Below are 72,089 nucleotides of genomic sequence, written 5' to 3'. Positions count from 1 at the left end.
CCCCCTGCAAAGACAGTAGGAAAGGAGGCAGTCGGAACCCTGCTTCTCCCCAACACAAACAAAGACGACAACAACAAAAAACAACCTAAAACTGAGCTTTTAGCGGGAACAAAATTGTCTAAATGAAATGATACATTTAATAAAAGCACTTTCTCCTTTTTACTTACCTACATCAGAATGTTCAGTGAATGGTTTGAGGCCGCACACCCTCTGTTCTAATGAAATGTTCGAAATGTTTTTCTATACATTTACACATCCAATTGAGGGACATTAGTTTGGCGATCTTGCAGATGTTCATGTCCATTGAATTTATGTGTCAGTTATTAATTTATTCGAGGGAAGGCTACATCTTTTTTTTTTACCTGTGTGTCAGGACAAAACAGCCAACGCCATTAGCTTATCTGAATGATGTCACGTTTCAGTCGAAAACAACTCCGCACTCGCCCCCGGCAAGCACGAACGCTGTTCTCTTCTGCCACCCAGTGTTGGCATGTGACACCTACAGCTCGGGGGAGAAGAATGGGGGAGATTATTGTGACCTGCTGTGATTGGCCAAAGACAAGAAACAAACAAAATCGGCTAAACCCAGAAAGAATGGAAAAAGGTGAAAAATCTGTTTAATCTTCTGCCCTGTGAGACTGCAAAAAATGCTGACGTCGTCTAAAATTAACTTACATGACCACACGGTGGTGCCACAAGCAGCAGGATTTCTCTTCCATTGCCTGTCTGGATATAATATTATATGACGGCAGCCGCAACAACGACAGTTGCGCAAACCTTTTTGTAATAAATATTTTTCCAGAGACATCAACGCAGCTGAACAGAGGGCCGACCGTACTTACAGTACTACCTGTCCGTGACATGCAGAGATGCAGAAAACTAATTCACTCTGGATAAGACTATGATACCAATTGAAACAAATGAAACGGATCAACCTCTATACTGCGACTGCAACTGTATTCATTTTTCCAAAGTTCGTTTTAAGTCTTCCAGGGCAGTTTGGTGTGTTTTTAGCATCTGGTGTGGCTCCAAGCTCTTTGATTCTGTTAAAATTAAACTTCAGGTTTTGTGTCTCCAGCCATGTGACCGTCGACCTCCTCTAGAATTCATCAATGCCAACTGAGATAAAAATTAATAAAACAAATACCTCCTGGCAAAGAAGAGCCACAGTATCCTGAGGGGGAAAAAAAACATACACCTGAAACAAGGTTTTCATATAAATCTGTAAAAATGAGAAGTTTAATGGCAAATATGACGTTGATAGAGTGACTGTATTGTTTTAGAAAACCAACAACACAAAAATACATGTATCTGTGTATGAAACAGAAAAAGAAAACTGCACCGTAGCTACCATGTACATGAAAACAGGCGTCCTTTGGATTTTGAGTTGTCAGTGCTCTCCAACCGCCTGAAACTTTTGTTTTTTGTTTTCCCTCCCCTGCAAAGACAGTAGAAAAGGAGGCAGTCGGAACCCTGCTTCTCCCTAACACAAACAAAGACGATGACAAAAAAAAACAAAAAAAAAAACTAAAACAAATAATAATTAAAAAAAACAACAGTACAAAATAATCACAGCCTTTGAGAAAAAAAAGACATTTCAAACCACAACCTCGACGTAAAATTGCACTTCAAAATACTGGTCGGAGTGAATAAATATTTGTAGTACCTTTCTATATCCATTGTGGCGATACAGTACATTAAACACAGCAATATTATATTAGAGCTGTCGAGTGGGGTAAGTGGGGAAGGGGGGGACTGATTAAAACTTTATTTCAATTCCAGCTGCTTTTGCATATAGTACAGAATTTGCATAATAGCACATAAATAAATTAACACCGATGACATCAAACCAGAGGGTAAAAAAAGATTTACAAAACATACTGCATATCTAACATTAGGTCTATATATATTATTTATGTAATTACATAACTGCGTCATTCAGAAGCGGTGCTCAAGTGCTTTTGTCTTCCATCTTCGGACTCCTTGCCAGCATTGTGTCTGTTTGTTAGGTTGTTTTTTTTTTTTTTTTTGTTTTTTAAACAAAAACCCACAATGGACATTAGACTTTCAAAAAAAAAAAAAAAAAAAAAAATTTGCACTGCCCCTTTAGACTCTTCCTCCTTTTGCGATTTGTGTCTGGGTGAAAGGAGCCTTTTTTTGGCCTTGGATTCTGTAGGCATCCTCAAAAAACAAAAAAGTAAAATCAATCAGTGTGTACTCTCCACTCTGGGGCTGGACGGCTGTTGGACACAGCAGCGTCCTTGGCTCTCCCCGTGCGGACCGTCCGATTGGCTGCTCCCGGACTTCGCCCTCGGCGCTCCGGGATCCGGCGTGCACGCCCCACCGCCGAGCGACGCCTCCTTGAGGGAGCTTTGACGCAGCAGAGAGGCCCGCCCCTTAGGGGCATCGCTCCGCCGCCAGGAAGTCTCAGCTGGGCTGCTGACCAGGCTGTACAAGGGGAGCAGAGACCTGGGCTGGATCATGTGAATCCCACCGATGGGAATCAGGAGGCTCGGCGCTCGGCCCTGCTGCTGGGAGTGCAGCGGGAGGTGACTGAGTAGGTTGTATTCTCCTCGGGGCCGCGCGGGATGTGGGCTGACGTGGGCGGGACCGACTCCGTCCACAGACTACAGGAAGGAAACAAAAGCTTCGATCAGTCTGCGAAGGGGAGTTGGGCCGCTACGCCAACAACACGGTGTGTGTTCAAGCTAGAGTGCTGATGAGTCAGGCTCAGTGGAGCGACGAGCAGGATGTTACAAAGTGGTTTGGCACTTGACAGGGACTAGGAGCATGTGGATCCCGTTTATTTACTGGGAGCATGGATGTATTATTAGAACTGGATACCGGATTGGCAATATGGCGGCGTGCCGATTTTCCCAGTGGCCACTCGAGGTACTGCATCAAAAAATCTCATGGGCCCAAAAAAGCATTTTCCCCACAGACTGCAATACAAAAATAAACGCCTTTAAAACGGCTGACTGGACGACTGTGACCTGAAACACGATTTATAGCAAATCTTTCTATTGTAGATTTTTCAGTTATGGTCTTTTAGTCGTTGATAAACGATAAAGGCCAGAAAATCACCAGCGTCCTGTGTCCGTAAGTGGCGTTATCCAGAATCGTTCTGATTGGACAAATAAATCATGTGAGTTTCAGAGACATGATGGGAAATGACACTGCTACGCATGCTCTATGGGCCCGTTAATGCGGAAGTCGAGCGTATTCACTGGGTGAGCAACTACATTGAAATGAATGAGCCGCCATCCTGGATCCTGGTGGCCTGGCTGGGAGGCTGTCTGGACACGGCATGTTGGGTTTTTTTGGGGGAGGGTATCGAGCAGCTTTTCTGATATCTGTTCAAACGCTGCAGGGTAACACAGGACCCTCATGGGACCCCCTGTGTGATCATCCTGTGTATTATTCTTCCACATCTTTGACACATTTGCAGCACTGACCAAAATGCTCCGATAGAAAAAAAAATGGAAAAATGAACCTTCTTTCTGTGCCAAATTCCAATATCCGAGAACGCAAATCTTATCATCAGTGAGCCAATAGTCAGATAGTCAATAGTTCTACAGTTCCTGGCGAGTGGCTTTCACATTATAGAGGCATGAACCAAAGACACTGGCAAACTTCTCTATGCGTTAGAGTGAAAAATAGCTTCATGCCAAAGAAGTCTCATGGTAAGTACTGGTAAGTAGACAATACTTGGCTACCAAACTGTAGCCACGGGCCACGGCCACAACTTTATGGCTATTTACAGTCAAAACCAAAATCTGACAAAATGGACATCAGAGCCTATTCACCTAATTTTCTTTGACTGGCTATTTAGACTGATATAAAATGGATTAACGACTTTGTAAAGGTATGAATTTAGTCTTCTTTAAAAATATTTTGTCAATTTTTGTCTTTCTGCAACCATTTTTGCCGGTTCCTGCTGGCCGAACGAAAGAATGCATGGCTTTGAAACCGGAACATTCGTCCATCTTTATCTACAGTCAGTGGGTGTGCCATGAAATTTTCTTGTTTCTGAAAAGCACTGCCGAAGTGAGTGGTGTGAAATAGTGAGGTGTAAATATGGGTGTGAACTAAACAACAGCAGACAAACAAAGCTAAAAGATGTCTAAAAACAAACAGGGATCGCGCAAAAGCCATGCATTCAGAGTCGACATATGCACACATTAAATATTTAGGCATGTAAAAATGGCTCCCCAAAACAAACACAGATGTTACTAATGTGAACAGAGATAAAAACAGATATGAAAACCTATGAAACCTAATTCAATGTTTGGGGGAAGTGGTGAGGTTGAGCCATACATGACCACAAGTTTGGGCGAGACATGTTTTTTGGGTTTTTATTTTTTTTTTTTGCTTTTATTTTCTCCAGCAGTAAACTGAGATAGTCACCCGTGGTGTTTACGTTGTTGACATGTGGTTCCGATCTCTGGTATTTAGCGATAATCTCGCTGTCTGTTTTATCAGCGGCTACCCAGGGAAAACACCCCGAGTCTACATGGCAGCCACGTTATTTTAGGGCTAGGATCGACAGACTCTGTCTAAGGCGGTACAACACAAGAGATTTGCCTTCCCTGTCCAACAAATGTGCGACTTCTAAAAATTACTTTGCGCAGGCCACTCCACCTAAATTTATCCCAGATGTTGACTCGCTGGGATTTAACCTCGCCGCACAAGATTAGGCACCGTGAGCTCAAAACAAGTTTATTTAAAACTGCGGACCGTGGCGAAGGTGAGTGAACAGGTTGAACGAAAAGCCGTGATTAGACCAACGGTGGGATGTAAAGACCAAAGATTCAGGGTAAAAGAAAAAAACAAAAACAATGGCAAGGTGGATGCGCTGAATATAAATCGTGATCATCAAAAATGAAAAAGACTTACCGGCCTTTCGGTCGACAGCGGGTCCCCTGGGTGAATCTCTGCTGGGGAAGGCTGAGGGCCCCTGGAGTGGACTCTCGTTGGGGAAAGAGAAGGTGTCAGGGCGGAGGTGGACGGAGAAGGCAAGGGGGAGGAGGCGGAGCGCTGGTGCGAGCAGGGTGATTGGCCGCGAGGCGGAGACGGGGGCTCCCCCTGTGGATTCAAAGGCGGCGTGCCCGGGGGAGAAGAGCAACCGGAGGGCGGCAACGTCGAGGCGTTGAGGCGCCTGCGGGCGAAGAGGGCCCTCCTGGCGCTGGCCGAGCCCCTCTGGGCAGAACACTTCGAGGTCTGCAGGGGCTCCGCCGACTGAGGTGCCTCGCTACCCGGCGAGGCAGCGCCGCCGCTTTCAGACGTCTGGGACTGGGCGTTTTCATCACGCCAACCATACTTGTCCATCACGTCTGGTCCGACCCCTCGATGCTCTTCTTTAGCTTTGAGCGAAGGCTCCTCAGAGGTTCCTAGGTAGAGGGTATTATTTCACATGTCAGAACAGCTGCTACAAATTATAGCTGTCATGCTGTCACTGGTTAAACATTTACTAATATATGAGACATTGCTTAAAGGTCCAGTGTGTAAAATTTGACCTGATTTTCATATTGGTAAAAAGTGTGTACTCGCAGTCCAATAAAAGTAATTTGTTTTTTTTACCCTTGGAATGGCTCTTTTATATGTATGAGAATATACATAGAGCAAGGGTCTTGCTTCTAGTTAGCTGCTGTCTCGCACCACAATATTTTCAACGCAGCTGGTGTTGACAATCCAGCCCGCCTGACACAGCGTTCTGTATTAAGAGTGAACGTTCGTGCCCTCAAATAAACCAACGAAGAAGAAGATGGACGAGGTATCCAGGTATGGGTGCAAAGGTGAGCGAAATAGTGCAGCAATCTATAAAACCACTTGATGTCGCTGTTTCTTCTCAAAATCTCCAAATATTACACACTTTACCTTCAATAACAGGAAGTGCTATTTCTTCTTCACCTTCGAACCTGCAGGTCACAGATATATATTCACGATCCGAGAACGAAAAGATTCTGTTAGTGCACAAGTTAATTTGAAATTGCCAAATGGATTTGAAAACATTTGGTGCGAACTACAACAAGGGGCACTGAGCCATAGCCCGGCTCTACGTGGTTATTGGAAGAAGTATAGATAGATAAAACCATCAGAAGAATGCACAGAGGATTTCAAGTGTAGCTGTCAAGAATGGTGTGACAAAGTATCACTTTGGTCTGCAAACTTAGTCCATCATATCGGATTTGAACAAGACTCAACTTCTGCTCTTGCCTGTGCGGTAAAAATACTCTTTACCGTGCACAATGAACGTGCACATGGGCTGTTCTGTATGTTTATATGCATTCTTATTCTATTTTCAATTTGTTCTTTTTTCGTGGCCTTAATGCTCAATGAACTCACAACCATAACGTCTGACGTCCTGTTTCATTCCTGTTTATCCTAATGTTTTCAATTTTCCAACCAGACAAACAACAAAAAAGCAAACTTGAAACAGGGTCAACTAAGTCGACTTTGCTGCGGATCGTCTTTCCAGCCAAGAACATTTTGTCCTTGGTGTTGCACATCTAATCCTTTTTCTTGCTACGAAACCTCCCTCCCCAGACCAATCTTACATCTTCCATACTGAAGACCCTTGACATTGCTTAGGCATGTTTAGATGCTCGGTAAACACATACATAAAGTTAAAGCTAATAAAATATAACAATGTACAAATGAGAACAAGTGTTTATTGCTGTGGATTGAGTTTTTAAGCAGTGGCTGTAATGTTTATGCAATGGCAAATTGAGAAAGGGTCGTTTATGATCTTTCACCAAGTAAATAAAATAGAAACTAACTGCAAAACCAGACAAGCTAAGTGCTTCTAGAGAATTACATGCATAACGCAATGCCCCCCACAGGTCGCATTCGCCATTCTGTAACCAAAATGGGCAGCTTGTCATGAATACATCACACAGCAAACAAGTGCAAAACGTCTGCACCTTTTACCCTCATGGGGTTGTTTATTTAAGCGCTTGCGATCAAGAAGTGGGTTACGGTTAAGTTTACACAGCTAACAGTTGGCCCAATTAACTGAGGCATACATTGCGGTTGCACAAGGAAAGTCCTGGAAATCCCCGTTGAGCTGAGCCAAGGCGGGCAGATGTTAATTTTCTAACTGAGCGTTACTGTAACTGAGGGAACGTGGAAATCGCTGGGTAATTTAGTAAAAATAAATGCAATCGTACATGTTCGAGAACGTATCCATAATCTTTGTAAAATGTGTACAGGAGTTGAACCAAATGTTTACCCTGGCGCAACTACATATATGTGATTTTTATGTTCATTTTTAAAAAGAAGGAAACAACAAAACTAGCAGGTGGGCTGTGGGTGACCGTACTAAGAGAAGTTACAGATGCAGGATTAAGAGTGAATCTTTAAGCAATATATCACAAATACATGAGGAGTCCAAATAATTTTGTCTCTTACTGTATTTTTGGACTATTAATGAGCAACATACAAAAAAGGAAAACATGGTGCTGACGGGTCACAATTAAAAATCCATCATTCAATCATTCAAAAATTGAAAACCTGTCAGTTTCCAATAAGAAGGACCGGCGGCACACCTTGATCTGTGACAACAGAGTAACTATGGGATTGTGCTTTAGGAAGTGCTTTAGGCTGAAGATGCTCAGCGGAGCTCCCTGCAAGACACAGGAGAGAGGGGGTCGAGTTCAGACCGGATGCACAGATTTGACAAAGTTTTCCAAAATCATGCTTCCCTAAAAACACTCTCCTTACCTCCACGGGAAACGTTGAGGTGCTTGCCATCACACGCCGGTGATTCCTTGACTCCATGAGCGCACTTCCGCTGCACGGCGGCGTCCGGAAGCTGCGGCCCACAGTCGCCGCACGTGACGGCGTGTTTCTCATTTGATCTGCAAGGTGTAAAGAAAGAGGACCTGAGCTCACTGCCGGGGGTCCAGGGGTACTATTGGGGCCGATCGCTGCTCACGGACATCAAACAGTCTCAGTTCCAACCCCATGCATCTGCAGCACCAATCAAAATGCTCCGATCCGATTGAATATCGAAAAATGAATCATCTTTTGGTGCCAAATTCTGATATACTCAAGAAAGTAAATATTACCATCTGCGAATCAATAACTAATTGGCATATGTGTCCAGATCTAAAGTCGCTGGCGATTGGCTTTCACACAAAGACGCTTGAATGCCAAAGAAGTCTACAGCGTGGCTCCACTTCATTAACGGTGGATCAAAATAAAGCAAAACGCAACATTTGTGATATGACGGTAAATGAATGAGAAGTGTGACGTGCAAAAGAGGCGTGTTGCAGTCACATCAAATTCTCTTCTAAAAGGCGGTTTCAATGAATGAAAAACGTGACTGAGCACTCCTTGACTGAGGTGTCCTTCAGACGCTCGAGAAGTGTTCCACGTGGCTCACGATCTGTGCGCTCACAGCAGGAGTGGAGCAGCATTTCCAATTGGTTACACCAACAAACACGCTGAAGTGCACAGCTGGACGTCAAGTGCCGTTTCATGACGTTGCTTTGACATTTTAGACAGCGCGCACGCCCATCTGCCTCCTTCTGATCTGGTACTTTTTTTGACGACGTCAGTCAAACGCCAAGGGTTGAATGGTGACAGGCAACGACTGGGAGCACAATTACTTTTGCATCTCGAGGTGGAATTAATGAAAGGAAACTGAAATGAACTGGTGGTGGGGCAGAGGAGGCTTGTTCAGTGGGAGGCTGCTCTCACTGAACTGCTCCACAGAGAGACTCAGGAGATCCTTTCTGCCTGGAGCCATCAGGCTCTTTAACACAACACTGGGGAGGGGCGAGTAGAGCGATGTCGAATTTTAATATTTCAATTATTCTTTTACGCTCTACGTACTTTTTTTATGAACGGATTTGCTGAAGACTGAGAAGTTGAATTCCCTTATAATTATCTATCTGTATGAACAGTGTACAGTAATTGCAAGGTAACTGGCAGGCCACAGGCCCTTTCGCATACGCAAGCGCTATTCAGCAGCTTGTCATGTCTAAGCGCGCCGTCTGTTTAGCCTCAGCGTGCAGTGAGCTCACAACCGTAGCGGCGGCCGCGTCCCGGGATCCAGCCCTCCGGGTGCACTGAGGGTCCCCCTCAGCCAGGGCGCTCACTCTCCGCTTTAACAGAGCAGCTTTCATGGGCCAAAAAAATCCAGACTCGCCTCTCCCTGCTGCTGCCCGACAACCCCCGTCGCAGCTCACACTAACCGAGCGCAAACAGCGCCAGGGGAGCACTGCAGCGTGGCCACATGTGAAAACACGACAGCAAAGGGAGGGAAACCCTGGGCCCGAACCAGCAGCTGCAAATAGATGCTGGCCAAGAGCAGAAGCTTTCAAGGTCCAGTGTGTAAAATGTTGCCTGATTTGTGATTTTTATATTGAGAAAAGCTGAATGTACTCCCCGTAAAAACATTAATGAAAGTGTCTACTTGCAGTACAAAGTCATTTGGTTTTCCTGCCCATTGAATGGTTCTTATTTATATACAAGAATATACATAGAGCAGGGGTCTTGCTCCCAGTTAGCTGCCATCTAGCACTGCCATATTTGTAAGGAAGCCTGGTGTGGACAATCCTGAGAGTACGTTTCGTAATGCAAGCGTTCTCAAATAAATCAATTTGCAAAATTGGGAAACTTTAAGTGTGCAAAAAAATGTTTCCGTGTAATTCTAAAATCGCAAGAACTTTTTTTATAATTAGAATCATCCCGGTTCTCTGAGTAATAGGAGTGAGACGTCTCACTCAGATTAGGACAGAGAACTCTTTTGTTTTTCTTTATCAATTGTGAAAAAAAAAAAAAAACAAGTTGGATGACTGTGAGACAAGTGAGAAACGCTAGCAGGTGACAGGGTGACTAAGTCCTTCAGGGCGAGGGAGCGTCGAGCGTGAGTCACGACGTGGACGTGTTTGCATAATCGAGCCCGAAAAGAGGCGCGCAGATGGCACTTTTCTCCTGCGTGGCACTGCCACGGTGTTTTCTTTTTTTCTCCCTGAAGACTTCTTAAAAAGTATGCAGCTTGTCTGGTTTACCCAGACACAACATTTACAAAGAGTATGACCTCCTGGAATGTTTTATCTCTGTGCAGACATTCTGTCTTCTTCTTGCAGCTCAGAACAAGAAGACCAAGTTCCGACACAGATTCTGCATTGACAGGCCAGTAAATGTTATGATTGAGTTTTTGCAGATTAATCTTATAGTTTAAGATTTCAGTAAAATTCAAGTCACAAATTGTATTGTGTAACACTTGATAACTCTGTTTTCTAAAAAAAAAAAAAAGATTATTAAAACCTATTTTCTTGTTCCCGACTGACTAACCTGACCGTCTATTAATGAGGAAAAATAAAAGTATTTATTTAAATTTTTTCATCACGACTACCATAAGTAGAAGCACTTTCTGAAGGTTTTTTTTGTGATGAAAGTATAGTATAGACATTGCATGCATCTTGTGCCACGAGATAAGCAATTTTCTTAACTTAAAAACAACCAGGAAACTTTTGCATTTTCACATTTTGTCAATTGACCAAGTTGTTCTTTGGTTTTGTTTTTTTTTTTCAAAAAAGCCGACTGCTGTTTTTTTTTAATCACATTATTTTTTTCAACTTGTTTCATAAGCGTCAGTTTCAGGGTAGAACATCCCTGCATGGGAATGGCCGCTGTGGTTGGTGTTAATGAATCTCTGCAGGTGCAAAGGAAGCTCGATGCTTTCTTGGCTCCAGCTCCCTAACAGACGGGCTCTGTTGGCAAAGCCTTCAATATGGAGACGGCAGTTTCCACAACATACCACAATATGTGAGGCCTCAACACTAAGTAATGGGGTGTGTGCGCGCCACATTCAGCCCAGTAAATATAGACAATGTGTCAAGTGTTATTATGCATCCCACACAACACACGGCACGCTCAAGATCATACTCACCCTCTCTCAGGGTTCCAACCTTCGGGAGGTCTCTTATTTCTGAAGCATGACTGTCTTTCCTCTTCCTCCCACTTCTCGCCATCCTCCTTCTTCTTCTTGTCTTCCTTTCTCTCCCTGTTTTGGTTTGAGCTGTTGTCTTCTGCCACCAACTGCTCGGATTTTTTGACTCCCTCACCGACTTGGTAGTATGGCTGGATGTCGTAGACCTGCACCAGGAAATCCATGGTCAACCTTGTCAACAGTTCTCCATCATGCATGAATGAGCAAAGACTGGTAATTCTCATGTAACATATACAGTATGGAAGTATTTTTGCAAAAGCAGGTGTATGATTTGGAAAATAAGTCAATTGGAAATAAATAAGGCTTGAGCTGGAAAATATCAAGTATAAAGGTTCCTGAATTTCCTGAATTTTGGGGACTTACAGTCCTTTGTCCTGTTTCAAAGACTTAAGTAGGAGTAGAGTAGAAGTAGGCAACCAAATTAAAAAACAAAAAAAAGACTGACTGAAGACTGGTGAAAGAGTACAATTTTGATCCAGCTATTCGTTTGCACAACGGCGTGGAGGTGTCACTGAGATCGTTGAGTTTCAAAGCAGAATGTCTGTTTCATGCATTACAGGTGGACATCAAGCAAAAAAAGAGTTGGATTTGCGATCATGAAATTCTGAATGTGTGTTCTTCAAAATATATGTGTCAACCATCACTAAACTGCTTTGATTTGCCCTGTTTATTTGCAACAACCAGAACATTTATATAGCATAAAACACTACTTTTGACCAGGTGCAATGAATACACTATGTATCCCAATGGCCTTGGTAATATGATTTCATTTTGAATCCATATTTTGGAATACAGGTAAAAATGTTGAATTCCAACTTCAGGAACAACAGTGTATACAGAGTCAGCCGAAATAGTAACACATCAGGAAAATAAAAGCTTTCTAAATATACTCAAATAAATATATTCAATTGTAACATGTAACTTTTACTAATCTTGTGATTACATAAATAAATGAATACATTTATAAATAGAAAAATTTGCTATGGAAATATTTATGCAAGTTTTTTTTTCTAATGCGTGTATACATTTTTGGCTGACTCCCTCTATGAAAAAGTGTTATGTAAAAATGTAAAGCTGCAAAGAGTTTGTACCTCTGTGGAACGAGGTCTCTTGTTCTCTTCTTGCTCCATTGTCTCCATTGTCCTGTCTGATATAGGGGATACGGTGTAGATGGTCGGGCTGAGCCTCTGCTTACAGTGCAGCAGAGACAGGGCTGCCTTGCTGGAGAGGCCAGGTGGGTTGGGGTCATAGCTGCTCGTGCACCAAGATGAGTACACTGAGGGCTTCTGTTCATCCAGAGTGGCAGGGTTTGGTTTAGTGTAGTTCAAATAGCACCAGCTATTACAGGTGCTCGGGAGCAGACTGGGGAATGAGGGCGCAACGTGTGAGATGGAAGTACAAACACTCGGCAGACATGACTGATTCTCTTTGTGTCCCTGATTGCATGTGTCCACAGATGCCGTCTCAATGCATCCAGCCTCCCTCTCCTCTTCCTCCTTTACCCTTTTTTGCTGCTGCTGAGACTCGGGGTGGCTCTCTATGCTGTTTGAAGGGGAAAGCATTCGTTTGTTTCCCCCTGAAGTTGATATCCCAAGATCATTATGAGACCACAGCTGGAGGTCGGCACTAATGTTTCTATGGTCTCTGTGTGCTGACAGAGTGGTGTATATGGCACACGCTAACGTAAGGGTGTCCGTTTGGAGACGTACCGCTACTTCTGGACATGTCACTGGCCTCACAATTTCCTGACTGGAGCTGATGAGAGGGACAGAGCACTGAACATCTGGCTGACTTATTTGAACCTCAGGATAATCATCGTTTAGTGAGGGAATTTGCAGCTTGAGCCCAGTCGACACGGAGTGATAGTGAGCTCTAGCTGCTCCCGATGGTCCTGGGGAAGGAAAGGACTGAGTAGCTTGTTGAGGTTGGCCTTTGTTGATGTGTAAAGAGTTTTCTTTCACGGGTTCTAAAGGTGCACAGTGGGTATTGGAGAGATCTCTTCTGCCTGTCAACTCAATATTCTGACTGAGCTTCCACTGTGAGAACATCTGGTTGCTTTGTAGTTTTACTGTATTGGTGGGTAACACGGTTTCATCAGATGAAGAAGCAGGGGGTCTGCAACTGTACACGGTGGAGGGACTTGTCTGAGAAGCTGTGACAGGAACAACATGTTCAGGACTACGGCTTTGTGTATTAGTCTGCTCCTCTTCTTCCTCATCTGGATCTCTGACAGCAGTATGTCTCATGAGAAGACATTTTCGTCTTTCCCTCCACCCAACTGCTGATCGCTCAGGGGACAGACAACTGTAGTCGAAAGACTTGCTGCGGGTTTCAGCCATAATGGCACTCGGTGGTAGGTCATGAGGCGCTTGTTCAGATGCTGAGCGCCTCATCTCCCGATGCTGATGTATTCCTGGCACAGCCAACATATGATGAGCTCTTGATTTTCTTATTGTTGTTGATGATGATGCCATTTCTACGTCTTGCCTATTGGACTCTTCAAAGGATGTGGAACGACTGGATGCAAAAGAGGCAGTACTGTCCTGGCTGGGGCTGTGAGGCAGAGATGTCGAGTCAAAACTGGATTCACCAGAGGACTGTGAAGCCTCGGCAAGACGTAAGCGTTTCTTCTTTGGGGGTAGTTTCTCAATGGGAAGTTGGGACAGAGAAGAACTTCTCTGTGGCCACTGAAACTCATCTGGCTTTTCTGAAAGTTTTAACATGGAGGCTGACTCTGTGGTGGACCCTGAACTTGCATTAGAATCCTCTGTGACGAGTATTTCCGGAACCTGCACACTATGTTGGCGAACCAGCCTTCTATTTGGTAATTTTATTGACTCTGGTTGGGGTTGTTGATGAGGCAGCACCTGATATTCTTCCAGAGGCAAAGAGCTTTTAGCTGCCTCACTCCCTTGATTGTCACCACAGAAAGACTCTTGTTTCTCAAATGAACTAGTATGTTGAATGACTGAACAGGTTTGCAAGGTAGGTCTTCTTGTAGCTCCATAAACCACAGAGCTTTCATCTTTACATTGCCCTGAAGCTATTGCTGCAGTGGGTAGTGGAGGAGAAGTAGGGTCATCAAATTCAAAACTCTCTTCCTTCCTCCTTTTGCGCATTTGTGAGACTCCAGCTCTTTGTGTAATCTGTGAAGATTCCATTTGACTTACTATCACATCATTTTTCGGATGATGTACTACACACTGGCTTTGCTTGTGCTTCTTATACCCTTCCCAGTCTTTGCATCCAGTGCCACAGGCCTCACACTCGTATGGCTGTGGTTGAATTTGCTTATGGTCAGGCACAATGGTTACTCTATCAGGGAGAAATGAATGTGAACTCTCATGTTCTTCTTTTGGAAGTTCAGCACCAAGCGGGATTTCAACAGCTGGCTGCCGTCTTAGCATCCCATATCGGCGAGATGCAGGTCTTTCTGAGGTCTTTTGACCATCAAAGGACTGACACGGGCGAAATTTGTTGGGACCAGGAGTGGGAATATCAAGTGTACTTTGTGAAGTTGGCATTGAATGACTTCTAACCAGAGGTGTCTGGCCAGCTGTATGTTCCACATTTAAGGATGAATGATGAAATTTTTCACAAGGGACCCCCATGGTAATTGAGCCACTGTTTTTAAATGCCAGATCTCCAGCTTTTGGGATTTGAGTAGATGGTGCTTTGACACTTGAACTCTTTTGCATTTCTGAGCTATTTTTCCGAGAGAGTGAAAATCTTCTTGGTTTGACACTGTCAATTTTACTCGTGTCCACCACTGCCTCATTAATAGTGATGAGTTTTGTAATATGGTCAATGACTTGCTTCTTGGGGACTGTGAAAGGGATGCTTCTGCTCTCCTGACCTGTGGGCTGCTGGTTATGTTGTCGAGGCATTCGATGTAGGTGTCCAAAACGTCCATACTTGCCAAGAATGATCTCTGCGTAGCTTTTGGCACATGTGTCTGGAGGGTTGTCCTGTGATTGCTCCGTACTTTCTGAGCGGGAGAAATAGCCAGATTCTGTGCTACCTTTACTTCCTAAACTTAAAGATGAGGACTTTTCATCGGATGCTCCTTGAGGACCTTGCTTTGCTCTACTTAACCGCATGGCCAGTCTCTTTTTCACTGCATAAGAGTCATCATTTCCTCCAGTCCAGCCTTTGCCTTGGTCTGTTTCATGACTTTTGACAGAGGCCACATTGCGTTGTTTTTCTGTTTGAGACAGTGCTGATGAGAGCTGTCTGGTTTCATCTTCTGACTCAGTGACCTGTTCCTCCAAAGATCTTGGCTCCTCAAGTGCTAAACCAGCTTTCACCCTGTGTGTATGAGACTTCCGGTGTTTGTACAGATTACTCTTGGTCTTAAAAGAAAAGCCACATGGCGGACAAGGATAGGGTCTTTCACCTGTGTGGGAACGAATATGTTTCTGAAGGACACTAGGCTTTGCACACGCACGTCCACAGTAAGTACAGACATATTTGCCTGGTCTCTGCGGTTTACGTTCACGTTTTTGTTTTGGGATTTCCTCCTGACTCTCCGGTTTAGCCTGAGGTCCATCACCTGACAAAGAAGGTGGGACTCCTGCAGACGAACTGGATTCTGTGGTTGCTTCTCTCGCTTCATCCTTGTGTTCCACTGCAGTATCTGAGTCAACACTTTGCCGCTGGTGTCTAAGACGTTTGCGTTCAGGATGGGTCCTCCTGGGCTGTTTGGGCTGCTGTTGTGTGCCATGGAGCTTTGGGGAGACGGCTTGCTGTTGTTGATGTGGCTCTGAGGGAGTCTTGGACTGTCTGGCTTGGCGAGGAGACTCTTGTTGACAATGCTCTTGCCCTCCAGACTGCTCCCCAGTCGTCAGGCGACTATGCAAGGCCTCCATAAAATGGAAAGACGGCCTCAGGTAGATGAGTGGGGTGTGCCTGCCTGCGCCAGGCTGCAGAGTTCAAGCCAGATCATCAACTGGATTTTAGAAAATTATATACAATTCCTATTACTGTGGGGCTTCATAACTTCCTGTTGTTTTTCTTGCAATGTATTGCTTGAAAACAGGATACTGCCATTAAATTCAAAAGAGAGGCATCAAAGAAGGAAAGCACAATATGTGATCTGCTGCGGAGGAAGTCCTCTGGCATGCTGACCTAATGTATTCCATCACAAAGTGCCAGCGAGTCTTTCTGCTGTATGCTCAGATGCTCAGTCGACCCGGTTAAGCACATGATTCTCCCGCCTTCTCAACGTATAGATCTGTGAAGACAAACAAATAATTATAAAGGCTAGTGCATTCTTTGAGACAAAGAAAACCCTCTCACCCTGTGCTTGCCAAATATGGATATTCATGTTTCACATCTTACATAATCACTGTATGTGTCATAACATTCGACTTTCACTTCCCCTGGCTGCTGAATACATTTAATTTAGAATGGTTTACGTAATACTTTTGTATAAAAATATATTAGCATGCAGCCATAAAAAAATGTGGTACCCCTAACATTCCAAGAGAGACAGGATGTCCAATGGCTGTGACTGGGCCATTTTAACCACATTTATAATCAGGTTTGTACTGGGTTTTAGTGATTTTTAACAAGACCATGAGTAAAGAATTAAAAAAAAAAAAGATATCAATAAGAAAATAAATATAATATATATAATCAGATCAGATATAATATATCAGAATGAAAAATGTATCCCATGCACATCAAAAATAGAGCAAAATCACACTTGAAATAAGATAAAATAAAATTGTTGTTTAAATTGCAACAGAGATAATGGTTTAGGGATTTATTACACCAAACATATTTAAAATGTTTTGACATCAAAAGTTTAAATGTCACAAATCACAATACTCAGATGCTCGGCTACTATGTAGCTCGACAGCTTCCTTCAGGAACATATGGCTTTACCTGCTCCATTTTTTATTATATTAAGGGGAAATTTTTGTCAATTACTTATAATGGCAAAGTCAAAAATAAAACGGTTAGTTGCGAGTGCAGGCATGAGATGAATCAGTGGAGATGCTGTAGAAAATGCCTAGTGTTATTATGTGCCAGCATACTGAAACAGTAAACAAGGCTTCCCACGCACTGACCAGCTGGTTTCCACACCCACGTTGTGGTCTAAGACAGTAAAGACGATGGATTAGATCCAAATGACTGATGACAGGTCGATAACCGTCTTTGCGCTGAACTTGTGGGCGAGCGATGCATGTTGGGTGAATTTTTATTAAGATTAAACTTTACTTTATGACAAGAAGTGGGGATCTGCACAGTTTTACTTTGATTGACTGCAAAATGTTAGAAGATCATTCAAAGGCAGGGTCTATTCATCCTGCAGTGGGAATGGGAAGCAGTAAATGTGGGTCAGACAGGTAGTGTAACTAAACTAATAGCTCTGAGAAAAGAGTCAAGACACTTGGTCATCTTACTGAAAATAATGCCTCACGGCTTAAGACTGCCAGACCCCCGCCCACTCGGCATGAGGCGCCAATGCTTGAGAGACATTTCTGTGTCAAACCAAGTGACATTTTCAAACTCCTGCAAAGCACTGGCTCATTTACACTTGCATGTTTCGCACTCCTTCCAGGGTTAACAAAGGACCATTCATTTGCACCTTACATGCTGTAAATGAAGCAAGTGGGCTTTGATTCTTGAATAACAGGGAGCTATGGCAAGACATGTGGGCTATTGCGTTCTAAACCTCCTTGTGGGGGTTGTATCACAACACAGTATACGTTTTGATGTATTTAAATAAAAGCATGAAAGAAGAGATGATGACTCAAGTTATATCGAGATATTTTTTCACACACATAACATGTGGGTGCTTCTGTTTCCAACAGACTTTTTCGTAAAAATAAATAAATAAATAAATGAATGAATAAAAACACAGTGCGTGATTCATCGATCTGATGTAATGCAACTCTTCCAGTAGTGAGTTCTCACAAAGCTCGAGGACGCACATTACTGGGTTGAAAAAAAAAAAAAAGTTTTGCATGAGTTCCTCTTCAACCGGCACCCTGTGCATTGTCTAGAATGACGACTGAGTCAGAGCTGCAAGAGCACAAAAGAACAAAAAAAAAGGACAAGAAATTTCTATTATGCAAATTTGACTTGACACAACAGTATCTAGATGGTTTGATCGAGGTTGGTTTTCCCTTACAAGGTGTTCTGCTCCACGGTGTTTATGAATCCTATACATGTTGCATAATGGTGTCTGCCAACATCGATCATTCAGATGAGGCGGGAGTCACAGAGCTTGCGGAGGCTGGGGCCACGGCAGCGGGCGAGATATTCTAAAAACGAGCAACTGCAGCTGGTAAGGACACGGTACAAAATTCTAGTTCCGTTTCATGTGTTTGCTGCGTGCGCTGAAATCCATCACCTTGAGGACGAACCAAGAAAAACAAACTGTCCTCTGCAAATTTCTGAAACGCACCGTCCATTCACACAACGGAGGGACCATTGTATAAATAGCTTTTTAAAAATCTTGTCAATTTCCTCTTCTCACACTAATGGGCACCCAGCGGTGGTTCCTATGGTAACGGCCCTAAACCATGCGGTAGCAGATGGAGGGAGAGCTGGAGGGCTAAATTTATCTTCCAGCATCCTCAGCGACTACTGAGAGAGAGAGGCAGAGGGAACGAGGCAGCCGCGAGGTGCCTCCCCGCTAGAAGCTTTGGCTTTCGGAGGAGAGAACAGCGCACATCTCCAAAGGCAAATCAATAGATCGGGAGCCTCGAATTTTGTAACTGGGATGAGACCATTCTTTCAGAGGAAGCAAAAAAAAATACAGGAGGTGTGAAGGTGCATCCCCGGGTTCCCCTGCAATATGGTGACCTTCTCACCCAGACAGCCAAGCACTCTTATTTCTGATGAGCGATTAACGTTGAAACAGGGGTTGAATCATGGGTTGAATCATGGGAATCTCAAATTAGCTCCTCCCCTATCCCCAAGAATGTTCCCATTAGACTCACATTAGTCTGCTGATGGTCAAAACCAAACGTTGCTTTCTACCAATTCTGTCCAGCTGCCAACAGCCGCGAAGCCAAGAATGTGCCAGTGAAGTCGTTTTCTGGAACATTCCATCCATTGTGTTACAATAAATAGCAGTCAAATAATTTTTCCGACACCCCCCCCCCAACACACACACACACACACACACACACACACACACACACACACACACACACACACACACACACACACACACACACACACACACACACACACACACACACCTCTCAAAAAAAGAGGGGGGAAAAAATTGCAAGTTCTTTGACGGCAATCAAACCGCAGCAGTATAAACAGCAGAAACGCAGACGGACTAAACGATTCATTGCCTTAAAACCCTCATTTGAGCCGAGCAACAAATGGCCTCGTCTGTTTGCGCTCTCTTTTTGCACGACAATGCCAGGGGAGCACTTGGCAGTACAGTCGACTACATCGGCAGCCTAGCAGCGGGGTTCTCCCTCCGGGGGTTGTGGGTGAGGGGGGGGGGGGGGGGGCGTAGAGCTGGTTACTGTACGTACCCGGTCCCCGTGTGTTTGTGCGTCACCAACGCACAACGCTGAGGCGCAAGGAAGTGGATACGCTGCACAACACAACGCAACGCAATGCAATGCAGGAAGCTCATTCACTAGTTACCCGTAATACCTACGCAACCCACGGACCACGCGCCGCGTGCACTCTCACTCATTCACTCACTCACTCATGCACGCACGCACCAGGCGGACACACAAGCACTCCGTCTGCTGCCGATCTGCATTTGTTTACACCGCGCGAGAACAAAAAAACACACATTCAGCTCGTTTCAGTCGAGTCCCAGTTAAAAAAAAAATAAAAATAAAATGTTTCCCAGACAAATATCCACCACTTAATGCTTCGGCAGTGCGGCATCAATAACAAAGAGGAGAATTGTGCGGAGGGGAAGATACTCCCTGGTAATCAACATCATCTCAGACACACACACAAACACACACAAAATCAAAGCCACCAGGACAAGCAAAAGAACATCAACGTCCCCCAGTTCTGCATTTTTTTTATCTTCTTCTTCTTCCTTTTTTTTTTTTTACCTGGTAGCAGGTGGTGCTGTCCTCTGGTTGTGAATGACTGGAGACGAGCGGCGGGAGAAGCGAAGGAAGGAGGAGAGGCGGAGAGGAGAGGAGGGGAGACGGGGTGAGAAAAGGATGAATGAGAGTGACGAAGTGCAGAGAGGAGAGAGGCACGACTGCTCTACATGCGGCGCTCGGGCAGAACAGGTAGCGGAGTAGACCGTGCGTGCATGAATGGAGGGAGAGGAGGACGACGAGGCGTAGGAGGAGGAGGTGGAGGTGGAAGAGGAAGAAGAGGAGGGGACACTTGTATCTCCACCTCTTGCGTGCGTCCTAGCGTCTTCTTTCGGGGAGGCGGAGGTGCGGAGGCCAGATGCTCCTCGTCGGGAGGCTGACGTGGAGCTCGGCGTCTCTTTTTGGGCCGCAACTGGCACGAGGTGTACAGTGGGCAGGGCGATACAGGGCTGTGGGTGAAGGAGGGCAGGGAGGTAGAGGGGCTTGCTTCAGATTCACACACCCACCCTCCACCTATTTCTTTGGAAAACACAGCTTCCCCATTCAGGTCTTGGTTTTTCCGGCAGAGGTGGAGAGCAGCTGTTTGACGCTGCCGCGTTTGGGCGGCGGGGAGGAAAAAAAAACCTCTGGAAAATGTGAAAACATATAGGAACCTGCGTGGAAAATAAGTGGGAGGGGAGGCTGGAGGGAGGGATGGGGGGCAGGGATCCAGTTTTTTAAGAGCTGCTCTGGAGAATGTCCACACGCTGGGGCCGGCTGAAACGAGTCCAGGCAGCTCTGACATCACTTTCTGCTCTCGCTCACCCCCCACCACCACCTTCCAAACCGCCACAGGTCCTTTACCCGCTCTGCCAAATGATTTTTAGTTTCCCCCCCCCCCCCTCGGCAGCATAAAAGCTCGCAGACATGCGGAGCGTTCAGGGAATACCAGCCGGTGGGGATGACGGCAGACGGTCAGCCACTCATCTGGCTGGCTGTGAAAAGGGGAAGTCGGGAGGGAGGGAGGTATGGACGGGAGCCCAGGGTGCCCGTCCCCGTCCGAGCAACAGAGGGTCTTTGTAACCGATGCTAAGTCTTCTCCATCTGGGGCAACTTTAAGAGTGTGGAACGGTTTCCGCGATGGCCACGTTGAAAAGAAATGAACCCCTCGATGCGAGCGTCATTAATAAAGTACACTCAGGCCATGTTCCATTTCACATGTTAGAGCTTTTCCAATGAGGCAAAAACGCGCGAGAGCAACATCTGGAGACTTAAATGGAACATAACCTTCATTAGTATCATTGGAAAAGACCAGTTTTAACCCAACGACTCCCAGCCAAAACGACTGCTTTATAAGAACAGTTCATGCTTTATCAGCCCTACGATGAACTGGAGACTATTCCAGGGCGCATCCGTCCAACGTCCTGAGCTAGCTGGGAAAGTGCATCCTTGTATCCTCCACAAGTGCAGGATACCAAATGAATGAATGAGCCCACGTATTTTTGGGTCATTGGATTTTGGTTTTCAAATCAAGAATCAGTCTTTATTTGACAATGAATTTATTTGACAAAAAATGTTGTCGTCTTTTTTTTAATACTGTTGAGTTGTCATCAGATTATTGAAGTAAAACTTCAAGACCAATATTAACTCTTAAGGTCAAGCTCTTTTAAAGTGTGAGTGCGAGACTCTTCGGCCAAGTAAATGTAGGAACGACTTAGAATGAAGGCAACAAGACAAAGAGTAATTTCTGTGCGACTCAACACAGTGAATCCCTTTTGCACCTCAAGCCATCTTGCTAGCTAATACATTAACATTTAACACTGGCCAAATACGGGACGTGCTATTTTTAAACACAGAGGTAGAAGGGATGTTTAGCCACCATTCTTTTTCTACAAAATGACGTTTGCCTTTGTTCTGTGGCAGGCATGCACCTGTGATACCAGGGTAATATAACAAGAATAACACTTTTCTGAAATTACATGTTTTATAATGCTGTTACCCTTTGTTTGCTAATGTGCGACCTCCCACAAAAATATAGGTCAGTTGTTCAACCTCGTTGGCCCGGCTGGACTGCAACGTCTTCATTCTATCTGCATCTCACCACTGTAATTTAAAACAAGGACTCTCTATGTAAGAGATATATTCATCTACATCTAGACTACTTCAGCGAGACAAGGTTCAATCCTGATACAGTTAAGTTGCTTTTTTTTGTAATAAATAATCACGCAGTGCAATGTTGAGAGAGACAGACAATGAGCTTTAAAGGTCTTAATGCAGATGATGTGGGTGAAAGACTTGACGTCTATTCCACACAATCCTCGTGACTGGTGGATGCAAGTGTGCAAATCTGAAAAATAATGTTCTCACTCTGTGTGAAAATGTCAATTCAAATGTTTTTTTCTTTGTACGAAAACAAGCATTCGGTGTTCAAGGGCCTTGCGGTGCACAGAGGCCGGTTTCCATCACTTTAAAGGCCAATCTTGGCAAATGCACAAATTGGTATAACCTTGGTTGGTTTGTGTGGAGTGTCCAAGGAAAGGACAGCTCTGGCTCCATCCTCCATTAACACAAAGCAATTTTCTTGGCACTGCGCCACCTTTCGAAGGTGAGATAAAACAGTGGCTCCCTCAGCATCCCGGCACTCCCATGGATTTGAAATTTGACCCTTAAACACGACCATAACACTACCTCACCCAGTGCCAGGTGGTCTCATGTTACATTTTTGGCTTCAAAAATACACGTTTGTTGTAAAACAGAGACAGTGTGTGAAATGGGAAGAATGTCAGAGCACGGAAAAGCAAAGAAGTCAGCACACCTGTTTGTACAGCAGGTTTGGTGTTTGAAAGCTAATGTACATGATTTCTAGAGGATGTGTAGTTTTAAACCTAGCCAACAGATGCTAACGTTTTTACTTCAAGTCACAGAGCCTCCTTCCAGACACCAACCCTTCGACAGATCAGAGACCTTAACTACCAATTCAACAACAACTTTAAAGAAACAGAAACCCCTCTAAACAAATATATATATATTACATGATAATATGAAACAATATGATATCATACCATGATAGGCAGTGGTGGATCAGAGGTTGGGAAATCAACCTTGATCGCCGCTGCCATTCGAATTCCCGGACCAAGAGGAGAACTGGGTGAGGAAAGTGGCCACTACATGTCTCCACCATGGTTGACACCAGTAAGGGTCATTGAGCAAGACCCCTAAAGCCCTGACTGTTCCTCGAGCATTCCACTGCAGCAGTTCCTTGCTCCTATTATGCACAGTAAAGGTTAACTACGAATAGGATGGGTCAAATCCAGAGGAACAATTCCCCCAAGGGGATCAATAAAGTTATGATAACGTTGCTTATATACACAATACAACACAGAGGCACCAAAGCTCTGCTTTCAAGATGAACAGTCTGGCACAAGAACATGTTGGCAGACATGATGCAGGGCTGGGCTGTGGCGGGGATTGCTGCTTTAGGCCCTGTATTCCCACATGTTCCAATAATATACTAAAATATACATATACCGTATGTATAAGTGTATATTTACAGACCAAGAGGCCTCTTTGTGTACTCAAGTTGCCATTATTAGGATTTTTTACTGTCTGCATGCGGTCACATTCATCTTGCTTGTCACATTAATGAGCGTGATTGTAAAAAATGGCCATCAGACCTTATTTTTCTTACATTTTATGTTGCTGGATTAGATATTATGTCATTTTAAACATGATTTCTTTTTTTTTCTTTTTTTAACTAACCCACAGCCGTAGCTTTTTATACAAGGACAGACTTTCAGATGGGAGCAGAATGACTATATATATATAAATCATATACATATATATATATATATATATATATATATATATATATGTATATCTTGATTTATAACATTATGGTTAACATGGACATAATCGATTTTGTCTGTACATAGTTGTTTTGTAGAACTATATATATATTGAACATCATTTCTCATGGGTGGAAACACCCAAAAAAACATTTTCTTTTTTTTTTTCTTTTTTGCATTTTGTTATTTTGCAGTCATCATTCGGCCACAGATATTCACATTAAAGAAAGTGCTTTCGATCATCCATTTACCTTATTTTGACAAATTACCACATGATTTAGGTTGAAATACAAGTTAAGTGAAGCTCCTTTTTTTTTTTTTTGCAATAACTGCAAAGTCCAACAAAGACAAATGTGCTGTAATTAGTAAAGACTGGTTGAATATCTGTTTATCTGTTAATGCATCATCTTTATTAGACTGAGGGCGCATGTTAACATTGCTCCCATTTTCTCATAGTTTGTAGACTGAGTAATGTCTAGCAGCTGCCAACTCATCGTCTAATACTGACTGTGCGTTCAGCTGTCGGATTTGTCTCAAAAGCCCATAGATAATATATCATGCATTTAAGTTTTGATTTCTTGGGATGGAGATTGTAAATATAATTGGTTTGTTTTTAAATAACCACCAGCCTTGCAGAAATATTAATCGACGTTTAGCTTTTACATGGCCTGATTGACGGGAAGCCGTCAAGCCGGTGTGCACCGGGAATTCGTCCATTAATGTCTAAAACAACCCTGCTCAACATGGAGATCTCCGTAGGTGGTTCAGCACCAAATCCTGCCAGGAAAAACCCTCTTACAGGTCGTGGGTGGCAGTGCCAAACAGCAGACTGACGTTTCCACACCGTCTAAATCTGAAATGTAGGCTTATAAAGTCAATGTGTCATGGTCCTAAACAAGAGGAGCCACAGCGGCTTCAAGGATTCAAATAACTGTCTACACAAGGTGACATCTCTTGACACCAAGTCCAACATATCTATTGTACTTATTTTTTAAGATTTATTTTGTTTTTCAAATCCTCACTAAACCCAGTAGTTACAGCCCTAGGTAATCACTCTAAATAAAAATAGTGTTCCGTGGAGTTTACCGACAGTGGCACGCTGACAAAAGGTTCATTTAGACGTGTTGGGATCATAAATTTAGAGCCTACGCATGCTAAATTAGGAAAAAGCAAAGAAGCACAAAGTGCCATTGTGTAAGCAAAGGGAAAACAAGTTGAAAATAGAGGAAATGCTATATATAGGGGAAAAATGGCCGACCACATGCTATATTTGTCCCCACATCACCGTTGGGTTGTTCCTATGAGTGTCTGTGGTTTGGGTGTATGAGTGTGGATTTCAACAAGTAAGGGTGTTGACTAGAATGGCAACTCTGTTTGAACACTCCTCAACAGAATCATAGAATCCTGCGGCTAAAGGTTGCAATATAGGGAAAATGCAACGCTAACCACTCCTCAACATCATGGAATATTAGGTATGGAATTGTAGAGGTCATTTTCCGAGGTCCATAACTCTCCAATAAGATTATGTTACCTTGTTTTAGGCAACCACTTTGGCAAATTACCTATGTTTACATGTGCAAAATATCTGTGTAATGAGATTAAGATCAATCTGATTAGGGGCTACACATCTTCAATGTTGGTTGTTCGACATGTACACCATCATTTCGTTGATCAAAACAGCGTCACGCTGCATTTTTGCAGCTTCCGCATGTATTAAAGTAGACCAGCACTGCTTTGCTGTCGCCATGTTTGTTTGCTTGCTGAAAAGCAGCCACTGGCTGTAAATGTGAGAATGTGTCACCCTGATGTAAAGCAGACGTGCGCTAATGGTATTTACCGCAACCAGGAAGACAGTCAAAACAATTGTGTACATGGATGCTTGGAATAAGGGCGAGCAGAAACGACCCATAAAGTGAATTTTGCTATTAATGTGTTTTTTAAACAGGAATAAATATTCTGATCAGGATTTAATTCCGATTAATTATGTCCGCGTAAACAATGTAAGTGATTTCAACGGTTTTGTTAAATTTTGCCAAAATATGATGGATTTCCAAACACAAATAAATATGTAACTTTCCTTCACCAGTTAAAAAGTCCGTTGCCCTATGGCTGAATAATTAGATATAAAAAGAAAAAAGAAAAATAAATATAAAAATAAATAAATTAAATGCTAACTAATAACTAAGAATAAGACTTAGTAATGAGTCTTAATGTTAAAACAATTATGTTGTATGGAAAGTTTTCCTTCAAAATTACTTTAAACATGTAAAACAACGTTGTTGACATCAGGAAATATGCGCTCATTCAGAGATACGGTCAAATTGCTATTGGTATTATTAACCTAAGTATGTATTGCAGCTCATAAGCAGTCATCTTAAAATAAACACTGGAACGAGCTTAGGTTGCTATGCCACATTCAGAGACAATCTGTACCATTATCTAAGCAGTGACTGTGCATCGGTGCATGTAAACAAAAGCCAAAAGATGCAGCTGATGCAAAGCAGCCAGTGACTGATAACAAGTGCACACACAGTCTTTGGAGAGCACAGGCACTGTAGAGCAGGCAGTAACTCTGCATGATGTGATATAACTCAGATGGATCAATACTAACCCTGTTGAGCAAGAGGCATCTGGCTGGGCTTCGCACCACGTTAAGTGGGATACATACGTAACACTGCAATCCAACCTGCTTGATTTTTATTTTTATTTTTTTTAAATAAATCACTTTTTTTTGGAGCATAAAGAACAAAGATGCTTGACCTTTGCACATCCGCTTCATCGAAACACATTCCAGAAGACAGCATTTTTTTCTTTTTTTTTGCAGGAAAAATTCTGCTCTTTTAAAACCAATCCAAATCATCATCTTTCTCCCTTGAGCTGGGCTAAAAATGCAAACTAAACCTGCTTGGATGTGAAGATGATGTAATACAGGGAGAGAGCAGCCCATATGCTCTCTTATTTCACCAACAGTGCTCCAACAGACAGGGATGAGGCAGGCTGCCAAAGAGCCTGCCTATCCAAGAATCTCTAGCCTTCACACAGAGATGGGGAGAAGCTACTCTTACTGTATCAGATGTGATACTCATCACAACATTAAAGTCGTTTGGGCAAAAAAAAACGGGTGAAACTAGGCCGCCGACTGAGGTCGACCTGCGATGGCCTGAGTCGGCGGAGGTTCAGAGCAAAGCCAGTGCTGGAGTTTCTATCACAGGACGATCTCAGACAAAAGAACTACAGTGGGGGGAAAATAGAGACAACTCCTGTTACATAAGACAAAAAGCCTGCAGTTTAAAGCCATATACTCGTGCCCTTTTACAGAAAACACATTCACGATGAGCAACGACACCGATGACATCAGCGAGGACTGCCGCTGTCGTGCAGCTGTGTTCGACAAGGCTTTATCACAACACCTGCACTGTGTGTCAAGACAAGATACTAATGAAATTGACACAATTTGATACGGAAAGTTTCTTTTAGTGCAGAAGGGTCTTTCCAGTGGGCCAAGAGCACTATAATTTCCAAGACAGAGTTTGAGCACTACTCATTGCAATTCTTTTTGACTGTATTTAGATTCAAACCTTTTCCATATAAATTGAGTACCACCCCCCCACAACGGGGGGATGTCATCATAGCAAGGCCCGAAAGTCCCTTGACGTCATTTGCTGTTATAGTCCTTGATGTATCGGAAAAAACACCATTTTACTGTCTGCTAGCACACGTTAGTGGCCATCAGCTTGGAGACTTTCTCATTGCGGAATCGCCCGTCTAGCTCCCTGTGAATTTTAACATCGGCCACCAAGCACAGAAAGGTTTGCACCTCGTCATTAGACCATGCCAGTGGTTCGCTAGAAATTGTCTTAGTCTACTTTGCTGATGACAGTCCCTGCTGCAAGGTTTCTTTTTTAAAATGCCAGGAGTTCTGTGAGGGTGCCGCTCTAATGAAAAATCCTGTGCCGTCGCTCCATTTTCAGAAACGCTCATGTCGCTTGGAAGCCTCATACATACCACGTATTACCACCTATTGGAAAATGTAGTGGAAAAGTGCCATAAAAGTACCCCTCATGGCGTCAAGGTTGTAGGTTCAATTTCAGCTCAGGTGGAAGTAACATTTGCATCTCATTGTGAATGAGACGGGCCGCTGACAGGCCTGCTGTTTGGCAGGCTGCTTTCTCGGCGGGACTCCCCGAAACCCGAGGCCCTTCCACCTCGCAGAATGGCACAGGCTGGGTCCATACGCTTGCCTCCGGGGTCACCGATGGCATCCAACCTCTTCCAGAAAAGGGCTGCAAGCACGGCCAACGGCCTTGGCAACTCACAGCTAGAGCGCCCACTCCGACATCGACAGACATCTGTGCACACGCCGCATGGTCGCTTGGGTTTCTGAGAGCCTTTGTGCCAAGCCTTCCTTGTGAGCAAGCAAAAGGCAATGATGCAACCACATAACAACGCACTCTTGGGAGTGTCCTCCCATTAAGCAGGAGAGTCAGTTTCCCCTCTTATCGTCTCTGATCAGGTGCCGTCAGAGGAAAATCTGTTTGCTCACGGCACTTCTGACATTTAAACTCGTGTCTCTGTGGGCCAGGGGAAGTCCTAAAGATTGATGACCGTGGCAACCCAAGGGTCTCCTACTGCATGACTAGCTGGAGTGTTTTCTTCCCGTGCCTAAAATAAGTGTGGATGTGCTGTTTGCACTACACATCCTCACCCGCATGAGAGCACAGACTGCAGGACACATCTTTAATCATGAGCGTACGGTTTTACACGGGGAATCTGTGATTTATTGCCGCTGAGGTCAGTTGGACTTGTTTCTTTCTTCTTCTTTTTTTAAAACGGTGTTTTCCAGATTCGAATGAAGGAACGTTGACTTTGATGATGTATTGCACTGGAAAGAGATTTGTTCCAATACGAGTAATGCAAGTTCAGCATTAGGCACAGTCACCACTGCGGGGAATAGAGAGTGGTCATTTCCTGCTTCCTTTTTAGAGGATGGTGGATGGTAGGAATAAAAGCTGTGATGTCATCAACCAACTCTAAGAGGCCCAGAGGAGGCGTAAAGATTGCAACACTGGAGGTTAAATACAGTGTAAGACTCGTCGTATGCGCCCATAAAACAGCGCTGAAAAGGAAAATCCATGAAGAAAAATACCCTTGCCAATAAGTGATGATAAATCTAGTTGCCCAAATAAATTGGATTGGAAAGGCAAGTACAATGGATCGATGAACAGCTAGGGAAAACAGTCATTTTCTTGCTATTCGAAATAATCTTCTTTGCTCCCCCAGCATTTTATAACTAGCAGGAAGTTTTAGGAGGACTTTAATAAAAACACACGCAAATAAACACATGATAAAAATACAAACAGAAAAGAAGGTATTCTGAGTCTGTCATAGGGCTGCAGCTGGGTATATCTACTCGCTCTCGCTGGGTATATCATCAATATAATTTTTTTAACCCATCAATCTTATTTAGCTCCTATAGCTACTGTCATAATTAATTATAATCAGAGTTACATTGTCGCTGATCAAGGCCCTCAAGGCGACTAATCAGGATAGATGATGATAGTCTGTGGAATCAAAGTGTTTTAACTTCAGCCAATAGTACCTGGAGTTAACTGAACCTGTGACTGGACACTGGGGAAAACTGGTAGATACTGTGTGTAATGCCACATAATTAATTGGCATTTCAACAATATGAAGTTAAATATGCCTAAACTGACAAGTGTATGTCAATACCTCAAAGTCCAGAAACCTCATCGGCCTAATTTCATTTCTTTCAACGGGGTTGAGGGTGTGTCTCTCAATAGCACTCCCCACCCTCCCTCACTTCGTGCCTCGAGGAGTGATATGTACGACATCAGTGAAGCTCCACTGGTGCAAGCGCTCCCACATTTCACCTGCTACCAAGGACACTGTAATGACTGACATTTGAGGGATGAGGTGCCCACTGGTGACTCCATAAGAACGGGCTACATGAATATCAATGTTGTCCTCTCCGGCTCTGCTGCCCTTGGCTGAACAGAAGCACCTTTGACAGGACTGGAGCGAGAAACCAAGAGTGCATGCCATTTCATAATGCAACAGAATGTCCCAAGGGGCATCAGGACACTCTATGAGACTCTGCGCACCGCATAAATGTTTATTTTACCTCCAGCGTGCGTGTTACGAGTTGGGCAGGTATAACTTTTGAGACTGCTTGCCTCTGATGCTTACGTCCGGTGTCAAAGCCCCACACATGGCACTCGTTCCTGGCCGCAGGTCCAAGTAACTGGGAGCGGCGTTAACGCTTCAGGCCCGTCAGGGCCACAGTAGCGGTATTATGCTTCAACTTTAGCACGCGTGAAACAACACCATGAAAAAGCCTACAGGGATCCATAACGAGCCCATCGAGCCTTCAACATACATTAGCTTTATTTAAGACTGTTTGTATGCTCAGCATAGTAAAGACTGACTTGTTCATTTTTAAGATGATATGTATGTTACAATGTTCACTACCCTGCTGTGCCGCTGCACTTTCTGCTTCATGGTATTAACATTTTATAGTTACTGTTACCCAGCATGCTGGCACCTTTGCTCTGTGTGAGCTGTAGGTCGCAATGTACAGCAAAGTGACCCAGAAGCAGCTTTGACTGAACAAACTAGATGAGTTCAGTATTGGACTTGTTTGTTTTTGTTTTGTTTTTTTAAATGTTTGCTCCATTGTACCGAAATAAGCAGTCGCCGATATAACTCTGTTCAGACAAATAGTTACATTACTGGTAACATCGGCTGGATGGCTGGTATGGTCGCTTAATGCACCGAATAAACTCGGACCGCTTAATTTCTGAAGAAACGCAAACGGAAATTGTTTCGTATTAATACAGTTTATCAGGAGGGAGTCATGAGAGAGCCTGCAGCCTGTAATTCATCAGGATTTGAGAACCCCAAGCATATATTCACGCCGTGGGCTACTTCAGACATATCAGAGCACAATAACTCTAATTATTTATAAGTGCACTTGCTCTTTATGCTCTTTCCATAAATGTTGACTGCTAGCTAATCAAAACGCTGTCAACTGATTCCGTCAAATGTTACGCACTGGGCCTTTAAAACTGATTTGGAAAAAATCTTTATCGGCCACAACATAAAAATAATTATCTCTCAGTGCACTGATCATTTAACTGACCTATGGAAATTTGATATACCTCTTTAGTAGGTTGGGGGATGCACGAGAGGGATTTCCTGCATCACCTTTGCATAGCTGAGGAAACACAACGAGCCGTAAAATTGATCCTTTGAATCAATAAACCATGAACTTGGATTACCCCGACTTGTATTCCCCAGAGTCAGTAAGGCTTAAAAACACTGTACTCGAATGTAACTCAATCACTAACGTCATTGTCAGATGCTCCCCGACTACTAAACGCTGATGTCTGGAAGATAAATAAATAATCCCGATGACATCCAAATCTCCCATCGGAGCCACGGAAGACGTTACACAACTGCTTTTTTGTTTTTTGTTGTTCCGCCGGTCGAGCGGTACACTCCACCGCAAGTTGACTGACCTTGATGCGCGACACCAGCTGAGCGTTTTTTTGGTTGTTTTTTTTTTAAATCTCTGGGCGAGGCTTTGCAACATAAAAAAAAAAAAATGCTGTGCTGTACTAGGAAAAGATGCATGAGGTCAGTGTTTTTCCCTGACCAGCCGTCCCGGGACAACGAATGACAGCAGATGCCTCCCGTTCACCATCAGAGGGAGTGATTGATGTGGGCGCGCAGCATCCGACCTGACTGCCTGTCTGCGCTGTAGTGGATTGTTAAGTCGCCTGTCTATCCTCCTGAGGTGAAGGACAGCTTGGCTTGGGGGGTTGGGGGAAGGAAAACAGTCATAAACAAAGAAGTCGAAGACACAGCTTTGTTCTATAAAGGACTTCTGCATCGAGGACTCTACCGCTTCACCGCAGAGTGAGACAACCTGACTGATTTCTGGTAAAGGATGACTCTAAGTTAGAGATGCACCAATACCACGAGTAGAGTTCGAGTGCTTGCATTTCAGTGCTCACTAATACAAACACTGAGTATTTTGTAAGGCCTTTACATATCATAAATGTACTTTGATTTATCCCCCCCCCCCCACACACACAGATGTTCTGCTACTTGAACAACATTCCCCAGCATGTTTTTTCTAGAACATGGGGGGACTGTCACAAGTTTCACTGCAGTACAAACGGCAATTAAATATACATCCATATACAACTAGTGTCAGTGTTGTGGGATTGGCACGTATTTTATGAGTATGAGTGGAGTACTCAACCCGGCTATCGATACCGGTACCTGATACTGGTATCGGTGCATCCCTACTCTAAGTCATTTAGTGCATCTGCAAAATAAAAAGCTTTCGTGTAATTATTGGACATGCTGGTGCTATTTACAAATCACAAGAGACAATTATTTTTTGATTTTTCGAAAAACTGTCACGGAAACGCAGCTACAGCTACTCAACACTGTTACAAGTCTGAAATCCCTGCAATTCACCTCATTAAATTGGACGTGTTCAATCGGTCAGAGTGTTGTGGAAACAAATCGTTGTCCCTCAGGTCGTGGCAAAAAGCAGGAAGTGGGAACTGAAAGCTGAGCTTGAAAAACCTTTGACGAAGATGATGGCCAGCCAGCTGAGACTCGATGCTGCAGCAGCAGCAGCAGCAGCATTTTTTTTTTTTTTGTCAGAACCCATGTCGTGTTTTGGCGCCAAGAGGGGGACAAACAGCTGAGCAGAAGGCTTCTCTCTGTAGAAAACACACAGTCGCTTTACTCCAAAATCAGCTGAGCAAGTTTTTCGTTAAACACAGCTGTGCTTTGCGGGCTGGCAAGGGGGCAGCACCCTGCGACCAGTACCACCCCTCGTGCAATATAGGTCACCTGATGCTTTTTGCTGGCGGGCTCAACTGGCAGTAAAGCAAAAACAAATTGTCTTTGATGAAGAAAGACAAAAGGTTTGTAAACTATGTTTTTTTTCTTTCCAATTATGTTTTTTTTTTTTATTATTCGGTGGGAGTTTCCCTTTGGATACGTCAAATAATCTCAACCAATTTGGGAACCGTCGTGATGGTTCATTGTGTTCACGTCAGAAGACTTGACTGATGGACACGGGGACCATAAACACAGCCTGGAGCTCGATAAAAATAAACAGGGGAAATCTGTGGAGCCAGGTTTTTTGATGGTTTTACCACAGCAGCCCCACAAAAAGATGACTGTGTGAACCAGTACAACACCATAATAATAAATACAGCGAGATTGCAGTGCATCAGTTGCTCAGTCAAAAATGATTCCCTCCCCCATGAAAGATGTCTTAATGATCAAATAAACTGGCAAAAAAATAATAATAATAATAATCAAAAAGAAAATACTTCCCAAACGGCCTTGGAATAATTGGCCGTTTCTTAATCTCATAGGGGGGGGGGAAACAAACAAACAAAACAATGACTGAGGGATGGCGAAAGAGAGAGAGAGAGAGAGAGAGAGAGAGAGAGAGAGAGAGAGAGAGAGAGCAAATGCTGTCTTGCACCCAGTGTTTTTGCAGCAAAGCAACAGAGCTGTCCTCAGATGCCCTCTCATCCTCATTCAACCCGCACGGCCTCAAACACGGACCGTCTGAGTCCTGATCCGTCCGGCATTTCCGTCTTGTCGCTGATTTCAACCCAACACACATACCCATGATGATCTTAATATCTCAACGTGGAAGAGAAAACAGTGAAAACCCCGGGGTGTGTGTGTGTGTGTGTGTGTGTGTGTGTGTTTGTTTGTCGAAATCCAGCGTGACATGGGAAGCCGGAGCTTATCCACTCTGCCACCGCACCGACGTCCAAATCAAGCCACCAATTTAAGCCCAGTTGCGATTACGTAATAATATCGGCGATTTGATCCCGCGGCCACACATACACACACACGCGCGCGCGCGCGCAAGCACGCACGCCCAGAACACCCCTCTCTCTAACACATGATGTCATGTTGTTTGGACTCCTTGCAAAAGCGAGCAGATTGTGCAGAAACGTCCGAGCGGCAGGGAGGCGTTCACGTTCACGCAGCCACCGTTGGAACGCATAGGTTTTGTTTTCTGTTGCATGTGGAGGAGGTGTGGTGTGGTGTGGTGTGGTGGTGGGAAAACGCCAAGAGAGCTAATCGCGGCAGCTGATAGGAGCACACGTACAGCTCGGCGGCTACGCAATGGAAAATAAGTATATATATATACATATATAATTCCATAAATGCGGAAGGTATGAATGTTGTAAACATTGGCTACGAGCTTTACCTCATCAATCAATCTTCTGGAAAATTAAAGGCAACAACGGCAGGACTTTGCAAATGTAAAAACACGGGGCGATGGTGAAGCTAATATTTCACATACATTACGTCGGAGATACACGCTTGCGAATGAGCTAATAAAATGTGTATTTTTGAATGGAGGTCGGTTGGCGCTGGTGCGTAGTACTGCCGTGTTGACGGGAAGAAAGACCCAAAGGCTGTACTTAAACACCTGTGCCAAGACAGGGGTTAGCAATGGTTTTAAGGGGTGGCAGTTTAGAACCAATGAGCCACAGCGTGGCCGTATTTCGGTTGAAAACGGCAGATATCGATTAGCAAAACACTCCGCCGCCACTGAACGAGGAGGAGGAGGCAACGTTACTCCAGCCTCCCAGACTGAACCATGCAGTTCTGCTGCTGCTACTACCGACGGTCAAGCTAGCGGCAACGGCAACGCGTGGACAAAGACGCCTTTCCAAAATAAAACAGCCGCGCAGCATTGTGTATCTTCGTCCTACCTGTGGTGGTCTGCCGTGCCGTGGTCTCGTCTCTCCGAAGAAACGCTCGACCCCGAAAGTAGTTGATTTGTCGTCGAGGAACGAGTCTGCGTCGTCCGCGCAATGTCCGGCGACGAAACAAACGCGGCGCCTCGTTTATTTTGACAGCGCAGCTACTTCGCTTCCTGTCTCTTTAAGGTGCCAATCTGGCTGGCTTGCCGCAGCTCACCACATCCTCCTCCCCTCTCTCACAGACAATGAATGAAGGCAGTTTAGGGGGAATGGACCAGCCCAGCACCACTTCAGGTACCTTAACGCCCTTCCGATGTGTAAGCCAAAAAAATGCTGCACAAAACCGGTCGGCTGCGCCTCTTTAGCTTCAGTTGACACCGCCTCGTCTTAAGCGTTAGCTCACATTTATGTTACCCAAAATTCGAACCAACAGCGTACGATGGGGAAAAATATCGCTAATATTTTAACAAAAAACAAAAACCGTCCTGTCACGCCACGCTAAATCCTCCGCTGGAATAAAGCCATTAAACACACGGATATATTTCCATCAACGCGTCGCTGACATCCTGTGTGTGAGGTTCCATTTACCTGCAGGATGCTCAACTTCACTTCTCTGCGGCGCGGCCACGGCTTCGCCGAGCTGCGCCAAGACAGCCGTTGTGAGTCAATGCCAAACCAGAAAGGGGTGAACGTGGTTTTCAGAATAAAAGCAAAAAAAAAAAAAAAAAAAAGTAAAAGTCGCGAGGGGAGCTGACGACGGTCACGGCGCCAGCGAGGGAGGAAACGCTGCAGCGCAATTCACGCCTCGCAATACAAGGTCTGAATGGTACTCAACTGTTTAGATGAGGAGCTGGGTGCTCTGGCTGCCAGATGTGTGTTGTTGTTTTTTTTAAACGGAAACACTCGGTTTAACGTCGACTGACTTGATTCATCGTTCCCTAGCTAAAATGAATACAGTAGGGTTACCCTATATATTCACAAATACTGTAATTTAACGCAGAACCTTAAAAAAAAAAAAAAAAAAAAAATAATAATAATAATAATAATAATAATAATAATAATAATAAAAAACTGCTGGAAGCTTTTAAACAAATTATCTCGCTACAACTCGCGAGAGTATTATATTATCAAACGATTGGGAAAGTGTGATTTGGATAGTGTGTGGATGAGAGGATATAAACGTTGGTGACGTCATGAAAAACGACACAAAATCCGTTACACCTTAAACAACATATCTCTGTGTCAGCAGGTTTTAAGTATCTATAGAAATATTAAATAATGAAATCAGTATCTGTAGAAATATTAAGTTATTAAGTATATATTGAAATATGTAACAAAAAAATAAATTTAGTAAATTAACTAAAACACTCACTCAGTCCTCTTCATATGTCCATTCTTGCACATTCCCGTGTAAACATTAATCCTAAAATGTGGTATATTAAGTTTGGTCATTGCCAACACTAACCGCCAACAAACGAACTGTCATCTCACCCACTGCATGTCCCCCATGACCACGCCCCCTTCTGGGTGCACAGACGTGTCTGTAAAGATGGACACATTCGAGAGAATTCAAAACTTAATTGATCCATGCATTGGTCTGGTAGTGAATATGGAGTTAAGTGAGTAAATACAGGGTTGCTAATGCATTGGCTTGGTTTCTAGTTGACCTTTATTGCTGCAGAGTTAAGACATTTTACATAAATATTTCTGCTGTCCAGATAAATGCTGCAAAAACACTTCATGCTTAAGATGATTTAATGCCAATGTCTCTAATTCTATGTTGTATACTTGGGGTGGAGTGATCATTGTCTTAGAAGCGGGGAAACAGTCCTTGCCAATTACCAAATGTGATACTACTTTGGCAGGCAATACATATTTTTTATAATATAATTCTGTCTGTAAACTTTGCAAAGAAATTAAGTTTGGTTAAAATCAGTATTTGCTAGAAAAAACATCCAAAAAAAGACAAGGCAGCAAATACTTTACCTTAAAACCGCATGCATGTACCGGTTTAAAGGTGATGTACCTTTACATGTATGCATGTACCGGGATTGCATCACTGCAACAATGGAGCAGAGGTTAAAACATTAGAAACACTAATAAATGTGACACACAACCCGACTGAATTCATTAGAGTCACTATCATAAGTCAAACTTTGATATGAATTTGATAGGTTCAGCATTAACTTCTAAAACACACTAATACATGGAATCTGATCAAACCAAAGTCATACACTCAGCGCACCATTGTGCAACCTCATCCCCACCGTCACACTAAAAGACACAAAGGTGATGAACTCCATCCAGCCATCTATGACAGAGACCTCTGGGGTTGACTTTCCTGAGCCGTCAAGGGCTTTGCTCACTTGTTTGCCTACCTGGTTGCCAGGTGCTGCATGTCCCCTGAGCAGGAGGTAGAATATGACTGCATAAGGTGACGATGATGATGGTGGAGAGGCTCCCCCAGGCTGAGGGCCCCCTGGAATACCCAACACGACCATGAGAAGGCGGGAGAGCGTGGAGCGCCCCCGATGAGAGCATGATCCTATAACTGGCTTATGCAACCGATCAGAGCCTCGTTCGGCATTATGTAACAGCATTAGGTCAGCCCACTGCTCACAGCTGGAACACCAATGTCACCGTGACACCAAACAATGTGGGTCAAAACGCAACTTCAGTTCAGAGTAAGAAGGTTGCAGCAGGTGTCAACATCCACAAATCATGAGTTCATTACATTAAATTAGATATAGATAGATAGATAGATAGATAGATAGATTGATAGATAGATCACATTAAGCTAAATTAGCCTCCTTGCTGTACTGCACACAAGCATTTCTTCATGGTTTTGTTGAGGGTGGTGAAATATGATAAAGCCAACAAAAAACCTGGTGGAAAAATAAGTCTTTGACCGTCCACCCGTTTCCAATGCTGCATCTCCAGCCTTTGCTGCGCTGAGCAACCAAACAGAACAGCCAGGAACGTTGCGATGTAGCTGAATCGCTGAGATTTTAAGTCCGACATCTCACACATCCATCTTGCCAAAAGTGCAATTGATAGCATTTTTCCGTGGCACTATAAATGGGGTTGGAATTTTAACACCTGGCAAGAGTTTAGTTAAATATGGCTCACACCAGAGCGGCGGTGCATGTGTAAAGTCATCCTGAGCACCAAAGGGAAGCATCGACCCATTGCTAACTGCTACTAAAAGTGCTTCAAAATATTTAGACAGACGACTTTTCCAATGTGTTTGCCCACTTCATCTGATGGTAATTAATAATTGCTGCCACATTGACCGATAAGCTGGTTGATCTAATTACTACACGACACATAAAGCTTTGTATTTGTAACAGTTTTCAAAAACCGATGTAATGAAAAATTGATATTTCTCTTTATTTGATTAATTGCAGTACTGCCAGGAAAACAAAATACACCAAATCACAAAAGTGAGGGCTCTAATTTAAAGTTTTTCACTCCATCCTTTGTCATCCACGATGCAACAACCACGGTCAGATTGTGTAGCTACACCATGAGGGCCATATTAAAATTAGAACGTTTGTTTGTTTGTTTTTCAAGAAAAAGCACGCGCAGGAAGTAAATGAAGTTGGTCGGGGGAACATAGCTTGCAGTCAGTCATGGTTTCTTTTCAAACACTGCAGAGTCTGGATCGTTTTGGAGCCCCATAATAAGTGTTGTGTTCCACTCCCAGCTTAATGCTGGTCTTGTGGAAATCACGTTCTCTCCGCGCTGCCAGCCAAGAGAACTCCAACTCGTGTCCGGGGGAATCCTGCGCCGTCACAAAGACAATAACTCACATTTTAAGCCAGATCATGTGATTAATGGAGGGAGGGAAGGAGGGCCGTCAAGGTTTTGGAAATCCCTGCCGGCTCGATCTGAAGAGAGTAGAGACAGTGTTCACAGATTCTGAAGAAAACACAGATGGACCCTCCTACAAGGCAGGAAAAAAAAAAACTCTGCTTGCCTGGGTCAATGTTCCTGGTCCAGCTGCAAACAGAAGGCCTGGAAAATGACTGGAAAAAAAAAGTACAATCCCTCGACTCTAAATGGACAACAGCCCCACCTACAGGGCTAGAGATATAATTACGCTGACAGAAGTCAAACCATCACATATTTTTATTGATAATTTGATTTGAGAAGCAAACAGAGTATACTGATGAAGCATTTTCAAAGTGAAATATACATTTGGAGATATACATATATAAAAAAAAAACTTAACAGTATCAAAAACTGGTCCTTCTGAACAACCCGTAAGGATTAGATGACAAGAAATATTCAGCGTAAAAAAAACAAGTTAAAATGAAAAACAACAAAGACGGATCTCAGGCTTGAAAGATAAATGCAAGAAAAAAAAAAAGGTTAAAACATCAACGCCTCTCACTTTCTCTCATCATTTGAAGGCATGTAGTGATCTCAGTAACAAACTACTTAAAAGTGTAATCATGAGTAGAAAGGCAGAACCTGAGGTGGGAACATTTCAACATCGTCCTTAAGGCCAAATTTTTCTTATCGACATGAACATTGTGCAATTTTCCTGTGGATCCTAAGGCATCAACTGCTCAACACAACAAGCCAAACTGGGGTCAAATTAAAGCACTTAACCGAAAAAAAAAAAAAAAAAAAAGACAACAGATTGGTTTTAAGTGAAAGCTTTGTGTCTTCAATGTACAAATAGCAAGAGGCAAGCGGCCACTGGATTACACACTGCACCCTTTATAGTTTTTGGTGTCTTTGACTTTTCTTTTAATTGAACTCTCTGTCGGAGAGAACCAGCGGCGCCACCAGGGTCCACAGGTAGAGGGCGAGACCGAGCCAGCTGGAGCTGATCTTCACCCACACCGCGGGCATGGTGCTCTGCATGGACTGGAGGTTGGAGTCTGGCCTGGAGGGAGTAGAACAGAGTCAGTAGCTGCGCTTCCATGACCCCTAGAATTACGCAAAACCTAAATATATATCGCAATAAAAAAAAAAACTGGTTGTAGGGATAAGATTTTTTTTAGAATTAGAATTTAGAATTTAGAATTACGGCTTTTGCGCTTCACACCATTCAATGTAAACACCTGCGAATCGCATTTGTTTTTTGTCGAAATTTTAGAAATATCGCTTTTATTTTGCGAAAAACTGGTGACTGGTATCTTCATGGATCCCACACTTTGTTTGTGATTTCTGCTGTTATTCATCTTGTCATTAAAGATCATGCTGTGCAATAATCACTAAAACATTGAACAGCTGGACGTGGGTATTGAAAAGTTTAAAGGAAGTCAAGAGGAGCAAACCCCTAGTGGTTATGATTTCGGCGCAGCTCGTCGAAACTGGTCGTGAGCAGCGCAGTTACTTACTTGTACCAGTTGGTGAGGGTCATCATGATGTAGAGCGAAGCCAGGAAGAGGCTGAAGTGGAAGAAGGAGTAGCTGTAGGTGACCCCCTCCTCCTCGTTGTCCACGGCCCGTCGGGTTCCGTCCTCCTCCACCGTGGCCACAGCGGCCGTCAGACCCTGGCCGTCCTCAGTCTGCATCAGCCTGTTCACCTGGGAGTTGTTGGAAGAGCGGATACTGGCGGGGGGGGGGGCACACAGGGATGTGAGGGTCAATGTTGAGGCACAGCAAGAAATAGAATGGGACCCTTGTTTGCAATTCTCAAGTGAAAAGTTACCTGGCGTAAAGAGTGCAGAGCAGGAAGATAATCAATCCCACAATGCTTTGGGCGTCCCACCACTGGACATTTGGGCCGGCGGTAGGAGAGACTGGCGCTGGGGTGGCACCGCTCGACTGGACCAGACTCAGCAGGCTGGGGTTGCACTGACGGTCTGCACACAAAACCCATTAGTCAGAATCTGATAATACGACGATGAGGTGGAGGTGGTCAGTTAAACACCTCCAGGTTCTCCACAAGGCTTTGGAATGAAAGGTTTGCAGACCTCAACGAAACAAACATTCAGCGCAAATACAGTTAATTTTAATGACTGTTTACATTGTAGATTCTCACTGAAGGCATCAACACATGGAATTACCTACTCAAAAAAAGAAGTGTGAAACAAAAAAGAAACAACAGTATTTACACAGAAGCGACTCTGAATATTTATACTTACTGGGGTTGTTGGTCATGGCCGACCAGGTGATGTACATGGTGTAGAGGGAGATGATGGAGGCCTGGAGCAGACCGGAACTGGGCTGAGCCTCCTGTGAAAGACCAGCCCGAAAATATAATTAGTGCTGATAAACTCAAGAGACGAGCTCGTCTACGACGTGAAGCATCCAGCAGCAGGCCTCCCAGTGCGTTTGCAGTCACGGAAAGAGAGAGAGAGAGAAAAAAAGAATGCTTCTGACCACATTTGTGGGTGACATCACAGCCTTACCTGCACTTTGGGCAGGACGGACACCACGGACACGATGATGCAGAAAATGAGGTTGAGGCTGATGAAGACCTTGTTCTCCGTGCAGTCGTCAGGCTGGGTGTAGAAGACGTAGAAGAGCACGACAGCGGTGAAAGCCAGGGCGAAGTTGGTGATGGTGACAACCAGGAGAGCTGCAAGCGGAGCAATGAAGAGAAGAGAAGAATTTGCCACATGTAAAAGACTGCGACGACTTGGCCGCGACCTGGAATCAGCGGCAGACAAAGTCGTGAAAAACATTTTGCTGCCGTGAGACGTTTTCGCCGTTACCTCCGAACCAGCACCTGCTGTTTCCTTCCTCGGCCTTCTGCACCCACGACTGGTTCCAGGAATGTGCAAAGTCGATCAGCAGGATGAGCTGGATGAGGATGAAGGTGAAGGAGCCCACCACGCCGAAGTAATACCACACTGAGAGCGGGAAGAAAACATGTGGGAAGTTCATTTAAAGGTTTTTGGGGTTTTTATTGGCGGGAGGCTAAGGGGAGGGGGGTAAGTTGTGTGGTATGTAGCCAGTTTATTGGTCAGCAAATTAAATATTTTATAGCAGAATGAAGAATATAACGCTTCCTTCGGGAACTAACCTGTGGTAAATTGGCCAACTGGAATGAAAAAAGCTCCAACAGTGATGCCAACAAGCAGGAGGAACTTGAAGAACCAGAAACTGGAACAAAAAAGAAACTTATAAGCATATATGGACTCCTACTACCACGACAATAATAATGATACTTTTTATATTTATAAGTCCTCAAAGACATGTTAAAAAAGAAAGTTAAAATGTAGCAGAATATAATTTGCAGATAAAAAAATAAACGAATGCAAACTACAATATCAATTGTAGTTCAAAACAAATAAGTAATTTAAAATTTAAAAAAAAAGTGACTAACATTGAAACACACACACGGAGTTTGGTTTTAATCAAACGTAACGACATGCAGTTCGCCTGTTCGGCCAGCAGGGGGAAGCGCACTCTCATGGCGCACAGAGGGGCGAGAGGCGGTGGGAGACGTTACGAACCCATTTTGGATGGCGGCTCGCGGGTCCTTGCTGCTGCGCACGCGGATCATGATGACGGAGAAGAGGAAGAAGAAGCAGGCCATGGCGAAGCACATGCGGTACACGGACTTGTAGCCCACGATGACATCACAGTTCACCTTGTTTTCTACAAGGGGTATACTGGTTCCTCCGAGACAGAAACCTGGAATCTGACAGACAAGAGAGACGTCCAAATGTCACTGTCGCTGCGCGATGAACCCAGTGTAACCCAACTGAATTCATTCAAACCAACTTCCTGGTGTCATTTTTTTCATTTTGTTATTTGTATTTAATCTTCGAGGTTTATGTCCAACCTTGAACTTGGCTCACCTGGTGCTTGATTGACAAGTATATTGATGCACATGTTTACGCTTTAGTCCTAGATAGTGAATGGACATTGGTGTTCAATAAATCAATAAATCAATCAATCAATCAACTTTTATTTATAAAGCTGCTAAATCACAGCCAAAGGCTGCGCAGAACACACCAATTCAATCATTTCAATAATTTATTTACTAGACATGACGAAAGGTGGGCGAGCGTTTTTATTTTCGTGAGATGAATTTGAGTGCTGTTGAATAAATGTGGGTCATCTTCATGATAAGGAACAAAAACGTGGGTCCTGAGACTCTGACAACCATCTTGTACTGTGGGGATTTTTTTTTGCAAATAACACCAGCACAACGTGGACTGGAACACACGTGGATACATGCGGAGATCACATCATCATATTTTTCTCGAAATGAGTACCGAGGGAGGCGGCCAATTAAAACTTCCACCGCCAGACTGATACCTTTTTAAGATGCTCCTCCATGCCCGGGAGAATCATAATGACGGACACTATGGTGCCGAGCAGCAGCAGGAAAGAGAACGCCAGCCGGCTCACGGTGGAGTTGTACGCCGACGGGCAGCATGATGACAGGAGGCAGGAGGCCGAGCCGCACAAACAGGACGCCTGGGTGGGGAAGGAGAGTCAGCCAGGCCTTTCATGCACATTTCCATATTATGAAACTCTGGGCTCTCTGGGGCGAGAGGATAATCAGGGTAATGCATGCACAGCGTGCAAACACTCTGGCTGGGAACAAACAAAACAAACACACAAGAGGCAGAAGCAGAACGGACGGCGCTGCCATTACAGGGAAATCTCCACTTTTATCTGTTTGCTATCTGCAAAGCACGTCGAGATAATCAGGTAAGCTGGGTCAGTGATAGTCTGCGCTGCGGGTCGTTGGCAAACTGTGCGCGCAGCAGCAGTAAAAGCCTGGGGATGGGAGAAGGGGGGGGGGGGGGATTCTTGACTGGTGGGAAACAGTGGGTTCTAAAAATCGACAGAGGGGCCGGAACAGAAGCAGATGCATGGAGGAAAAAAAATAGTTGGTCAAAAGTTATGCAATTTTTAAAAGAAAATCTTTACATCTTCCTTACAGATAGACACTGAAGACATCAAATATATGAGCAAGATGTAGGTCATTATGCAGCAAAGAAAAAACACATTAAATAACTTGAAATATGCTTTTAATGAAAGGTGGCTATTTTGAAAAACTTAAACATAAAACGTTATTTTGAGTTATTTTAGACGTTCATTGTTTCCTGCATAACTCCATGTGCGTTACGTCGTTTTGATGCCTTCAGTGAGAAACGGCAACGTCAACAGTCATGAGAATGAGAGGAAAGACATTAACTGCATAGGGCGTGGCCAAACTTTTGACTGGCAGTGCATATCACGGGATGTGTAGAAAAATATGCTTTTATTTCAATTGGAAATGAACAAAAGCAAAGTTACAACAAGAAATGTGTCTTTGAAGCTCTGCAGTATTTAGCTCTTTATTGAAATGACTCTTAAAACTAATGAAATGCAGCTATTTTATGACTTACTGCGTTGCGTGTTAATATAATTTCTTCCAGTTTGGCAGGCTGGATTAAAAACCACAATAAGCCGTATGTGCCCCCCCCCCGGGCCTTCGTTTGTCCATGCCTGCTCTCGATGGATTTTTCAGTGGACAGATGAAGGAGATAAATGCAAAGGATTTCAGGCGAATTCCATCTGGTTTACCAAGTTAAGGTTTTGGGGGTTAAATTAAGGGTCACAGTACTGCCATCACAGGGAAATCTTCATTTTATCTATTTGCTATCTGCCCTTGTTAAGGATGATGGCGGCGGAGGGTTCCTGCATGATTCACAGGCAGACTGCTCAGAGACGACTGGAGCAGTGAGGCGGAGACTGCAGTCGCCCGGTTGAGGAGTGCCCGGGCAAGCCTTGGGTGTAGACATAGCAAGGAAAAGCCAGTTTCCATCCGTCTATGGCTCAGACTGGTCACACCACCCAGGCAGGAAATGTCTCTTTGGCATAACTTAAAACGTTTTAAAAATATTCAAGACAAGGCAGGATTCAAGGGTGGGAGTAAATATAATAATAACGGCAGAGAAAGCCACAACGCGGGGCATAGATGAAATAAATAGAAGTACCGTTTCACAGGAAGTTTTGTTTTGAAAATCTAAATATAATAAGTTCTGACCACAGTGAGATCAATCCAATGAAAATTCAGGTTGGTGAAGTGGAATCACAATTTGTCTTGACAAGCAAGATGAACTCGTATGGTTGAATTAAAAGTGAAAAGGGGAAAAGATCGGGCTTCTGACTGCCATAAGTTGACCCTTGCACCGTCTGTTCTCACCCTTCATCACCATGACGTGAACTTTTGAAAGCAAAATGAAAGTGTGAGATTTAGTAGCATCCGGTGGCAAGAACTCTTTCACAACGGAACAATTTCAGAAAACCGCTTCAGAAAGGTTGAGGAGGTGCAAGTCTACAGAGTAGCGATAAAGGTCTTTGGTGATTTTTTTTTTCATTCTCACTGACAAGGTAATGTCCAATAATGTCTTTCTAAGTGAACCACATTGGTAAACCTTTAGACTTGAATTTAAATCTGCAATATAAATACACTGATATGAACCAAACCTCTGGGAAGATCCACTACATACTGTGACTAAAACACAGTGGCATAATTTGACTGTACATATCATCTAACACAAGTGGATTTGCTCTTTCAGACAATATAAATGCTTTTATTTTTTATTTTTAAATGACAGTAACGTGGATCTGCCCAATTCCAGTGTTCTTACGCTCAGGAATTGGTATAGGAGAAAAATAATAAATACATAATTCTGATGTCCCTTATCAAAACCATTTGAAAGGCTCAATGTGTTGCATTTACAGAGATAGATTATTAGTTAGATTGGATAAAATATATATTTGTGTTTCTGTTAAATAAATAAAATCACTCCAAAACAACTGCTCTGCCCCCAATACACTTCGAAGTTGATTGTCATCGTGCACTGTGACCGGTACATCACAGCTGGTATCACCAACCTTGGAATCACAGCTAGTGTAAAGATGACAGGGCAAAGTTTTTAGGGTGATGCTGAAGTGCCCTGGTTTTCAAAATGATCATTTCATGCTCTTATTTTGTGTGCAATATGCATTCTGACCATTTACTGCCGTTAAAAATCTCTCATACTGAGTTTAACAATGTTGTTTCTGTTTTACTTTTGCACCTAGTTTTGAATATACACCCCAGATCTTGAGTTTGAGTATTCATTTAGGGTCATCAGTCACCCTTAAAAATAACAGACATGTAATATGGAATGTATTGGCATTGGTGAAACGCGGGGAAAAGTCTTGACCCAGAACAGATAGAAATCAATGTAGGTTAGTTAATGATCGAACCTGTTGTGACGAGTTACGTCTTCAATTGCCATGACCGACTTAAACCCGGAAGTTGTGCAAACTGTGCTTAAACAGACGGCAGGTAAACCACGATATTCGCTTTATAGGTGGATTTTTTTTAGTCCAAACAATAATAACCGACATAACAACAACATGTGACATGAAACTAACGTCGAAAAAATGCTTAAACGAATCGGACACTCGAAAATTATTTCCCCCTGAATTTTCGGACTGCAACGCAAGCTCATCACCTCATGGAAATGTTATTTAAAACTTGATATAAGTGACAAGAACTAATAAAACACAGCAGAAAAGAAAAGTTAATCCACTCTCTGTTTGGTTTTTAGCAACTTTTGAGCGTAAAACATATCAGCAAAACGCCCCGACGATCCGTGTCGTCATCGTAAAATCTTGGCTTTGACAACAAGAACTTAAAACACGCAAGAAGTTGAAGACAATAATGTACACATACAGGTGACAGGACCTTAATAATTAAACGTTTACTTACACAGCTGGCGAGAGAACCCAGTGCCAAACAAGCACCCATGGTTGTTTAATTCTTTGTTCCGTGTGTAGGACCGTGCGAATACCCAAGGAAACACAAACGTTCTGAGAAAAAAACTGAACCAAAATGGCGAAGTCAAGTCACTTAACGTGAACAAGCCAGTACGGCACCGGATTCCTTCAAAATAAAGGTTTTACTTAAAAAGAATAAAAGTCTTGACTTCCTCTAAGCCCTACAGTTGTGTTTATTCTGGGCTTTCAAGACTACCTCTTCTTCTGACATTGAACATTAACTGTCAGTTGTGCCTGGAAGACGAGAATGGCTTAGACCTTATATTGTCCTTTGATCTTGCCAACAAAGGTAGTTTCTTGATTGCAAAGACAGAAAACATTTTAATGCCCCCTAAAATACATTTTCTTTCCATCCACTCCTCATTGAGCGCAGCCATCAAGTTGCCAATAGCCACTTTATTCGATACATCTTGCGACCAGGTACCTGCTTCTGAAATAATCCATTTTAAACTGAATTTGAGCTTTTGCTCTCAGTTGATGAAGACTTAAATAATAAAGAACATTTTTGATTATTTTCAATTAATTGTAATATTTTAACCAATCTGTAATGTGGGTTGGGCTCCATCTGTTTGTGTCTGACCTTTAAAAACCAAATGAGGGTCCTCACCTCTATTTGCCTGACACGTGCTTTTAGAGTAGACAGATGCGCTGTATAAATAACCCATTTATATCAGGGCTGAGGAACAGAAACTGAACGCTTCGATTTCTCCAAGTGGCAGGTGGAAGGGCCAGTCCATTCCTCCGAATATGTTTTTAACGCTCAACAAACCCACAATACAGACAATGGTACAAACCTGTTAGCGGCGGCGGCAGCAGCAGCAACAGACAACAGACTGCAGCTTAAACCGTCGGAAATGATACCACCGTACATTCAAAATAAAACTCCACACATCGTTGCAACTGCCTTAACACTTGATAAATCAATATTATTCAATTCATCAGAATACAAAAATTATCAGTTTTTTCATTAGTGGAGCAAACATCATAGTATTAATCAAATAATCATCAGAAATAATGATCAATCATTTTTGCCCCCCTTTTTCCCCCCCTGAGACAGATTCGCCTTTTTGGGCCAAGGCTTTTATTTTGAAGACCAAATCTCCCCCTTTTCCCGTCACCCTCGCACTCCGTCTACGCAGCTTGCCGCGCCTCCCTCCCCGCCTGCCTGTGCCGCCGCTGCTGATGGGATTGAGCGCGCAGTGAGGCGCTCGCTCGCTCGGCTGTCCGCGCGCCTTCGCTTGCAGAGCAGTAATGCAGCGGCCCTGGCGGAGCGAGTCGTACGATGAGGCGGTGTGACGACGCCGCCGCCGAGTGGGACCTCCTGACGAGCCGCCCTTTCTCCTCTTCGACCCTGCTGAAGATGGTGGCACCGTTTGGTTGAAGAAGCCCAGCCCTGGGAACTCTTTGCTTCTTTTCCCTCGGCGGAGCGCACTGAAACTGGTAGGTGAGCTATGCTCGTTGCGCACCTGCTCGCATCCAGTCGTCACCTGTTCTGCTCCACAGGTAGGAGCTCCGGCGCAGCGGCGCCTCGCAGGGCTACGAGGCAGAGGAGCGATGTTTTCCAAATAATTTGGCTGAGGCGAGGCATCGGGAGCTGTGATCAACACCTCATACTCGTATGCAAAACAAAAATCAAGAGCACGAGCCGAGGCAACATGAGAACAGCAGCTGTCATGTTCAGGCTGCAGGTCAAATTTTCCAGAAGCAGCACGGAGTGAGATGTTGTAATACGGGCCGTAGGCAGGAAGCCTACCTGTCAGCACCATATGGGCTTCCAGCGGCGTGCGCATCAGCTGCAGGGAGAGAAATACCACCGGCACCCCGCAGAGATCTACGTGGCACCTCGATGATCCGCTTTGGTTTTGTTGGAAAGGAGCTCGAACCGTGACCTTCGGACGATGAGCGGGAGAAATAGCTAGACGCGGCTCTTATCGGGAGCCTAAAATGGTATTATTTATCATTTAGCAGCTGCGAGACCTCTGAGTATTCTGCAGCCACAGAGAGCAAATGGACAACATTCTCTGTCAGTATTCAGCTTAAAAATAGACCTTGTCAAAAATAGACAAAGTACGGTGCCGTGCCAAAAAAAAAAAAAACAACCTCCCCTATAGAGTATTTCCCATAAAGACAAGCCCTCAGATGTGAAGAAACAAACTCAATCTGTAGATGTAGCCCCTCGAAATGTCCTGCGGAGGGAGAGCGCGTTATCTCCCGCAGACCAGTGCCATCCCCACGTGTCCTACCTTCCTGCCTTAAAGAAGCCTCGGCCTTGAAGCCTCGGGAAGAGTTAGAACCCAAAAGTGTTCCGTAAGGAGGCGCAGCGGTCACAGAAATCATGTGCCCGCAACATTAATCGGCTGATGTCAAGCCGAGCAGGCAAAGTCAAATTCAAAGGATCCCCGGTGACAGCCAATTGGAAGACAGGAAGTGACAGATTTAATGTGCGTCAAGGTGCTTGCTGATCAACGCTCCTCCATTCGCCCACTCGGCCCTGGCCTGGAAACCTTGAACTGCAGTTCATCTTGCCAAGTGTCGGCTGTTTGGTTTAGGTGTTTTACTGTCGTGGTTAAAAGAAAGAGGAAGCAACTGCTTCTTCTTGCCTTTAAAAGCTCCCGAGAACGATGAAAAACAGGAAGCGACTGTGAACCAAGTCGCTGCCTGCAGTTCCGTCAGGAGTGAATGGAATTGTTGGGCATCAAGAACAAGGACAAAGAACGACACTGAAGGCCTTTCTTTGTTTATGCTTTACTTCCAAGTGGCCTTGGCAAGAGTGGGCTAAACATCGCAGCCGCGCACGACTTATCTCGACTCTTGCACCGATGGAAGACTCAAGCTGCAGCGGCCGTGTTCAACCGGCAGTGACACACTTTCAACACAACACTTTCTATGGCTTCTTAACCCGGATGCCTGTGCGACTTCAATTGCAGCCAAAGGCTTTTCTTGATAGCGCAGAAATTTTCGCCTGACCTCCGACTGGCATCGGTATGTCACCAAGGCTCGCTGACACATGCATAATGTTGGACCCTTACACCAATAGAAGGACCTAAGCTGTGATTTAAGCTTAGACTTAAGCTACCTGATGCAGCTGGCAAAAATCAAATCCGACTGGCTCGCTTTGAATGTGTTCGATCAACATCAGTCAACCGCCACTTGTTTTGCGTGGCATTTTTACAACACAACTGAGAGAGAGCAAAAGTTCCATCCAGTAAAATCAAGACAAGAAATGAAGAGATAATGTAAAAGATAATCAGGTAAGCTGGATCAGTGATAGTCTGCGGGCTGTTGGCAAACTTTGGGCACAACATCAGAAAAAGCCTGGTGATTGGGAAAAAAAAGGTTAGTCCATTAATCTTTCCATTTATTTAAAGGATCTCCTTTTTTCAAATGCTCTAGATGGGTTTTTCAGTGGACAAATACAAAGGATTTCAGTTCCATCTGGCTTACCAAGTTAAGGGTTTTGGGGTCAAGTTAAAAGCTTTAGCGAGTGTGGAGCATAAAATGTACCGCAAAAGACATGCTGACAAAAAAAACAACACACTGAATTCATCTGCTTCCTCTTGCCCTTGGATTTTAACATCACTGCTATGGCATTCATCAATTGATGTCAAGTGAATGGACCATGTCAAACATGAGGGATTGCTTCAAGGACCACAGGGAGACAGTTACAAATTCGACATGGTGCGAGATGCTTTCTGATCGTCGTTGCTTTTCCCTGCTTGGCCTCAGTCTGAAGATTTTGGCATTCAAGAATTCACTGTTTTGTTTAGCTGATTAAGAAACGGTTCAGCCAGCGATATTTTCTATTTTGTTAGGAGAATCGGGATACAGAAGCGGGTCAGAGAACAGATCTGTTCACTCTCATGTCAGATATGGTGCTCTTGGTCAGCGGTGAGTGTGCAAGATCTGAGTAGTCACGCGGAAGTTTTTGGGTGTCCCGGAATGTGCCTTGTCATAAGTCATTTGTGTGATGTCACAAACCCCGAATTACAGTGTTTTTACACCCCTCCCCCTTTCCCAATATTATTTTAGCTCTTTCAATTTCCCTCCATGTTAAGTGCTCCCCCGCGAGGTCGCCCTTAAAGATGAATCTCATTTTCTTGGCCCTGAATCAGTGGCCGGCTGCTGCGGTGTTTCTGCTGTGTCACCTGCCGTCAATCACACTGTGTGGGTAGCAAACCATGTCACTTTGGTTTTTTTTCCCTTCTTACTGCATTCTTACCAGTGCTGAAATTTGCGCCTTGGATTGCTCCGATTAACACATAACCGGTTCAGGTCTGCTGCTTATTGCTACACATGCTAACTGCTGACAGAACACAACACTGGGATTTACAGTGCAACCTGACCTGAGTATCAGTCACAAACTACAGATACATTTCTTAATAAATTATAATCGTTGATGGTTCATTTTGTGGTGCCAAACACATAGACATGCTAATTATTTCCGTCTAAACTCAGCCACTACACAGAATACATAAAGAACTGCACCTCACTTAAATTCTTAGCTAGATGCTTTCGCCATGATCAAATTAATTGAATTAAAAAAAGACAACTCATCAAAATGTAATTGTCACCCCTTTGCTGATCCATGAAAACCATTCTTGAGTTTCACAGAGGTAAAGAATTCCACCCAGTCTGTTGAGGTCAGATACTCTATTTTGAACTGATAGTATTAGCACTATGTTTCCAGCCAAAATGTCCACCGTAACCTGTTGCCAGCAGAGCTGTTCATGTGGACCTTGTGATTAACAGAAAGTAGCGGTAGCGCTCACTTTTTGCATGTGTGAGAACCACATGAACAAAACCACTTTGCAAGAAGCACAGCATTAATGTTGTTGATTTGAGACAAACTGGACTTACTTGGGCAAAATAGGCGTTCTCTGGGTAGATATATTGATGAGACTATGACCACTGTCAATATTGTGAATCAAGATGGTGTTGAGCAGTAGATGGGACAAATCTTTAGGTTTGAGTGAACATACCCCTTTTTATTCTACATATAAATGAGGCTAGAAGAGTAGCTGGAAGTTAGTATTTTTGAAGAAGAAATCAAACCAAGAAACCAAACCAAAAAATGTCCGTCCCGATGCATTTTTTAAAACTGAACAAAAATATTGTTAGATTTTCATTGTGTTTGTTAGGAGAAATTTACATTTTATTGCATTCAGTGCTCAGAAAGGGAAGCAAATATAGAAATATTTGTTTAAAGCAGCAGACAGTTCTTGTGGTATTTATGTTGAGTATCCACACACACATAACAGGCAACACTTCTCTGCGCATATGTGCACTCTGTCACCACTGGCTGAATCATCAGACTTCCTGTCATCTACTCTCCTTCCGCATTCCTGCACTTTCTTGGAAACCAGACCTTGTGTCTCCGCGACTTATGCTGTGATAGACAGATGACGTCATTGCACCGCGTGCCTATCGCTCACCCTGCCTTGTTGTAAAGCCTTATCAGTGCCCACTGGGCCGGCGGCCATGGCAGTCTCGTCTTAATATATACTGTATGTTTTTTTTGTTGTTGTAAGGAACAAAAGGTTTTGAAACGCTAGCAGCAAAGAGGAGAGTGCTTTACCTGTGAAATCTGTCGACGCCACTCGATAGTTTGTGAGTAGAGTTTGAGCAATCTGTATGTCTGTTTGATACACATTAAATGATCGTAATGCGGACAAAAAAAAGGAAAATGGGTTGATTTACCTCCACCTTAACTTGCTTGCTTGTCAATATTCTCAAATTTAAAAATTTTTCACACCTCAACACAAAGAAAACAAGCAATTCTAATGTGCCAATGGGCATTATCTCTAATTTCTAAGGTTCTCTTTTTGCTGTCGCTGGTTACGTAACTTTGTGGCATCGGTCAAAGATTGCATTGTTTTCCAGCTGTTAAACAGGTCTAATGCAAAATTAGGGAAGGGGCTCGTTCAAAACTGTGAAAAATTAAAAAATATGCCGGAAAAAGAAAAGGTGGAAAATGACATCAGTATTGTACTAAAAATTGTCAATTCACTCAAGAATGAAGAATGACCATACTTCATCTGTCCTCACCAGGACCATAAAGTTACTGACCCCCATTCAACAAATGATTTTACACAAAAATATACATATCACAGCGGCAGTATACACTCACCGACCGGGCACTTTATTAGGTACACATTGCTTTTACATGGTACCTAAGAAAGTAGCCTGTGTGTATGTGTTTTAAGGTTGACGTCTACACACTGGATAGTTTCTCTCAACAGAAATGGTGGTGAATGAAAGAAAATGAAGAATGGCAGTTTGCAAAATATTTATACTATTACTATATTTTACTAATATTGTGTTGATAAGCAATGGGACATTGTACCTAAAGTGGCCGGTTAGTGTAAGTGCATTAACATGCTGCAGTGATGGCAGATTTATCAGGAGAAATCTTGATCAAGATCCACGATTGACACGAATGGCTTTTCTCTGTGTTGGTCCTCATGACAAAAAGAAGCGTCAAACTGTTGCTACCTGGTCCAACTGACAAAATGATCAGCTTGGATATAACAAATAGGACATCCATTCAATGACCTTTTAAGCTTTTCCTTATCTTCCCAAAGACTTTCAATGATCTTTGAGGGGAATCAAAGTCTGGCATGCCAGCTAAATGATTTGGAGATTTTTCTTTTTCTTTGCAAAGTCCCTAAAACGTTTTGACTGTCTGTCCTCAGAAGCACTAAAAAGCTGCGTTAAAGCAAGCAAAAAACGCTTGGTGTCAGCCCTCAAAGTTAAAACGAGTTCTGAAAACACTATTGCAGGTGCGCACCTGCTGCAAGCTCGCGGGGAGCCTTTTGAAGACCGCCACGATGCGTTCGGAGGACAGAGCAAAAAGCTGCGCTCACGCCCTACGATGTCTCTCTGTGCAACAAGATTAAATGCCACCCCGGCGCCGCTCGTCACTGACAGTTTTAGCGGCAAACTCAATTCCCATTGATCGTGAGCCTCGCCACTTTGAAGGTTAAAACAGTAATTTCCTAGTCTAAATTCTAGTCATTTATTATTCCTCGGTATTGACCAGTGACCTATGAGCGTTTGGTCGGAGCCGGCGCATCTGCGACACTCGCTGCCCTTTCATATGACCTATGGGCTCTCTGCCATGTGGCTACTTTCATCTTTTCAGATATTAAAGGCGCGTTTTCCTTTCCTTCACTTTTGTTGGACGTGTCAGATGCCGGGAAATGTGGGTGCCGGCGAGGGAAGTCAGACTCAGTCAGACTGTTATGACCTCAACCTCGGCGTGCCCATTATCCTGGCAGCACGGCCTGGTGAGAGGCAGGCGGGCGGGTGGGCGGGAGGCCGCATAACTCAATAGACTTCCCCCGGCATGCCTCGGCCCAGTTCTGTGGGAAAGAGCTGTGCTCCCTCAATGTCATTCCTCCTGCTGCCATTCTCTCCTCGCTGATTAGACTGAAAGGGAACAGTAGGTGAGACGGGATGGTCCCTCAGTGAGGACAAAGGGCGTAATTGTAATTCCTGACGCATCTTTCGTTGCACGGATCCACGACTTTTCAACACAACAGGCCACACAATGGAATTAGCTGCCCCATTTTTTATTTTGCTTTTTGTTTTTTTCTTTCCCATAATCAGGAATTCCGTCTGCCCCAGACACGAGCTCGGCACACATTGGAAAACTGTTTGTCAAGAGTGGCAGTGACAGGGCGAGAAGGTGTAATTAAACATTTCCCGAGACTGAAACGGGAGCAGGCAAAACCAACGGTATTTTCCAGAGGGCCTCCTAGACCGGATCTGATACAGCCCCAGCTCAACTAATAAGGAAGTGGGCTTCTCCATACTTATCCAATCACCCGTGCTACATATTGGATGTCAAAAGTAGGAAATTAGGCAAGATGGTGATTGTAACCAGGCCAGCAGGGGAGACAGGAGGGGAATCTTTGTGTTCGGGCACAGTACTAAACAACCACGGCTATTGTGAGACGAGCCATAGATGTTCCAAGCGACATTATGAGCCTCTTTTTGTATACTCCATTGGCCCTTCTAGTATGAAAAGCTTTGCTTCAATCAACTGGACTACATTATCTCAACTCTTGTATTTCAGTGAAGTAAATCCAAAAACAAATCTTAAACTCTTAAATTCAGCTATGCCTGCTTTTCTCGCTTGAATTCTCCCCAGAAAGGTCAACAAATGTAACCTCACATCTGAAGTGAATGGTCAACATAACTTGAGGTAACATTATAAATAACAAGATTGTTGTAAGTTTGACTAAAACGCAAAAGCTCTGTGCATGTCATGCTATAGTCCTAACTAATTTTGATTTTTAAAAGCTTAAATGAAAACCAGATGAAGAAGAAGCTGGTTCCAAAACAAGGCAAAGGAAACAAAGTGGACAGTGAGACCAACTCAGTGGCCTCACTCACTCTGACTTATCGTTTCTGTTGTGTCAGTCAGTGTACCATGCCTTTGGTGCTCCATAGCTCACTGTTTTGATTGTTTGGTCATTGATGTAAGAGGTCAACCGGATCACGGTTTATTACAAACAAGCTGTAATGAGGCATTTCGCCCCTCCCTCCATCCCAGTTTACATACTTGTACACTTGGATGATGAGAGAACAATTACACAGCTGAGTTTATCCATGATTTTATCTCCACTTAAATGCACATGTAAACAGACTAAGCAATAATAACTTGGATAAAAGGTTGTCTGAGGACAAGTCAATTCAGAAAACATTCTTATACATACATACTTTTTCTAGGTTTTAGTCTGTCACAGCATTTTAGGCAAAATGCACAAAAATTGTTTTTTATGGGCCTTTCAAATTGAAGAGCTCGTTCTGAACAAGATACACAACAGCAACTCCGCCTTGTCGTCTCTGAACAAATAGAAAACACTCTGTTGTGTTCTTCCTCGCCATGGCTTGCTTTCTTTTGCTGCTTCTGTCGCTCTGTGCATGGCCAGGGCGTGTGTCTCTGGTTTATGTCTTGTCTCCAGTTTACTGAATTCCCCACTGTTCAAGTCCCTGTGTATTATGATTGAGTGTGGTATTGATTGTTAAAAACAACAGAAGAGTTTTATGTGGGGTGGCACTGTTTTGATTGTGTAGAATTTGTGTGTTTGTCCACGCACCATTTGCCAGGGGAGTTGTCAGAGAGGGACCAGAAGCCCCTTCAGGGTGGCTGCCGACATGCGAGAGAGAACAGCACGTGTAGGCTGAGCCATTCGCGCCGCGTCTCTGTTGATGATGGTCTAGTTTGGAGGCCGCCCGAGGTGAAGGACGGCCTCGGTTACACTCTTTGGAACAGCGGGCATCGTGCTGAAATATTGATGTGATGGGGACAAACATGTCGCGCACTCATCGTGCATGTGTGACACGTTGAGTGAATTTATTGTCCTGGCCTTGCCACTGCTATGGAGGTGTAGCTAACGTGATATGTAGGCAATGTTTTGGTCACAAAGCTTCTCTGATGTGATGATTTTATTTGAGGTCTTATATACCACCACATATAGGAATATTTGCTGTTTTAAGTTGAATTAAAAAAATTAATCCAAAAATCAATTAATTCATCTTGAAGGTAATGACATCCGCATTAAGTAATTGGATACTTGTAGCGCATGCTTGGATCTTATTTGGAGACTCAACCAAATAAGTCTTTGGTTTCATGCAAGCAACATTATCCAAGGAACATCATTATAGAAATAAAACAAAAGGATTAGATTTGAGTGTAGTACACCGAGACATCATCTGCATCCAAGCATCACCTTGGAAGCAGAGGGTGACCGGACCAGCCAGTGTTGTATGGGGCAAATTAGTCAGCAGAACTTTTAGGAGTTTAGTTCTGATGAGGAATTTTGTTCTGCAGATTCTGTGATGGTGGCAGTTTTATCTGATCTGCACAACAAAGAAAAGAGTGGCAATTAAGACCTGTCGTAAACGCACATTTATTTTTGCTCTACTCCTTAACCCTGGCTTTTGAAAAAAGTTAAGGGACACACACTGGAATAACTGCAGCAGGGTTCCAGTATGTGCTGATGTGTAGATTGGGACAAGTCAATACATTTGGTTCACACTCTTGTCTGAAAGGGGACATCCTGGCCTTTGCAGCGATGTGTTTGGTTGACTACAATACCAGGAACTTCCTCTTTCTTTTATTTATTTATTTATTTTTGGAATGGACTGCATGTCAGCTTGCTCATTTTACTGTTGTGTCTCAGGAGCATCTAAATGGTCACGCTGTTGCTAACCGACTGCTTCTATGGTGAAGGCAGTTTAACTGCTCTGTATTAAATGAGACAAACAATGTTCATTAAAACTGATATTTAGCGTACGCACTCATACAATCACAAAAGTGCCATCTCAATATGAGTTATCTAATCTGTCCCAATGATGAACATAATTTGCGAAATTAGTCCTGAATCAGGTCCAAGCTGTTGCTTTCTGGCGGGTGTGAGAGGTACTTCAGTCGGGATTCCACACTTCATCTTGATTTTTCAGTGTTTGAATGATGGGATGCCCAATGCATAGCCCTTTTTTTTTCCAAGCTTATTGGAGGACATCATCCATACAGTCATGATTAATGATCATTTGAGCTCAATCAGGACATAAATTCTGGTCATGGTTGTTTCTTATGGTGCCGGGCGGCATGCTCTGTTCTTCCAGCTTGTTCTCGAGCACTTTGACTGCACTGTGTCTCCGTCAAGTGTGCTAATTGCTGTAAATAGCCAACCACTCTGTTGTTGCGCTTTACTCACACGAACATCCAGTCGGTCTGTCCCATATTTGGCAACGTGAAGGGCACTTTCCCAACCTCGTTTCGTACAAGGGCTCGTTGTTGTTGTCGTCATTATCAAACAGTTCGTTACACGGGGCAGGTTGTTGAACGTTTCAAATTTGTGCTACGCGATTTTACATTGTATAATATGAAGCTGGCTGCAAGGTGCTGTGGGAGGAAAGCGCAGGTAAATTGTAACTCTGTAAAGAAAGCTCTACCCCTGTTTCCATTTACCTAGGGGAAGTTACCACCAACATTGACACATGTGCGTCCTCACCATGGAGTTACTCTGCATACATTTTAATCTTAAATATCAGTTCTCTCAGGCTGAAGAGAGATTCACTCGGCCTTAATATGGGCTGACAGCGGCAAAAAAGTTCAACAGCTATTGATTTACTTTACCCGACACTCCAAGGGAGAAGTTGGAAAGTTTGATGCCCACAGGCAGCGATGACTTCCTGTGGCGCTCCGCGGTGCATCTCAGGGTGCGAAGTCTCATGCTGAACTGTGTCTGGCCGGCGTGGCACTGAGTGGGCGAGCTACACTAACCTCGAGAGAAAAGGAAAAAGCTTGTGAGCGTCGGCTGATTGGTTTGTTGGAATGTAAAAGTTCTTTGCACAAAACAGAGGTCAGAGTCGCTCGTGTTAATCTGGACTCTATACGATATTGCAGAGTTTCCTCTTAATAATGAGAGTTTTGGTAGATTTGGCAATTTCTGTTCAAGATTTTTGTCAAAATTGGAACACAGTGTTCACCTGGGCAATTCATTTCATCCCCTACATGCACAAACCTGTGGCACCAAGACCTTGAAGATTCTCCCGCGTTCTAAATATACCCTAGCGCACGCAAATTATCCACAGCGTAAAAGCTTCTGTTGCCACGTGTTCGACTGGGAGTCCTGGTTTCCTTTATGAAACATGAAAGCAGGCGGCCTCGGTGAGAAAACGAGGCAGCGTGGATAAGCAAGATGTGCCTGTGATGCTTGCGAGATCTGAAAGGAGGCTGTGATCACGCTGTCTCATTAGATCTTCCTCTTCCGCTCCTCATACCGCTGCTCGCTGCTGCTCTGGAGAGGAAATACTGCCCGTTTCTCTTGCGTCTGCTCGTGTAAATAGAGTGACTGCGATACCCTTTCATCTTTCAGCTTGCGTCTCATCATTGTTCAGCGGAATTTCAGACCGAACGCTGATGAGCAAACACAATTTCACAAAACTTGGTCTAAATATTTGCTTGTTTGTTTTGTACTGAATGTATCGGACCTGTACCTTAAGATAAAATGCCAGCACTCATGAAAACATAGTGCTGCCGTCATATTTAATCAGGGGGAAAATTGTCAATGAGGTGGGAAAAAAAACACATCACTGCTGATTTGGTATAAAGATGGTCTGCTTCCTCCTTGGCTCCCCTCCTCCACTTTATATCCGCCTTTATAACAATGGTGCCGTTTCCATGGCAGCTAGAGCATGTTAAGCTTTAGGATAACAGTGAAAAAGTGGGGAGAAGGACAGGGAATAATCACTGGGTATGAAGGGCTAAAAATAGCCAAGGACTTAATCCCAGGCATTATTTATTCATCCAAAACTTCTCGTCTCTGCACCGGCTGTGTAAACATCGTTCCTTCTGCTCTTCCTCGCCTGATCCAAAGCCCAATGCTTTCACTGGCTTGTCTTGCTGCCACGTCTTAAGACAGAGGTGGGTACGATCGCGGGCACAGTCGCGACTCACGCAGGGGGTTCGGATTTGCTCTGTCGAGGCAGCCTGATGAGGGGAAGTGGAGTCTGGATTACGGCGAGCAATCTGTCGCTGCTTTTATGTCCTAAGAACGAGGGATGGAGTGGCTACAGAGTGAGACGCCACAACATGGGAGTGATACAAGCCCCGAACTGTGTCGCCAAAAAAGCACCCGCAGTGACAACCGGCCTCTTGCTTTGCCCTCGCTCAGGGGAGACAAACACGAGCGGTGGGTTTTGCTTTTGAGTTTTAATGAAGGCCAGTTTGAGGACTGTGGGTGCCTCCCTGCGTCTGTTGCACCGTCAGGCCGATGAGATGCAGAATGGAGGTCAGCCTCGGGGAGCGGCCAGAGCCAGGAGGCTTGGCCGTACATAGCAGGCCAATGTGCGGTACATCACACCCGACACTGTCTTGTGTTGTGGAGAGTAACCTGAAACGTTTCCCAAATCTGCCCAGATTGAAGTGTCCTTCCAGGACACACAGCACAGAGAGTCTCAGTTCATTCCCATTATCACAAATAAATGAAGCAATTTGTACCATTTATGGGAGGGTATATACAGAAATCAACCCATGACTCTCAGTGTCTGATAGGCACCGATAGAAAATAGGAGGACAGACCCAAAATTCACTTTATTGGTGACTTCAGGAAAAACAAAGTAGTTGCATCCGTGTATCTACTGTAAAGTCAAGCGGAGAAAGTCATGACATCTGTCTTCTGTGTGTGTCGTTAAGGGCCAGGCCATGAGTGTGTGACAGAAATATATTAGAAAATAGATTTAGATATGACAAATTTAACTATTCTGTGATGATACGGTATGGACAAAACATAAGACCATGTTAACAAAGTGCTGCCCATGTCAACAGAGGGACATTTAAAATGAAAGAATTAAGGGGGATTAAGATCCTACTTTCACATCCGTAGAGGCCTAATAAACGGTGCTTAAGATGATTAAAAGTAATGAGGGATTATTTTGTGTAATTGTAGTTTGTTTCAAATTAGCATGACCTGTTCTAAACGGGAGAGCTTCATTGTTCTAAAAGCTGATTTTTTTTTAATTTTTTTTTTTTGAAAAGTGGACCCTGACTGTTTCTCAAAGGTCTCCAGTCAAGTCCATGAAGGTGTCCTGTTTTTCACCCTGGGGGTGGTGATCAGCCCTAAAGGTTAGAGTATGAGGTTTTGACAGTTTCCAAGAGAAGAAGCACAGTGGCCCCCTATGTCTGCTGCATTTATTTTTGCTACATTGGAGATTGAACAAGTTTTAGGTACAACCACCTGTATACCCTGTATATCTGCAAAATCCATGCTTTCACTACAATGCCGAAAATTGGGGCAGTCGTTTTCGTGCTATGCTAGCCGGAAAAAAAATTCTGGAATGCAACATTTTCACTTGGGTTGCGGTGCAGTACTACTAGTGCGTAGATGTACGTGATAAGTATGTGATACAACTCATGCTTGCATTTATTCACATAACTTCACACCCTTCCGTCACAACACCCTTTGCCTGACTAGGTGATTCTAGCTAGCTCACTGAACTCCATATAATGCAGGGGCGTCGTAGAGACCAAAGATGTTTTCAAGAGGAGGCATTCTTGCACTCTTATTTTACAAGATGATGAATGCAATATGACAATGGAACAATTGTTTACAACGTAGGTGGAAAAATTCCTTGGCCATCCTTTGTAAACACCAGGGGGATGTTTACCACATTCTTGGTGACCACCTTGCCCGTGCAGTGAAATTATCAGCACATAACAGAAGCGGCAACGGACTGGTGCTGCACTCCATGTCACCGAGCTCTCAAGCAGCTCCTTCTATTTTGTTGTTGCCGATCTCTTCTCTACCCGTGGCCCTGAAAGCCGCCATTCACTTTGCAGACAGGCCTCCTTGCTCAGCGTCCTTGGACTTCCATTTAGAGGCGCACTCCTCTTAAATAAGCCAGCATGGCATCTCCTGAATAGAACCACTCCTAGTGGCACTGACAGCACCATATGGCGTGATGGAGACGACGCTCGCCGGTGTCGTGGACGCGATTGCCCTCGACACTTAGTGTGATGTGCTGCCTTAGAGACGGAGCATAACAGACCTGCTTTGTTATAAAAGTGAGAAACCAACAATGGAATTGTATTTTTCTACTCGCATTGGGTCAGTACTATCCTACGACTAGTAGTCAATGTTTTTGTCAGACCCTGTGTGTGGTTTATACTTAAACGAGAGCCACCATGCCATTCCAGGGTCCTTTTGATGGCGTTAAATATATTTTAATCGTGTCAATGACATCCGGTGGCGTTATCGATGTGACTTGTGCTGTGCGGAAATACATGTTTTGTTAAAAATGTCCAACTGCTTAATGAAAACAACAACATGCAGGCACTGCATTTCGATGGAGGGGCAAGATCTAGAACACCATTGTTGTTGTTCACTTGTGAAGGCCTGGGGCCAATTTCCACAATTGACCAGCTTTATTGAACATCTAAAACACATGTTTGTGGTTCAGCTAGGATAACCCTTACTCCCGCCAACTTTGTAAACAACTGTTGACTTCCGAATGTTTTCAGTCAAAAGGCTCTTTTTTTTTTTCTTTCTAACTCTGCCATGTTGCGTAACGCACCTGCGGCTTGTTCCCTTGTCGGACTGTGCCGCGCGGGCTTCACGCTATCTAGGTCAATTTTCTTGACAAGATAATCCCATCTCAACTGTTGTTGGATTAGCAGATAAAATAAACCTGTTTACGATCGGTCATTCCTCTTTCAGCAATTAATCTGAAGATTAATGAAAGTTACCAAACAGATGTCCCATTTAGAACGGATTATTTGTCACTGACACTAATAGATTTAGGTTCAGGTTAATTTAAAAACTTGGTGCAATGTGATCAAAATCAACCACATTGATAGTCAATTGCAGTCATTCCAGTGACATTTCAAGTAAAGAATTTAATACTTTGGAATGATATACATCAAGCTAATGTGAGAAAGCTGTTACATCAGAAGCACTGGGGAATTCCGACCAGTGCCAGTTAACAACATGCTATGATGTTGCACCTGCTGTGTATTTCAGCGACATGTAATAAAAGTTTTAGTTTATTGATTATAAGTTTAACAAGCCGGTCAGATGGGCCAAGCTGGGAATAGTAGAGGTGATCTGCGAGGTGTCCTTCCGGCCGCTTAGCACTGATTAGGCGCCTATTGTTAGCCTGTCAGTCGAGCGGTGGCCAGTGAGTGAGGACAAAGAGCAGCTTTGTCATGCCAGGAGCAGCTTTTCAGGACGGCCACAGGCAAGACGGGAATGAAGGGCCAAGTTTAGTAACGCCAGCGCAGTGACTAACGAGAATGAACCTTTATTTACGGGCTGAAAGCAGAGAGGCCATCCAGGCTAGTGAGGCGACATTGTTGTCTTTCATTGTTTTCCTTTACACAAGTCACACATCACTGATCTGAAATTCAAAGTATATATTTATATATGTATATATACATATATATATATATATATATATATATATATATATATATATATATATATATATATATACACATATATATATATATATACATATATACACATACATACATATATATACACACATACATACATACATATATACATATATATATACATACACACACACATATACATATATGTATGTATGTATGTATGTATGTATATATATACATATATACATACACATATATACATATATATATATACACACACACATATATGTATGTATGTATATACACATACATATATATATACATATATACACACACATACATATACATATATGTATGTATGTATGTATATACACATACACATATACATATATATATACATATATATATATATATATATATATATATATATATATATACACATACATACGTATATATACATACATACATACATACATACATACATATATATATATATATATATATATATATATATATATATATATATATACATATATACATATATATATATATATACATACATATATACATATATGTATATATATACATACATATATACATATACATATATATATATATATATATATTTGTCAAGGTGGCATCATGAAAAGAACTTCAGTCATATTTAGTCATAATTAGTTTGATTTGCAGGATTTATGTGCAGTTTAAAAAAAAAAACACTACGCTACGCTACAATACTACTACCACGTTTAGCATGCACGCTATGCTATGTTAAGGTGTTCAAATGGTGTTTAAAGATCAGAAAATCTAAGAGGGCTACTGGAGTGGAGAATGACAGACGGCACGCAACTTCTCGTTTGCAATAATGATATATATTAAAAGGAATAGATAAGGCAAAACAAAGACACCTAACCAAGAAACCATACATGGGGGAAAAACAACAACAAAACACATAGAACAATAATCTTACGAAACAGCAAGTCACAATTGCAGGCACAGGATATATGCGTACATTAGTTTACGTACAGTTCATTGCTCAAGCGAATAAATCCAAAATGTGTGTGTGTGTGTATGTGTGTGTGTGTGTGTGTGTGTGTGTGTGTGTGTGTGTGTGTGTGTGTGGTGCGAAGGACCATCGTTTGAAGTGTCCGGAAGTCAACGGGAAGCAGCTGCGCCCACAGCTTCCTACCTGCCCGATTGTAGCAGATAAGGTTTAGCTCCAGCGGCAACTCCGGCAGTTACCTGCTTAGTGCACGACGTCCAGCCACACTCCGCAGACACTGATTGCACTCATTTAAAACACCTGAATCAGGCGCGCTTCGTCACATGATCCCGACCGGCGGACGCACTGGCCGTGACGTCCGTAAATGACATGGTCACGTGATCACAACAATCGTACAACAACAATAATGATAATGATGATGATGATGATAATAATGATGATAAATATTCAACCTGGGTTACACACGGCATAACCACAACTGTCGCTGCTGCTGCTACTACCACCACCACTGCTGCTACTACTACTACTACTACTACTACTATGAATAATAATAATAATGATTAAATCATGTTGATTCATTCCATAATATATATTGAATTGAATTATTCTATGAGCAAGGTACATTTGAAGTACTTGGGAAGTGATTTGATGAACCTTCTGTCCATCACAAATTAGCTCAAATTGAGCCAGTTAGATCCACCCAAGGGCATGTTTTTTTATTCATCTGCTACCAAGCAGATTTTTTTTTTCAAGAACATTGTATGAATTTGTTTGTATCTTTTAGAGAGTAAAACCTTAACATAAGCACAATTTTGTTTTTGAAGGGTTTATTTATTTTTTATATATCTTTTTAATTTGACTTTCATATTTCGATTTGATTTATAGCATGGTCTACACTGAAAGTTAATGACATAATGAGTGAACCAGAGTGTTTGGGTGGAAATTTATCCATAGTCATAGAGTTGAATCACAGCATCTACAGTGCAGGGCTTTGATATATTGTAATAACTCAAGGTGAACTAACCTTAACCTGCGGTTAAACCCGGAAGTACTGAGCGCAAGTGTCTGTCAATATGAAAGTGTGCTAGTTTGCGGCAAAACCTTAATCTTCTTTGTCAGAAATTTGTTGAAAAAGTCATTTGCTCTCCACAGAGTGCCGCTGTCATCGCGTAGCAACGAAATGCAGCCACGAGAGACAGAAAGTGTCGAGAAGAGAAAGTGAGAAACTAAGAGAGCGGATTTGCCTCAGATGTTTACCTGCCACTGGTGCTTCGTCTTTTCTTTTTCTCCCCCCCCTGTCGCTATGGCAACAGTGGCCCTCTCCATGTGTGTGTCTGCAAACGTGCGCGTGGTGGGGGATGTAATACTGCTTGTCACCAGTGTAGCCCAGAGCTGGGTCCCTAGCTGCTGCTGGTTGCCATGAGAGCAGACAGACACATCCTCCGCTCCGTAAACTCGCTCGCCTCGGCTCTAGTCAGCCAAACATATTTGGAATATTATGTCTGAGGTGTCAACTTGCTGTGATCTGCCCTGCTCAAATTCTAACCTGATAGCCAGTTTTGGATATTAGGTTATAAATGGCTATTCCTATGGCCCTTAGCATGGCTGTTGTCTTGGTGAAGTTTTAAGGCGGTTCAAATGTGCAGTGTGTAATATCTAGCTTGATTTATGATTTTTATATTGGTGAAAGCTAAATATACTGTCCATAAATACTTTAATAAAAGTGGATAATCGCAGTACAGTAAAGGGAACTTGGTTTTCCTACCCTTAGAACAGTTCTCATGTATCTTTAAGAATATACATAGAGCAGAGGTCTCGCTGCCAGTTAGCTTCCATCTTGCACCTCCATATTTTTAAGGAAGCCGGTGTGAACAATCCAGAGGGATTTCAACCGACAAACTAGAGAGCGGACACAAGCACATGATCTCGATGCCAACATGATCCGAAAGTTACACTGAAGTCTCAACTCAGTAATAATAATAATTAAAAATAATTTAACAAAACATAATTCTACCTTAAGAACTGCTTTGCTGTTGATCAACCCTGGTTTAAAAGCCTGCTTTTGTTTCTCTTTTATTTCACGCAGGGGTCCAGAGATGACGGAAGTCGAACCTGTTTTGGACTTTGCCTCCTCGGGTCGTTCTGGGAGAAGGAACGCCCTGCCTGACATCCTTGGCTCTCCTGCTGGTGTGAACCCCGGTGACCTGCCCTTGAAGCTGGCTGAGCTGTCCCTCAAAGGTACCGCAAGCTTTCACCTTGTCTGACGTAGCCTTTCGGTAACAGTTACCTCAACTCTTATCAAAGTCGGCCAGAAAATGTCTCTTGTCTGTCTTATCTGTTTCACTGACTTGAAGAAGGACATGCAAAAATGCGGACTAGAAATGCTGCCTGGCAAGGTTACTTGCTTCAAAAGAGTCTTTTACTGTGTCCGAGATGGCATGACACAAATATTTTTCTAATGTTTATTTTTTTTATTTCTTCAAAACGTCAAATTGGAGGAACACACTCAAACAATCAATTTCAACTGGATGGTCAGCCATTTTAGTTAGCTGCAGTTACTTAAAAGGGACATAGCTATAGCTGCGTGGATAGCTAGTTAGCTGTCTAGCTTACTACAATGTTCAGGTCTTTGTGTTTGACGAGCTAGCTAAACAAACAGATATTGATTAGGTTGCCAAATCACAAGTTATTTATTATAACTCTCCAGACATAAACAAGCCGTTCATTAGCAATTTACTTTTCGTAATAAACACTGGTGCTGTTGTTTGCAGCCCAAAACTGAATAGACATTGTTGTTATGCGCTAACTAGCCTGGAAAATGACTAGCTCTCAAGCCCATGGGGAAATAAAAATATAAGAATTTTTATTGCACTTTCATTCTTGTCAATCATGTTTTTGTTTTCTGTGCCACAGATGGCCCAGGAGGGGCCCAGTCCCCGTCGGCTGGGGAGCCTCCGGCGCTGCCCGAAGGCTCGGAGGGCAAAGAAGGATCGTAGGGCCTCACGTCTGCTAATCTCCAAAGAGACGCGCCATGATAACCTGAGAGGGTGAAGGATGGGGCAGGAGGCGTGGAGGGGAGACCTTTGGGAGAGGCGCTGATTAACCGCTCAGTGTGTTTGCCAGAGCGGGTTGAGCCGCGACGGAGAGCGACTCCCCCCCGGAGGACTGGGGGGCCAAGAGCTTTGCGACTCTTTGGAGCACAGCAGCAGAAATCTGAAAGAGTCACACGCAACTTAGTAATGAACCGATTAGAGAGAGAGGGTGCGTGTGTGTGCGCAAAGCCAACTTTGTGGACACCGAGAATCAAAGAGACACTGGCAGATTGTATCCCCCACTTTACTATTTTTGTATGATTTATTTCAAACTAAAGACACAAACCCGATTCGCCGAGCCCTCGTGTGTACTGTATTACGTCCTCGCATTTCCTGCAGTCTTTTCTTTTCCCCCCTTTGAACTGTAATGTGTGTGACTTTACACTGACAGTGGTGGAAGGGGAATTCTGTAGCAGCGACGCCGCTGCCCAAGCGGATGCAAAGTGTTACTTCAGCGGTGTAAACAGGTGTCTATTTGTGTTGCCCAGCTGCTCGTCCGCTTTTACACTAAATGTACGGAACCTTCTGAGTGTTTTCAACTCTCAAAGACTGTTTGTGCAGTGCATCCGTGTCTATGTAAAATGTACAGTTTTTAACCTGACGTCACCAGACTGTTTCTATCCTGGCAAACAGCCGCCCAGGGATTGATTTCATATATATGTATACATATATATATAATTTTTTTTTTAACGGAGCTGCCAGTATCGAGACATTCCCGTAGAGGATAGTGCCCCACTGCCAGCAGGCGTACGCGCCACTTCGTTAGCACGCCCTTAAAAAAAAGATCTGCTTTTGCTTTTACGCTCAAGGCTGCTTTTTAAAAAGAAAATCCCAAAAATCGTTTTTGTTTTTTTTTTAATTAAGAAAAAAGTGCCTAGTGGCAGTTCACCACCGAAAACCCCCTTTGGTTGCTACTCCTATTTTTTTTTTATTTTTTTTTTTTGGTCACTAATTATCTCCTCAGACCCAACAGGGGGCGCTGTCTCAATCATCTCTGGGCTGCTTGAAACTGTAAATGCAAAGGGGAGATGAAAAAGAAGCTTTTGGCAAAGCCCGCCTCCTTCTGGACCTGACGAACTAGAGGCGCTCGCTTCGCCCTTTCCAACCCCACTTTCCTGCATATGCTCCCGGGGAGCGAGTGACATCGTCACCCGCGACGTGTCGGAGCGCCTCGTGTGGAAGAGCCTGTTCGCGCTCATCGACACCTCCACCGCCGAGCTGCGAAAGAAGTAGGAGGAGGAAGAGGGGGAGGAGGAGGAGGAAGAAAGACGTTCTCTCTCGCGTTCCCTGCATTCTCCATGCATCGCTCCTGTACATATATATACATATACTATCGTATAGTATATTCTATATGTGTCATACATGCTGCCTGTGTGAGTGCCAGCGGTGGACTCCACTTGTCCACGCGCAACCCGTGCTGAGAAGTGGTGTTCCGTGATCGTCTCTATTTGAAGCTGTTCTGACGGTGGCTGTGTCCTCGTGTGTTTCACTTTTTAAAATAAAGAATAAAAACAGAAAAAAAAATTGAAATGAAAATTTAAAGAAAAAAACAAAACAAAAACCCTAAAGGAGTCTGCACCCGATGCCGCACAGATATTTTTTTTTATTGTTTCACGGTCGGAATGGAAGCTATACTACGATCAGCCCTTTCAGAGGTGTATTCTGTAGTGTCCTTATCTTCTCGTGGCGAGTTATTAACCATTATCTGGCCAGATTCACCCCCCCTACCCCAATTCCCGAAATGTGTTGATTCTCTCTGGTGGTGAAAACAAATTAAACCTGCAAGCTTTACTTAAAACGATTACGTGTCAGTTCCCTTTAATCGTATCAGTTTCTCATCACATGCTCCCCCCGAAAAAATTTTAAAAATTTTAAATTTAAATTTAGACATTTCGGGCACAGATGCAGCAGGGCCGACACCGACGTCTCAGTGTCGCTGTGGTCGGTCGGGACTGAAATAGCGCATGGCGCCGACTGTTGATGGATGGCTTGCGGAATTCGAGCAGACGTTAATGTTCCCAAGAAGATAAAGACCGGCGCAGACAGAGAGGCCCCGCTGTCCCCCTCGCCCACAGCAGGGGCCGCCAGCGGTTTAAAGTTTCGCTCCCCCGACGTGTGGTCAGAATGCTAGGAGGGCTAGCATGTTGCCGGTAGGCATCGCTCCTGCAGAAGCGATGGTAAGGCTGTGGACAGGTTGTTTTTAAATCTTCACTCGGATTCTACAATCATACATGCATTCTGGAAGTCGTCTCTTTGTGATGTCATAAAGGGATACATCCTAGCGAGGTGTTTGTTCCACCTGTCAGTTTTGACTTCCTGGTTACTTCTGTATGCAGCCCTTTGAGCGTGTGCAGTAGGGCCACTTCCCATCATGCCTTTGTAACTTACATGATGCAACCAGAACATATCAGCCAATCAGAAGGAGCTGAGATACAGCATGTGACGTGGTGTGACGTCATGCTGGGAATAAACTCTTCCGGGGAGGCTTTTTATTTCTGTATTGTGGTCGATAGAATAAATGCTTTTTGGGCCCGATTCTTGCAGTACCAGGGGTGGCCACTGGAGGAAAGAAAATCATCGTGCCAACAGCTGTGCCATATCCAGTTCTTGTAATATGGCCTTAAATACGTTAGTTTTTTAGGCTGTGATCTTTGTTTAGTTCTCGTAATCAGTTGGTGGGAGGCTGCTCTGCTGAGCTCAATATCAAGGAAAATACGATCCAAATATGGGAACGACATGTGACCGTCACCTGTTGTAGGTTTTAAATTTCAGAACTTCAAACTAAAATCCACGTTGCCTGTACTGACGGCATGTGTTCTTCTCCGTCATCCATGAATTTTTCAGTTTTCCCAAAGAAGAGACGTTAGCGATTGGCAGCGCAGTTGGAGCGCCTCAATAAATCTGCCACCCTGATCTGAAGGAGAGCAGAAAAAACGTGTGGCGTGTCACCGACTGACATCTCCCCCCCCGCCGCTTCCGAATTGCAGCCTCTTAAAAACATATTTCCGGCGTGACCTTTAAACGCCGAAACCTTAGAAGCATTATAGATTCTCTCAGATTAAACTTCAACCCCTGGAATTTATGTCACCTCACTCACTCCATCGGACGCACCCTTTGAAATAAAAATAAAAACAATAAATAAAGTGTTCCTTTAGATCTAAATGTCTACATCTTACATTGTGACTAACGGTGAGACCTCAAAGAGCTGAATGTGTAAACAGATGATGTAAGACGTGTTTGTGTATCCGCGGCGCTGTTTGTTGCCTGGAGGCCACAAACGTAGAGCTTCGGGGAGAAGGGAATTTAATGGTGTTGTCATTTGCATTTTTGTCAGCACACACAAACATTCCATTCGACAACAGCCGTAGCTGCCGCCTCCCCCATGTCTGTCTCGTCAGTGCAGCGGGAGACCACACGGGGGGCGGGACGGAACAACACGGAGCCGCTTCCCCCATATTCGCTAACCTCCTCCTGTTACATAACAGCTGCAGTTGCGCGGGCCGACCACCAGATGGAGACATTCTCCAATTTATCATTCCCCTCACGTGGCTGGAGGTGTGGGGGAGATTGTGTAGGGGAGGGCGGGGATTCTTTGTTGTGTCTGCTCGAGAGAAAAACGTCTGACACGCACGGCTTTCACGGAAGGGTGTCACGTAAACGCGAGTTGGGTGCGTGATTTCGAAGGAAACGATGTCGCCTTCACACACACACACACACACACACACACACACACACACACACACACACACACACGCCTTTTCAAACCCAGGAAGCAGTTTGACCTGGACACGCCCAGCGTCGCCTCGCCACCGGAGGGGAGTGACGTCATAAGAAATACGCTCTTTTCTCTTTTTTCAAGGCTTTTGGTATGTTTTGGATGACGACTGTGGTTGTAATAGCAAATCCTACTATTGTGCTGCACCACTGAACGCCTCTCCTGTCTCACTCTCCCCGCCGCCGACGGGAGACGAGACCAGCCCAAAAAGACTCTTTGTCTCCCCGCAAACAGCAAAAGCGCATTTGCATTCGCCCGCCCGTCGATTATGTAACTGGCATAGCATTATTTATTAAAACAGCGTGGCGATGGCTACACTCAGCCATTAATATTGATCACGCGTTCATGCAAAACGGTGCAATCTGTCTTTTTTTGGGGGGGTGGGGTGTTGAACCTCTTCTTTTTCTTTCCCCGCTCAGACGGTCCCCTGTCGGTCTCCACGTCGGTTAAGGTGGCTCCTGAGTCCAGACTGTGTCTACGTAACTTGTTGCTAGGGCCTCGTGGATAGAAAAAGGAAAAACAAAACAAAACAAGAAAAAGCCTGGACCTTATTGCGCTGCATCTCCCCCCCCACCGCTCCATTTTCCAGTGCCACTCTAAGCTGAGGTGAAGACCCTATTGCCTTTTTTTTTTTTTTTTTTTTTTACAGAGCAAAATGAAAACGCAACCACCTGCCATGAGTGCAGCAATAAATAAATAAATATATAAAAAATAAAAATAAAAACATGAACAATCAAATTATTGTTAGTAGTAGTAAGATTAGTGATTGTACTGATGATGATATTAATAGTAATAATAATAATAAATTGAAAATAAACAAAAGAAATAATATTACAAAATTAATAATATAGCTATTTTCTAATAAAAGACCTTTGGACACACTGGTAAAATTGTCCACAAGGCTTGCGCTGGGAAGCATTGTTCAAAATTTCCCTGCCCCAAATGTGACCTTCCACGTCAACATCGTGGCACAGCATGGCCATTCCACTGCATTGGGCTGCTGAGCAAAGTTCTCTGTTTCCCTGCATAATTGAACAGCGTGACATAAGACCGTCGGCCCGCGGCTTTCCTCAAGGCAGTCACGGGGTAATTGCATCGCGCAAATGCAAATCCGAGCCACACGGGCTGTTATGCCGATCGAAGCTAAACGAATGAGTGGCAGTCCACTGCTCTCTTTCTCTCTCCGTCCGTCTCCTCCTTTAACTCTCGCCCTGTCTGACCAGGCCAAGGAGAGAGAGAGTGAGCGATCCAGCTGCTCCAGAGGAGGTGGAGGAGGAGGAGGCAGTGGTGGTTGGCGTCGGAGGGAGGATGATGAGAAGGATGAGAGAGCCGATGATAAGACCATGTGGACGAGGGTCGGAGGAATGAAGGAGGGCAGCAGCAAGGCGAACGCAGACGGCTTCACGTGGAAGCGAACGTGCCGCTTGCGCCTCGGGAGGAAGGATGAAGAAAAGGGGGAGGAGGAGGAGGAGTAGGCGAAGTAGGACATGGGAGCAAAAGAGACGAAGAAGAGAGGGAGGGAGCGTCAGTCAGTTTAACAAAAACCCCAAACAAAGGAAGCATGATGGAGATTTTTTTTTATTATTTATTTATTATTTACCGCTAAGATTTCATATGCTTTTTGAAGACTGACATTCTATTTATACTTTGCAAAAAAGGGGGAAAATTTTTAACAGCTGAGGCTGTGTTTTCGTGCAAAAATCTCTAATATATCAAACAGAACATCTTACTTAAATGTACTGATTTGTTCAGGGCTATTTTTAGCTGCTGTGGAAGTATTTTTGGTGCCAGCAATGTCTGGCTCTGGGTAAATATACTCGCCGCTTTCTATTAGGTGATTATTCACTTGCTTGGAATATCTAGAAATGAAACTTGTTTCTGGTCTTGGTCTGGACATCTGGCCTGCCAGTTCCAACCGCATCTGCATCCCTCCACCCAAACACTCACTGTGTT

The 72,089-nt window shown here is 43.7% G+C and overlaps 3 protein-coding genes across 3 annotated transcripts; 1 reads left to right on the top strand and 2 right to left on the bottom strand.

Moving 5' to 3' along the window:
• Positions 1 to 1,192: 1,192 nt before the first annotated feature.
• On the bottom strand, positions 1,193 to 16,505 carry hivep3a (HIVEP zinc finger 3a). The gene is made up of 6 exons (XM_076011562.1): positions 12,055 to 16,505; positions 10,904 to 11,109; positions 7,723 to 7,859; positions 7,548 to 7,625; positions 4,897 to 5,390; positions 1,193 to 2,627 (listed from the first exon to the last, which is right to left on the bottom strand). Exons 1-6 carry the CDS (start codon positions 15,829 to 15,831, stop codon positions 2,208 to 2,210), a joined length of 5,112 nt encoding a protein of 1,703 aa, XP_075867677.1. The 5' UTR covers positions 15,832 to 16,505; the 3' UTR covers positions 1,193 to 2,207.
• A 22,226-nt stretch (positions 16,506 to 38,731) lies between these two features.
• Positions 38,732 to 46,448, bottom strand: serinc2 (serine incorporator 2). Its single transcript, XM_076011253.1, has 10 exons — positions 46,292 to 46,448; positions 42,850 to 43,011; positions 42,039 to 42,226; positions 41,606 to 41,685; positions 41,295 to 41,432; positions 40,989 to 41,158; positions 40,722 to 40,812; positions 40,286 to 40,439; positions 39,973 to 40,185; positions 38,732 to 39,515 (listed from the first exon to the last, which is right to left on the bottom strand). Exons 1-10 carry the CDS (start codon positions 46,328 to 46,330, stop codon positions 39,377 to 39,379), a joined length of 1,374 nt encoding a protein of 457 aa, XP_075867368.1. The 5' UTR covers positions 46,331 to 46,448; the 3' UTR covers positions 38,732 to 39,376.
• A 1,091-nt stretch (positions 46,449 to 47,539) lies between these two features.
• On the top strand, positions 47,540 to 66,651 carry pkib (protein kinase (cAMP-dependent, catalytic) inhibitor beta). Its single transcript, XM_076011627.1, has 3 exons — positions 47,540 to 47,799; positions 65,356 to 65,507; positions 66,183 to 66,651. Exons 2-3 carry the CDS (start codon positions 65,366 to 65,368, stop codon positions 66,263 to 66,265), a joined length of 225 nt encoding a protein of 74 aa, XP_075867742.1. The 5' UTR covers positions 47,540 to 47,799; positions 65,356 to 65,365; the 3' UTR covers positions 66,266 to 66,651.
• The last annotated feature ends 5,438 nt before the right edge of the window (positions 66,652 to 72,089 follow it).

The sequence above is a fragment of the Nelusetta ayraudi genome, unplaced genomic scaffold (genome assembly GCF_046127955.1).
Source record: "Nelusetta ayraudi isolate G7.1 ecotype Tasmania unplaced genomic scaffold, CSIRO-AGI_Nayr_v1 ptg000135l, whole genome shotgun sequence".
NCBI lineage: Eukaryota > Metazoa > Chordata > Actinopteri > Tetraodontiformes > Monacanthidae > Nelusetta > Nelusetta ayraudi.
Note: the sequence above shows the minus strand (reverse complement) of the source record. Positions and strands in the feature narration are given on the sequence as shown.

Excerpts from the sequence above, each read along its gene's own strand:
- hivep3a (XM_076011562.1), bottom strand. The coding sequence starts at position 15,831 with ATGGAGGCCTTGCATAGTCGCCTGACGACTGGGGAGCAGTCTGGAGGG. Across the intron at positions 11,110-12,054 it reads AGAGACCTCGTTCCACAGAG|GTCTACGACATCCAGCCATA; the intron begins GTACAAACTCTT and ends TTCCTGGTGCAG. Across the intron at positions 7,626-7,722 it reads CCTCAACGTTTCCCGTGGAG|GGAGCTCCGCTGAGCATCTT; the intron begins GTAAGGAGAGTG and ends TGTGTCTTGCAG.
- serinc2 (XM_076011253.1), bottom strand. The coding sequence starts at position 46,330 with ATGGGTGCTTGTTTGGCACTGGGTTCTCTCGCCAGCTGT. Across the intron at positions 40,186-40,285 it reads CTCTGCACTCTTTACGCCAG|TATCCGCTCTTCCAACAACT; the intron begins GTAACTTTTCAC and ends CCCCCCCGCCAG. Across the intron at positions 39,516-39,972 it reads ACCCTCACCAACTGGTACAA|GCCAGACTCCAACCTCCAGT; the intron begins GTAAGTAACTGC and ends TACTCCCTCCAG.
- pkib (XM_076011627.1), top strand. The coding sequence starts at position 65,366 with ATGACGGAAGTCGAACCTGTTTTGGACTTTGCCTCCTCGGGTCGTTCT. Across the intron at positions 65,508-66,182 it reads GGCTGAGCTGTCCCTCAAAG|ATGGCCCAGGAGGGGCCCAG; the intron begins GTACCGCAAGCT and ends TCTGTGCCACAG.